Source organism: Bos indicus, chromosome 8 (assembly GCF_029378745.1).
Source record: "Bos indicus isolate NIAB-ARS_2022 breed Sahiwal x Tharparkar chromosome 8, NIAB-ARS_B.indTharparkar_mat_pri_1.0, whole genome shotgun sequence".
Lineage (NCBI taxonomy): Eukaryota > Metazoa > Chordata > Mammalia > Artiodactyla > Bovidae > Bos > Bos indicus.
Window position 1 is genome coordinate 3,018,721 of NC_091767.1, and position 72,089 is coordinate 3,090,809.

The following is a 72,089-nucleotide window of genomic DNA, read 5'->3' on the forward strand; positions in this document are numbered from 1 at the left end:
ACAATCCTTGGGGTTGCAAAGAGTCAGATGTGACTTAGAAACTAAACAACATACATTGACATATAGCATTATTAGTTTCAAATGTATAAGACAATTATTCAATATTTATATATATTGCTAAATGATTAGCACAGTATGTCTTTAATGAACAATAAATTTTTGATGTTGTAGCTACCTAGTCTTTGTGGCAAAAACCCCTATATTACCTGATTCCTCCCTTACATCTTAGGAACAATGTCTCAGAGCTATCTGAGATGCTGTGTCCCAGGCTTAAGTGCTCAGTTTTGTCTGCCAAAGAAAACATAACTCTCAACTTTTAGGTTGTATATTTTTTAAAGTTGACATAAGGATGAATGTTTTTTAAACCGAAAGATCCAGAAGTTCTTCCAGAGCATTGTAGGGAAGGAGGCTAACTTGCCAACTCTCTTGTCCCCCAGAACTAGGAGGACTACTTAGCTTCCTTCCCTGACTTCAAGCCCTCTGTAGTAGTGTTTTATCCATTCCACTTAGGATGCTTCACAACAAGAATTTGAAACCCTGAATGCAGCCTTTAGGCAACAACCAAGGGCAAACATAGAGCTTGTCTGTATGGGCAGACTAGTTGTAAATGCAGGAGGAGGACGTACTCCATGGGAGAAATGATGATGATCCAGGCTTCTTTCATATTCCTGTGGATGGAGTGTGCTCAGTTAAGGAGGCAGAGAGGAGACAGTATACCCCAGGTACTCTGAGACCAATGTCACCAGGATAAATGGAATCTTTTTTTTTTTTTTAATTTTACAAGATGTCTGGTTTCCAGTGGGTGTTCAAAACACATGAACAATGAAGTGGTGGTTTGAGAGGAGCTGTAGAGGAACAGCAAAGGCCCGGGACTCTGCAGGCAGTCTCTCTGGTTCTCTGGCTCCTCCATTTTTGGACACAGCTTTAAGCTTTTGACTTGGGCTGTCTGTGCTCAGGCTGTCCTTATGTACACTGGATGTGAGATTAATTGTCTCAAAAGGAGAGGGTGGTCCACAGTGTCCCTTCCCTGGACATTTTCACCTCCTCTTGCTGTTTCCCTATCACCAAATGAAGTCCTAGACACAGAGCATAGACTCAGTAGATATGTATCACATGATGAAATAAACAGTGCACAGTAAAGGAAAAGAAAGTGTCATTAGATATGCCATCAGCCCTCAAATCTGCAGGTCCTGCATCTGCAGATTTAATGAACCGCAGATTGAAAATAGTACAAATAAAATTACAGAAAGTTTCCTTCTGGCTTCTGAAGTAAGCCAGAAGGAAAAACATCAAAACAGTATACTAACGCATATATATGGAATTCAGAAAGATGGTAACAATAACCCGGTGTACGAGACAGCAAAAGAGACACTGATATATAGAACAGTCTTATGGACTCTGTGGGAGAGGGAGAGGGTGGGAAGATTTGGGAGAATGGCATTGAAACACATAAAATATCATGTAAGAAACGAGTCGCCAGTCCAGGTTCGATGCAGGATACAGGATGCTTGGGGCTAGTGCACTGGGACGACCCAGAGGGATGGTATGGGGAGGGAGGAGGGAGGAGGGAGGAGGGTCTAGGATGGGGAACACATGTGAAAAAAAAAAAAGAAAAAGAAAATGTAGTCAAAAGAGGCACAGTAGAGCTTAGGGAATGGAGTTATTTATGATTTGGGGCTCAGTTTCCTCGTCTGTAAAATGAGGATGATAATAGCATATCTGTTATGGGGTTATTGTGAGAATAAGATGAGTTGATATTTGTGAGGCACTTAGGATAGTACCTAGCACAGAATAAGCATTATGAACGTATCTGCTCCAGTGAGAGGTGACAATGAAATTAAATTTAGCAAGGAAAAGGTGAGGAAGAGGAAGGGGCTTTCCAGAGGAATGAGGCAGAAGGTGGAAGGAAAGAGAAGTGATATACATTCCTAACAGTTGAATGGGGAAACCTGGAGCCTGGGAAGAGGTGAAAAGGAGCTGGTCTGGGGTAAAGGGACCAATTCCATAAAAAAAATAAAAATAAAAAAAAAAAAAAGAAAGATCCCCAGATTAACACCTGGCTTTGCTTTGGGTTGGCCACCATTTACCATATGGTGGCATATATATTATCTTTACAACACTTTACATAGTATTTGCCTTGAGTTAGGTATTGTAAGTAATATAGAGATGATTTAAAGTGTATGGGAGTTTGTACAAAAGTTATTTGCAAATAGGAGGAGAATGGTTATTAAGAAGTCAAAGGGAAATTGATTAAGCAGATCAGCTTTCGGAATAAGTTCATTTGGACGGTGAGTTCCTTAAGACCATCTCTGTGTCAGTCTCCAGCAGAATGTACCCTCTTAGGAGGGTCCAGCCAGACCCCAGTGTCAAGACTGCAGCAAAATATCCTCCTGCTTGGCAAGACTCACGTGCCTCTCTGTCTTTAGTCTTTGTCTGCTCTGCTGATTTGTCAGTAAATTCAGCCTTCTGTACCTGAGGGTCTGTCTTATATGGATACAAGCATTTTTTTCAAAAGTGTTTGAAAAAAAAATAAATTTCCAAGAAGCTCCGAAAAGCAAAAAGTGGGTTTGCGGCATGCCGGCAACTATTTACATAGAATATACATTGTATTTACAATCATTTACATAGCATTTACATTGTATTAACTATCATAAGTTATCTAGAGATGATTTAAAATCTGTGGAAGGATGAGAGTAGGTTATTTGCAAATATGCATCATATTATACAAGGGACTTGAGCATCTTTATAACTGCATTCATAAGGAGGTCATTAGTGATGCTAACAAGCATAATGTCAGGGTCCTAGAGAAATCAGGAACTACAAAACAGTGACGTGGATGTATGTCAATAAAACCAAATTGGATTATTTTTTAATTTGTTAAGAATTAAAATGACTAGAGTGAGAAATAGGGGTCAGGAGAATGTTTCATGGATTATAAAGGAGAAGTTAAAGGATTTTGGATACAGTAGTCCCTCCAGGAATTCATTCTAAGACCCCCATGGATACAAAAATCCACAGATGCTCAAGTCCTTTGTATAAAATGATGCATATTTGCATATAACCTACTCACATCCTCCCATAGACTTTAAATCATCTCTAGACAACTTATGATAGTTAATACAATGTAAATGTTATGCAAATTATTGTAAATACAATGTATACACTATGCAAATAATTACCAGCATGTAGCATATTCACATTTTGATTTTTGGAGCTTCCTGGAATATTTTTTCAAATATTTTTCATCCAAGTTGCTTGAATCCAAATAAGCCAGACCCTCGGGTATAGAAGGGTGACTTTACTGAAAAATCAGTAGAGCAGACACAGACTAAAGACAGAGGAGAGTGTGAGTCTTGCCAAGCAGGGAGGGGATATTTGCTACAGTCTTGACACTGGAGTCTGGACCCTCCTAGTAGGGTACATTCTGCTGGAGACAGACAGAGATGGTCTTAAGGGACTCACCTTCTGTATGTACTTGATCCCATGACCGATCTGATGGATCAATTTTCCCCTGACTTCTTCATTACCGTTCTCCTCCTATTTACATCCAGGCATGCTTCTCCAAGCAACATGCATATCCAAATGAAACGACGGTTCTCCACACTTGTGGCAGTGCTAAAAATAATGAATGATTCGAATGTCTGGGTACTAAACTAGTCTGCAATCAGAAGGTTTTCAATTCCTCATGTTCAAAAAATTTTTGTACTACCTAATAGAACTGTCAGCTGATATAACATTAAAAAATAAATGGAATAATTGATCCCACAGGGCTTATTAATGTATCACTTGAAAAGAGGTTCTCAGAATTTTTATTTGTAGCAGGACATAAATACAGTAATGGAACTGAAGATGTAACGACTTGTTCTAGCATGCAAATCATTGAGCTTATTTTAAAGCCCCATTTTTCTAATTAAAATGCTCAACAAATATTTTCTATGTATTTAATTTTAAATTTGTCAGCTTGATTCATTTGTGGTAAGAATAACAGTGATGATAATTCAAACTATAAAAAATGTTGACACCTAGAGATATATGGTAATAGAAAACTTAGAAAAAATAGTAACTAATTGTGTCTTGTGTATGAGTATGCATTTATTACCAATTAATAAAATAATTTAAGAATAAATACATTACTATAAGGTAAACTTATTTTAATGGAAATTCAAGTTCATGATGATAAAAGGGAAATGTCAACTTTATGATTATAAGCTCAAGCTTGCTGATTGGATTCATCTGTATTTTGTCAAATTAAAAGACTAATGTAGCATAATTTAAAATGTCCATATTTGCACAATATCCTAAACTCAGTCTATTTTAACCATGTAAAACACAGGATAAAATATTTTGGTTTAAAGTTTAATTTTTTTTTTTAGAAAGCTTCCAGTTTAAAAGTAATTTTTAAATGATTTTTTCAGGCACATGAAAGAATCTTCTGAAAACTGCTAGCATTAAGTGTTAGCAAAGTGGTTGGACAACAACAGAGATGCATTCCTTGTACAGGAATAAATTTTTAGATCAGGTAGGGCACAGCACTGTGTGAAATCCAGACAGGCCTGAGTCACGTGGACAGTCCTCTTCATGGCTGCTCTGTAATCTATGCTGAGGAGCAGGCATTTGCTAAAGGACTCAGAGCTCAGTTGATGATGGCATCTTTTTTTTTCTCTCTCAAGTGTTCAGAATTTAAAATTGCTTCTGCAGAGTCATAGACAAAAAGGGATTATGAGAAATACATTGCATTATTTTAGTTCCTGTTAATTAAATATAAATGAAGCCATGGTTTTTTAATCTACAAAATAACAATCTTAATTGGAATCCTGGCTTACTTATTGGATTCTCATCCTTGACATACTTTAATTGATATATAACAAAATTAAAATATATCTGTGGGACACAAAGAAGTGAGCTGTTAGTTAATTGTAAAAATGAAATATCTTTCTCATCCAGACTCTTGTAATAAACTTGATGGAAAGTAGAGTACTTTATTAACTTCACGATACGTACAGAGTAAAACCGATAATTAAAATGCTCATTCACAGAAACAACTTATTTATATGCAGTTCTGGTTGTCAAGCTTAACAATCATTAAACTGAGAATACATATGAGTATTACAGCAGGATTCACAACATGATTCAAAAACTACTATGGGATTATATAGTCATATTTAGTGTGTTTCAGATAAAACTGAGAGAAGGAGATGGTTTTGGCAATATATTTTATACTTTAATTATGCTGAAGAGAAACATTGTCACATAACAATCCTCCAATAGCAGATATATTTGGGAGCTTGCAAAGAGTTAAGTGCAATGTATTTTCAAAAGTAATTATATTTAAACATCTTTTCATATTATTATATACTTATATTAATATCTTAGACCCAAAGTAGAGACTCAATAATTATTTTCCTATGGGAAATATGTTATTTCATGTTTATATAGAGACAAGATGAAAACCTTCACAAATTAAAGAAAATGAAGATGTGTGTTGAATAAATCTAATATTTTATAATTTACCCTACCTTTGGTACACCATGTTCATCTCTCATTGGTATTTTCTATTTAGCCCAATTGATCCTGAAGAAACTACACTCCAACTCATTATTCTAAGCTTACTGAAAGAAGCATTTGTTAATTTCTTCATGATGAGATGTATGTGCTTTGCTCTTCTACCTCCTGTTACATATTTAATTAATAGAATAACAAGAAATATTTAGAATATAACACAGGCAGGTCCCTCTTTGCTTTAGAACAGCTACATGTGACTTGATACTCCATTGGAATTTTAGACTTGAACAGTGAGTTGTATAACTTGACTGAGAATACTCAGAGTTGTCATTTAGGAAAGTTTTATTCCTAATTCATGCTCAAGATTCACATAGCCAGAAGACTCCCAGTATGTACTTACTGGTTGATGATGTAGTATTAAATTAGCTAAGTGAGATGAAACCTCAATTCTCCAATCACATCTATAAATGAAAAACTTTTTCCCAATGAACCTTAGTATATGCATAAGAAAACAACAGCAACAAAAAACCCACACTACTGGTAGAGAATACTGCTTGTAATTTTACTCATAACAATTATTTATTAAATTTAATAATATGAAAAAAACCTTGCTGATCAATACACCTGTAAGATATAATTCCATTTGAAAGGAGGTTTTCCCCAGAAGGTCTGAGAAACTGTTCTTATAATGATCATTTTGCAAATATCCCTGGTGAGATTAGACAATTATTTCCCTCATCTCTATGCACTTTCTTTATTTTAAAATCTTTTTTGTGCTTTAAAAATATTTCAAAAAGAGAGCAAGCATTTCTTCAAGTATTAGGAAGCATAATTTTTAGAATGAATGAGGTTTTTCAATCACTGTTGAATTAGTATAGCAAATTCATTTATTTTGTAGTGTTTTTAGCAATTGGAAAAATAAATCTTTTTCATTGATGCCTAAATAGCACATAAAATTAGAAGTTGCAGATAAACTGGGTGGAATCTTAAAAAATACACAATAGAATTTGGAAAACAAATGAGAAAACAAGGCATATAAAAAAGTGAGAAAATTATTCTTTAACCTTTCAAATCCCATTGCTTGAGAAGGAATTATTGATATAAAAACAGAGGTTCTCAAACTTTGAAGTCTAAGAAATGCTTTAAACTAGTCAATTTCATAAAGTCTCCCTAGAGCTTCTGTTTATGTGGGTTATATCTATTGATATTTATCATTTTAGTAATTTAAAATAGTAATTAAAAATATTAGTATATTTAAAATAACACAATCATTAAAATTTAACATAAATACAATATTTTCATGGAATAGAAGAATATTTCTTAAAACCACACACAAATTTAACTAGAAAGGAGACTGTTTCACATTTTGTGAATCTCATTAATGTCTGATTCAACAAAATATAGCTCGATTCTCATGGATATTGGGTTGGCCAAAAGGTTCCTTTGGTTTTTAAATAAAAATAACAGACATCTTTCATTTTCACCAAGACCTTTATTGAACAACAAATTCACCATTTTGTTCTACTATCTTCTTCTATTTTTCAAACAACTGCACAATTCTGTCTTCCCAAAACTTTTTATCTTTTTGAGCAAAGTACTGGTCCAGGTGACTTTTAGGGTCTTCCAGGGAATTGGAATTTTTTCCATTAGAATAATTTTTAAATGACAGATAAATGGACATCTGATGGTGCGATGTATGATGAATTCGGCAGATGCATTGGAACTTCCCAGCCAAGTTCTAACAGTTTTTGCCTGGTCACCAAAGGAACATGTGGTTTTGTGTTATCCTGGTGGAAGATGATACATTTTCTGTTGACTAATTTTGGATGCTTTTTGTGGTATGCTGCTTCCAGTTAGTCTAACCGGGATCAGTACTTGTTGGAATTAATCCTTTGGTTTTCTAGAAGTAGCTCATAATAGAGGAGTCCTTTCCAGTGCCACCACATACACAGTATCAACTCCTTTGGATGAATATCGGCCTTTGTTGTAGTTGGTAGTGGTTCATTTCCCGTGCCCCATGATTACATACATTTAGCAAGTTTCTAAGAGATTACTATAGACAGAATTCAATGTGGTGTTTTTCTAACATTACTTTCTCATGTAATTTTCTAAGGACTATGTTTGATTACTTTATTATTATTTTTTTTTTTTTACAACATTCAGCTGAGGAATATGCACATGGCTATGTAGAGACTTGTTTATTCCTTTTAGAAATCCTATTTGTGTTCAATGACTTTAGTACTGTTTTATTTAAAATTAAGTGAACATGTTTTGAACAATGAAATGCCATTTAATAAATTACAATTGCATTAAATTAAGTCAGCAAAGTGATCCTCCTGAAACATTAGCTCTCAGTGTATACACACTAAATCCAGACTCTCTGTTTCCTAAATTAAGGTGGAAAACTTCATTACTCTACCTAAATGCCTGCATATGTGTGGACTGCAGGCAATTTAGAGAGCAAATAAAAAAGGAAGGCAAGGCTTCTTTGTCATTTTCATCTTTTCATCCGGGGGTAAAAATGTGAATTGAGAGCAATTTACAATAACATTGTCACTTCATTTGTTTCTGAAATATCCTTGCCATATTTACATGAAGCTATATGGGTAATTTTTTTTAATAAAACATGAAGATTTTCTGTATGAGCTATTCAACCTTATACAAATATTTTTAACTGACATTTCTGATTTCACCTAAAAACAGGTATCAATATATGCTGCTAAGTCGCTTCAGTCGTGTCCAACTCTGTGAGACCCCATAGATGGCAGCCCACCAGGCTCCCCCGTCCCTGGGATTCTCCAGGCAAGAACACTGGAGTGGCTTGCCATTTCCTTCTCCAATGCATGAAAGTGAAAGTGAAAGGGAAGTTGCTCAGTCATGTCCGACTCTTAGCTACCCCATGGACTGCAGCCTTCCAGGCTCCTCCCTCCATGGGATTTTCCAGGCAAGAGTACTGGAGTGGGGTGCCATTGCCTTCTCCAATCAATATATAGCCGAGTGCATTAGCTGTGTACCTAGGCTAACCTTTTTGGAGTTTTGAAAAAAAAAAAATGGACTTACGAAAGTGCTCTCAGAATGGAAATCATACACATATAGGGGACTTACTGTATTCTTAAATGAATATTAATTTTTAAGAATTTTTATCTTTAGGTTAGAATTGCAGAATAGCATGTAACTCAAAATATGATACATAAGATAGATAGTACTGTGTTTTGTAACATGCCAAAAGATTAAGCAATAGTTACTGACTATCACAGGCTTCCCAGGTGGTGCTAGTGGTAAAGAACCTGCCTGCTAATGCAGGAGACATGAGAGACGCAGGTTCGATTCCTGGGTCAGGAAGATCCTCTGGAGGAGGGCATGGGAACACATTCCAGTATTCTTGCCTGGAGAATCCCATGGACAGAGGAGCCTGTCAGACACAACTGAAATGACTGAGTGTGCACACACGTGCACTGACTTACATAGAAGTTTCTGAAGATGATCTTTCCTGAATTCATCTTAACATTCATTTGGCTCTTCTTTTCCACAGAGATAGAATATTTTTCATTTATAACTTAAATATATGAAATTATATTTCATTATTTTAAGCTTTTCAGCAAACTTTTATGAGAGAAAAACAGTCACTCAAAACAATACACTATAACCTTACCTCACCTAAGCAATACAGTGTGTATCTGTGTATGTATGGGTATGTATTGGGCTTCCCAGGTGGCTCAGTGGTAAAGAGTCTACCTACCAATGCGGAAGATGTGGGTTCAACCCCTGGGTTGGGAAGATCCCCTGGAATAGGAATTGGCATTTCCTACAGTATTTTTGCCTGGAAAATCCCATGGAGAGTGGAGTCTGGTGGGCTAGAGTCCACGAGGTCACAGAGTCAGACACAATTTAGCGACTGAGCACACAACACATGAAAACAACAATGGTATGTATTATTTATATCATAACATGTTACATCATATATTAAAAGACTGATAAATCACTTTATCTCCTTAAATTGATTTCTTCAATGGGTACCCCCAAAATATAATCAGTTGTATGTGTTAAAAAAAATTAATATAAAAACATATTGCTTCCACTTTATGAACTAAACTTCAAAGCAAATTAATAAGCTCTGTGACAAAATTTCCCATACTATCTTAATCTCCAGATTTTGACTTAATAGTCCAAAGTCAATATAATTAACCAAAACTATATTCATCAGGCATGATTTAATTTTTTTGCTGATTTGAAAACTAAAGTGAAACTTCAAGTTTGACAACAGTGATATTTTTTAAAATAAGGTTTTCCAAAAAGTAAGGGTTAAAAATATAAAAATATGTTGTGAATTGATGCTATCATTCTATGAAACACTGATTTTTAATAAAACCTACTTTTAAAAGGATAGATGGACTTGGCTATCAGATTTTGCATAAAATATTAACATGATAATCAACTACAAAAAAGGAAAAACTATCTTAAAAACTAATTGGCGTTCTAGGAATTAGCAAAGGCTTTCATTTTTCTAGCTCTAAGAAGCACTGTAATAAAATAAATTACTGCTACTACAGGAAAAATAAGCATTAGAAAATTTGCATACCTACAATCCTCAAATACTTGCTTTGCTTTTTCTGGCTGGAGGATAAGGAAATGGGGGGGAGCTCTACAAGGGAGAAAGGTAGGTGACCTGATTTACCCTTCATGTAAAAGCACACTAGTGGCTGGCTTCTCTGGGGACAGACCATAGTTGACTCTTGAACAACACATTGGGGTTGGAGAGCATGTACCCTACCTGTGTCTTCTGTACATGGGGGGAGGTCCAAGGCCCCCCATGGGGATCCAAACCTCCCCACCCTCAGGGATGGCTGTACTCCTGATTCAATCTGCCTTAACTACTGTGACCCTAATTCGTTCTTTGTTATGGGTGTCAGGAGACTTCAGAAGACATGTTCATTTAATGCGGATCAGGAAACTTCAGGGAGTTGATAAGTATTTATTGATTGAATCAGGGTCAGGAAATCTAAGGCCTTTGGTTGGTTCGATGAACATCAATAGGTTTATGAAGGAAGACTGATTTAACGGGGGTCACAATATTTAAAGGTCCTGATTTAAATTACAGTTGGTGCTGTGTATCCATGGTTGCTCCACAGATTCAGCCAACATGGGATCTTGTGGGACTGTAATATTTATTTTTGAAAAATATCTATAGGTAACTTGACCCACCCCTTTCAAACTCCTGTTGTTCAAGGGTCAACAGTAAATGCTTTCTGTTAGTAGCAGAATCATTATCTCTGAAGCTTTTAGCAGAATGAGTCTGCCTTATTGGTACATAAGGACTTCCCTTATAGCTCAGACTGTAAAGAATATGCCTACAATGCAGGAGACCTGGTTCAATCCCCAGGTTGGGAAGATCCCCTGGAGAAGGATATGGCAACCCACTCTAGTATTCTTGCCCAGAGAAGCCCATGGACAGAGGAGCCTGGTGGGCTACAGTCCATGGGGTTGCAAACAGTTGGACACGACTGAGCAAGTAACACTTTCTCAACACCAAGGGTATATATATATAGATATATGCATGTATTAGTTGCTCAGTTATGTCCAACTCTTTGTGATTCCATGGACTGTAGCCTACCAGACTTCTCTGTCCATGGGATTTCCCAGGCAGGAATACTGGAGTGGGCTGCCATTCCTTTCTCCAGATCTTCCTGACCCAAGGATTGAATTTGCATCACTTATGTCTCCTGCATTGGCAGGTGGGTTCTTTACCACTAGTGCCATCTGGGAGGATATACACATCCATATATATAAATATATGGACGTGGGGGGATTCCCTGGTGAGTCAGCAGTAAAAAGCCCTTCTGGCAATGCAGGAGATGCAGATTTGATCCCTGGGTCAGGAAGACACCATTGAGAAGGAAATGGCAACTCATTCCAGTATTCTTGCCTGAAAAATCCCACAGACAGAGGAGTCTGGTAGGCTACAGTCTATGGGGTCTCAAAGAGTTGGACATGACCAAGCAACTAAACAATAACAACAGTGTGTGTGTGTGTGTGTGTGTGTGTGTAACTGCCATGTGACATACATTATTGTCTCCAAAAATATTGAGTTGCTTTATGAATGATATAGCATCTTCTGTGTATTTGCTTAGAAGATATATGATGTGAAAAAGAAAAAGAAAACTTTTGGGAGTTAAGCTGCTTCATACCTGCATCAAGGTTACTAGTGCCCTCAAAATTCTTACGATAACTTGATATTGGGAAAGATCTTATAATTTATGCAATGCATTTGATGTTCTGATACTTTGTGTTATATCAGGATTCTAGAAGCCAAATTGCCCTTTCAGACTTTGTAGACATAATGGTTGAAACACCAAGGTGTTTCCCCTGAATTCTCCACCATAACTGTGTAGATAAAGGCAACTTAAGAAGACCACAAGTTTAAAGACAGCTGTATCACATTACAGACCTGGGTCCCACTTCTTTCTTATTCCTGGCTTGAATGTCAGTCAGGCAAAATTTGTATTCTTATAGAATGGAAGGCTCAATAAACATTTACTTTGTGAAAAAGTATAGCTAAATTTCATGGTATGTTGGTATAGCCTTTGAGTTAGAACTGAAAACCTGTTGTAGTAACTGCTTCTCGGAAGAAGTATTTTGGGGGAAGTAGGGACCATTGCTCAGAGAAGGCAATGGCACCCCACTCCAGTAATCTTGCCTGGAAAATCCCATGGACGGAGGAGCCTGGTGGGCTGCAGTCCATGGGGTCGCTAAGATTCGGACACGACTGAGCGACTGCACTTTCACTTTTCACTTTCATGCACTGGAGAAGGAAATGGCAACCCACTCCAGTGTTCTTGCCTGGAGAATCCCAGGGATGGGGAGCCTGGTGGCTGCCATCTATGGGGTTGCACAGAGTCGGACACGACTGAAGTGACTTAGCAGCAAGGACCATTGCTATGGCACCTTAGTGACAAATGGAGTCCAGTGCATAAACCCTGACAAAATTGAAAGAACAAGTGATTCTGTGACATTCCTGGAAATTAGAGGGCTGGAGAAACCAAGCAAGCAATCTAGTTATGAGAAATTCATTATTATTTCACAAGGTGCTGCTAATAAAGAACTTCAGAGGCTAACAAGACTTTTTGCTTTTGGTCAAACTGTCATTCTAATCTAGGAAACTTATTGTGCCCTGTTCTCAAAATCAAGATGAAGAGGTCTGAGTTTGCATGTGGTCTGGGCAGAAACATTCAAACATCTTACAGAGTAAATGGTAAAGGTGCTTCAGGTAGGTACTTATGACCTGTGTGCTCAGATAATAGACCATGTTGGCAGACAGGAACCTTTGTTCTAAATTGAAAAGTGCTATCAAGTGGTGACTTTTTGGATTCGAGACTCTCAGTTCCATGAGAAAGTCACTCACTACACCTAAAATGAAAGGTAATTATTGGCATATCACTTGGCAGTAGTCATGACTGCTCTCATTACAAAAGGGCATTAGAAAATTCTGAGGTCAGAAAATCCCATCATGCCCTAGAGGATGTCAGGGAGTTATTAGAATATGGAAGGTGCAGGGTTGCAGATTTCATTCTGAATGGATGTGTTAGGGAATACACCGTAAGGGGCACGTTGTGTGAGTGGGAGCAGCCGTTCTGTCATATAGAGAAGGTGGTCTTCCCTGCACCTCTTGTGTTCCTGTGGGGTCAGAGCCCCACCAGTCTCTCCCAGCTGTGCCCGAGTAGGCTGCTTGGCTCAAACACAAGGCTTGCAAATGCGAACAACTTACCATGGGAGGAAGGGCAAGTCTCAAGGGTGGGTGGAGTCTAAGACTCCATATTTAAGCTAATGATGAGTTAGTGCTGGATTAGCATTTAGGCATTCAGTGGCTTCACTGTATGGTCAGGCCTCTGGGCCTCTGATAAACTGGATAATAAACAATGGTGAAGACACGGACGCAACCTAAATGTCTACCAACAGAGAAAAGGATAAAGAAGAGACGGTAGATACACACACACATGAGTATTACTCAGTCATTAAAAAGAGTGAAATGATGCCATTTTCAGCAACAGGGAGGGACCTAGAGACGGTCATACTGATTAAGTCAGAAATATTGTATGACATCCCTTAAATGTGGAATCTAAAAAGAAATGAACTTACTTATAAAACAGCAAGAGACGGAGAATAAACCTAATGGTTTCCAGGGGGAAGGATAGGGGGAAAGGACAGGTAGGAAGTTTGGGATGGTGATGCACACACTGCTATATTTAAAATGGATAACCAGCAAGGACCTTCTCTATAGCACAAGGAACTCTGCTCAAAGTTATGTGGCAGCTTGGATGGGAGAGAAGTTTGGGGGAGAATGGATACATGTATATGTATGACTGAGCCCCTTTGCTGTTCACCTGAAACTATCACAACATTGTTTGTTAATTTGCTATACAAAATAAAAAGTAAAAAAATAAGAAGGCTGGAAAGGACATAATTACATGATTCATATCTTTCCCACTGGAGGTACCTCTTGAGAGTAGATTTCAGTAAAAAATCGAAGGTAACCAAGGGAGATGCATATGCTTATTAGGTTGGCTGTGATAATCATTTCACTATGCATATGGGGATCAAAATATCATCTTGTATGTTTGCTGGTAAGTCGCTTCAGTCGTGTCCGACTCTGTGTGACCCCAGAGATGGCAGCCCACCAGGCTCCCCTGTCCCTGCGATTCTCCAGGCAAGACACTGGAGTGGCTTGCCATTTCCTTATATGCAATTTTGTTTAAAATTTTACAAATATATATATATATATATATATAAAACCAGATCAGATTTTCAAATCAGATTCACAGAAGCCATCAATGTATCCAATGTCAAATGTTACAACAGCTCCTAATTATTTCAAGGATATATACTATCAACAGCTGAGAAAATAGAGTGATCCAGACCAGCTCCAGTTCTGCCCTAGGTCCTGCCTTTCACAGCTGACCTGTGCTGCTCCACCTAAGACAACACTTGAGGTCTGAATGTAGGGTTTTAGGAGCTCCTTAGAAATATTTCAGTTATGAGCAACCTCATTGTTTTCTCCTAGGATTGTTTACTTGTGTTGTCTTCTATAGCAACATGATTCTTGGATTCTCTGCTAATTTCCTGTAAATGATCTTTAGCAAGCTTTCCTGGAGATCTCCACAGATAGAGGAGACTGGTGGGCTACAGTCCATGGGATCACAATGAGTCGGACACATCTGAGTATTCGTGGATGCATGTTTAGCAAGGGGCACCCTGCTAAAGTTATTTTGAAGCTAATATCTCTTCACCTGAGAAATACCACCCCCTGAGTCAATTTACCTGTAGCCCAAGCAACAAGGTATGTCACGTTTCTTCTTTTCTTTTTGCCAGGGGCACATGCTCTGGTAAACTGAGTGAGGGGATCAGAAGCCAGCTGTTTTGCTCCTTCCTTCCTTTCATCACCTCATAAAAACTGTCTTTCATTTTGCTTGATACATTGTTCTAGACCTGGATGCAAATTTACATGTAAACAAGTGATGCAAATGACATTCAAACCATTGTCTTTGAAAAAGTGTATTAGTAAGTCTTCTCTAAACTGTGCCAGTCACTTAGTTTTGTCAAGTTCTTTGTGACCCCATGGACTATAGCCCACCAGGCTCCTCTGTCCAGGGGATTTTCTAGGCAAGAATACTGGAGTGAGTCATCATTTCCTTCTTCAGGGGATCTTCCCAACCCAGGGATCAAACCCAACTCTCCTGCATTGTATGAGGAGTCTTTACTACCTGAGCCAAGTATTCTCTAAGGGTAATTCTAACTTCTTTCTCTGTTGCTAAATTTAACAGGCTCTGAATGCAGCTCCATTACTCAGTGGGAAGGAAGATCTTGATTCCTTTCCTGTCTAATTGTGTAATATCTGCCTTGAAAAGGGACTGGGGAGAAATGTGAGCTAGTCTGCTGTTATGATCATGTTAGAGGGTGAAAGGTTGTTGCTGAACCATGCAAAGATGCTGGGATTCTTGGCCTCCGGAGGAGAATTCAAGCCGGGGCCAGAGATGAGGCTTGATCGCTCAGAGCTTTGTGTAATAAAGTTTTATTAAAGTATAAAGGAGATAGAGAAAGCTTCTGACATAGACATCAGAAGGGGCAGAAAGAGTACCCCCTTGCTAGTGTTAGCCATGGAGTTATATACTCTCTAATTAGTTATTACAGTGAATCAAAAGAATGTCTGGAGGTTGTAAAGAACTCACTAGCCCTACTCCCATAATTTACATTTTAAGATAATAGGATTAGCCAGAAGGTTTTTTTCCAGAGACTGTCTTCAAGCAGGATACATTATTGTTATATAATCCTAAGGAATGTAGAGGGATAAAAAATGTTTGTCCTTTCTTCCTCCTCGAGAACTCCAGAACCCTCTCTCCTTGGGGACCCCTGGACTTCTTATCAATTTGCCTAGGAATTGACTTTCTCAAGGGTAAGTAGTATTTCTGCTGACCTGGAAAACCCAACCATGGAGAAGACAGATGGGTTAAAAGATGTGTGTGTGCTGTCATGTCCAACTCTTTGTGACCCCATGGACTGTACCCCACCAGGCTCCTCTGTCTATGGAATTCTGTGGGCAAGAATAATTGAGTGGGCTGTCATTTCTTACTCCAGGGGATTTTCCTGATCCAGGGATGGAACCTGTGTCTCTTGTGTCTGCCTTCATTGGCAGGTGGGTTCTTTACCACCAGTGCTACCTGGGAAGCCCAGGAAAAAGGGGTAGTAAATGGAAAAAGTAGGAGATCATAGCATAGGGAAGAGGCTCTTGGAATTCTATTGCAATCAGGGATGGGCTACCATTCTGTTTCCCCCAAGTACATGAAACGCTAGAACAAAACTCCCACCTGTCTCAGATCTGATACTAATGACCAATGTTGGGGATAACTTCTGGGGCTGTCCTCTCTGGATAAGGGAAAATAGACAATCGCTGAATTCCAAGTTCATCTACAGGGTCATGTCAATAATTTTGAGTAAAGGAGTGGGAAGGGATACTCATGTGATGCTTATCAGAGTCCCAAACAGCTGGTCCACAGTATATCACTCACATGAATTCATCTGGTTAATGAAAAGATTAGCCAGAGGAAATGATATCAACAAACTAGACAGAGCAGAAGGCTGAACAACAGAGATTCGGCATTCTGGGTGACCATAAATTAAGCTGGAATGTGGAACTGCCAAGAGAGCAGCCTTAACGTGATGAAAAGCAGGGTGAAGCTGCCTGGTCAGTGTTATCACCACTCATCTGTGAATGAAACACAGACTTAAAGATAGTGGAAGGAGACTCTAGTCACAAAAGAGATGGATTTGGGTATGATTTGGTGGCCAAAATTACAGGTGTTGAAAAGTGAAAGTGTCAGTTGTTCAGTCATGTCTGACTCTTTTCCACCCTATGGACTATAGCCCACCAGATACTCTGTCCATGGGATTTCCCAGGAAAGAATACTGGAGTGGGTTGCATTTCCTCCTCAAGGGGATCCTCCAGACCCAGGGATGGAACCCAGGTCTCTTGCATTGTAGGAGGATCCTTTACCATCTGAACCAGCAGGGAAACCCCAAATTACCATTATGTTACCTCCATTTCACTGGAATTGGAAGACTGATGGCCTTCCCAGGTAGAGATGTGATAGGAATTAGATGGCCCCAGTGACAGTCTCATGAGACACACAATATTTTTTGGCACAGGACAATTTTTCAAACGGTATGAGATTCATTGGTGTGTAAAGCAGTGCTGTATGTGATGGGTTGGTCAGCACTGGTCCACTGTGATCCAGTTTGTTAGGAGCTGCTCTTAGGGTGATGATCAGTTTCAGTATTTTAAGTTATTCATCATTATATAAAGGACTTGCAAACTATCATAATGACCCAAGAGGGAGGTCTCTTCCAGGAGGCCAAAAACAGTTATAAAACCAGTCTGGAGGGACAACATATACCTAATTGAATGAATTAACAGAATAAAAACTGTGTTGGAACTTCACTTCTGTGGATAATGCTGAGACCAGGATGGAATGCATGCAAAGCGGCTAGACTTCTAGAGAGCCAGGTTAAGGAAGACCAATGATGGGAAATCTATGCTAAACCAAACATGGCAGTTTATCACTGGACAGTCAGGTTTTCATTGTCTTCTGAATGAAAACGAAATTTATCTTATCGATGATACAAGTGGCTTTGAATGGACAAATAAAGGAAAGAAAAACTTGTCTTAGAAATGGAGAAGGGGCAACAGAAGATGAAAAGGTTAGATAGCATCACTGAATCAATGGACATTAGTTTGAGCAAACTCTGGGAGATAGTGAAGGACAGGGAAGTCTGGTGTGATGCAGTACATGGGGTGGCAAAGAGTCGGAAACGATTTAGCGACTGAACGATAACAAAAGAGACATTAAGGGAGGTAGATAGTGTTAATACACTATAACAGTTGAAAGTTGTCAGTTGAAAACACTTGTTTTACAGTGTAGTTATATTCACAAACCAGATGGAATTCAGAATTGGCAAAATAATATTATTCTAGTCACCACTGTTATCACTAAGAGTGGTGTGGTATATTGGAAAGAAATGGAAAAAGACTCTTTAAATATAAGCTGTTTAGTTCAGTTCAGTCACTCAGTCATGTCTGACTCTGACCTCATAAACTACAGCACAACAGGTTTCCTTGTCCACCACCAACACCCAGAGTCTGCTCACTCATGTCTATGGAGATGGTAATGCTATCCAACCATTTCATCCTTTGCTGTCCCCTTCTCCTCCTACTGTCAATCTTCCCCATCATCAGGGTTTTTTTCTAATGAGTCAGTTCTTCCCATCAGGTGGTGAAAGTATTGGAGCTTCAGCTTCAGAATCAGTCGCTGCAATGAATATTCAGGACTGAATGTCTTTTAGGATTGACAGGCTTGATCGCCTTGCAGTCCAAGGGACTCTCAGGAGTCTTTACCAACACCACAGATTAGTTCAGTTCAATTCAGTTCAGTGGCTCAGTTGTGTTTGACTTTTTGCAACCGCATGAACTATAGCACACCAGGCCTCCCTGTCCATCACTAACTTCTGGAGTTTACCCAAACTCATGTCAATTGAGTCAGTGATGCCATCCAGCCATCTCATCCTCTGTGGTCCCCTTCTCCTCCTGACTGCAATCCCTCCCAGCATCACGGTCTTTTCCAATGAGTCAACTCTTCGCATGAGGTGGACAAAGTATTGGAATTTCAGCTTCAACATCAGTCCTTCCAATGAACACCCAGGACTGATCTCCTTTAGGATGGACTGGTTGCATCTCCTTTCAGACCAAGGGACTCTCAAGAGTCTTCTCCAACATCACAGTTCAAAAGCATCAATTCTTTGGCACTCAGCTTTCTTTATAATCCAACTCTCACATCCATACATGACTACTGGAAAAACCATAGCCTTGACTAGATGGAGCTTTGTCATCAAAGTAATGTCTCTGCTTTTTAATATGCTGTCTAGCTTGGTCATAACTTTCCTTCCAAGGAGTAAGCGTCTTTTAATTTCACGGCTGCAATCACCATCTGCAGTGATTTTGGAGCAAAAAAAAAAAGTCTGCCACTGTTTCTAATGTTTCCCCATTTATTTGCCATGAAGTGATGGGACTGTACACCATGGTCTTAGTTTTCTGAATGTTGAGCTTTAAGCCAAACTTTTCACTCTCTTTCACTTTCATCACTTTTTGTTTAATTTTTCTTCACTTTCTGCCATAAGGGTGGTGCCATCTGCATATCTGAGGTTATTGATATTTCTCCCAGCAATCTTGATTCCAGCTTGTGCTTCTTCCAGCCCAGCATTTCTCACGAGGTACTCTGCATATAAGTTAAATAAGCAGGGTGACAGTTTACAGGCTTGACATCCTGCTTTTCCTATTTGGAACCAGTCTGTTGTTCCCTGTCCAGTTCTAACTGTTGCTTCCTGACCTGCATACAGGTTTCTCAAGAGGCAGGTCAGGTGGTCTGGTATTCTCATCTCTTTCAGAATTGTCCACAATTTGTTGTGACCCACATAGTCAAAGGCTTTGGCGTGTCAATGACGCAGATGTTTTTCTGAACTTTCTTGCTTTTTTGATGATCCATCGAATGTTGGCAATTTGATCTCTGGTTCCTCTGCCTTTTCTTAATTTCTTAAAATGCTTAAACATCTTGAAGTTGATGTGAACATCTCAGTTCATGTACTTTTGAAGCCTGACTCAGAGAATCTTGAGTATTACTTTGCTAGCCTGTGAGAAGGGTACAGTTTGCGGTAGTTTGATTACATGCTGTATTGTGTGGCAAGTCACTCCAGTATTCTTGCCAGGGAAATCCCATGGACAGAGGAGCTGGAGGGCTACAGACCAGGGGGTTGAAAAGTGTTGGACACGACTTGGCAAATAAACACACAGCCAAACAAATAGAACAAAGAAGAATATATGATAAAGACTGTGTCCTGCAAATCCTTGAGCAGTCACTGTCTGTCTAGGCTAATCCATGCCTCCCATCCCCCAGAATGTCCATATCTTTATCCCCACAACCTGAGAACGTTAACTTCATGGTGGTGGGGCAGGGGTGGGGGGACATTACAGATGTGATTAAGGTTGTTAAGACAGAGAGAGTATCTGGGGTTATCCAGGTGGATCCCAGGTCACCTCAAGGGCCCTTATGAGGAGGAAGCAGGAGAGATGTGAAGATGAAGGCAAGAGGCCACAGTGACCATGTGGCTTCTAGGGGCTTAAAAAGGCGAGGGGATGAACTCTCTCCTCAGGGTCTCTGAGGACCAGACCTGAGGACACCCTGACCTTAGCTCTGTTAGACTCAATTTATACTTTTGTCCCCCAGGACTCTAGCTGGAAAAAAAAAAAAGTGTGTTTTTTAAACTGTTATATGAACAGTAATTTGTTACAGCAGGAGAAAGAAAGCTGACATACAAGCCCTTTTCAGAAACAGCTTGCTGGCTGCTGTGGCAGATGATGCCGAGGAGGAGAAAATATTTGGGGCAGTCTGGCGCTAGTGGTAAAGAACCTGCCTGCCAGTGCACGAGGCATAAGAGACGTGGGTTTGATCCCTGGGTCGGGAAGATTCCCTGCAGGAGAGCATGGCCACCCACTCCAATATTCTTGCCTGGAGAATCCCAGGGACAGAGGGGCCTGGAGAGCTACGGTTCATAGGCTCACCAAAAGTAGAACATGGGTGAAGCAATTTAGCAAGCATAGATGTACTGATTTAAACCCTCAAAGAATAGAATGCCTATGGAAACAAATCCCCCAGTTAAACATTTAAATTTGACCTCAGGAAAAATGCACAGTTAAATGCCTCCATCATCATATGTATAAATTTTCTAATCACATATGGATAATAGGGAGGAAAATCATTTTTGCTGGTAAAAGAACAAAAGACCCGTGAGGGGAGATGTTCAAGGTGAAGAAACTTCTTAGAAAGGAATTCTACTCATGCCTAGATTGTTTAAATTATGGTGATCACTGGGATGTTAGCAGGCTTTATAAAATAGTACTAAAAATAGTACTTTATTTTAAAAGAAAGTACTAGAGAAAATGCTGAAAACTAATCAAGAGAAATACCTTGCAAGGAGATATCAAACAACGTGAGAAAAGAACTGTCAAAGAAGTTCTTAAGCACTGTGCCTGCAAACTGTTTTCCCCTTTTATGGTGGAATTGTCCTCACAAACCAACCAACTTGAATTATTTCAAGTGGATCCTGTTATCTTCTAAAGGCTGCTTTCTTGCTCAGTCATTCAGTCGTGTCCAATTCTTTGCGATCTGATGGTCTGTAGCCCACCAGGCTCCTCTGTCAGTGGGATTTCCCAGGCAAGAATACTGGATTGTGCTGCCATTGCCTACTTCAGGGGATCTTTCTGACCCAGAAACTGAACCTGTATCTCTGTGTCTCCTGCATTGCAGATGGATTCTTTACCACCGCACCATCTGGGAAGTCCTCATTTTTTAAAATACTGGAGCCCAAAAATGGATGAATAGAGGAAAGGAAAGCATGTTGAGAGGCTAACAGGAAGGAAGGCCAGGGATCTCCAAATGGAGGAAATAGGCTGCAAGTGTCAGACTTTTTTCTTTTTTTTTTTGGAGAAGGTAATGGCAACCCACTCCAGTACTCTTTTCTGGAAAATTCCATGGACGGAGGAGCCTGGTAAGCTGCAGTTCATGGGGTCACAAAGAGTCGGGCACGACTGAGTGACTTCACTTTCACATTTCACTTTCATGCATTGGAGAAGGAAATGGCAACCCACTCCAGTGATCTTGCCTGGAGAATCTCAGGGATGGCGGAGCCTAGTGGGCTGCCATTTATGGGGTTGCACAGAGTCGGACACGACTAAAGCAACTTAGCAGCAGCAGCAGCAGTCAGACTTTTTTTTGTTGTTGTTTTTTCTTCTCTCTTAAGTGGCAGGAGGAAGCAAACTAGTGATGTATTTTTTCCCTTTTCTACACAAATTTAAAAAGAGGTTTCTCTTAAAATAGTTTGTTGCCATAATGACACCTGGTTCCATCTGAATTTAACTTTTCTCAAATCTTGAGTTAACCAATGCATTTTTCTTATGGAAATGTTTGTCTTAAGCTATGTTAATGTACTTACTATGCATTTACCCCAAACTTTTCCTCAAGTCATTCAGCCTAATGGCACAGAGGAGACTTGACAAACCAGTATGTTATACTCAGACATTGTTCTCCTAATCTATGTAAATGAAACTATTTGTATGGTAATCTGCCTTTCTACAAGATTCAAGTCAACCATTTTATGGCCTGGGATGACTCACCTGGTGCCAAGATTATCCAAAATACATCTTGTGGGTGAAGGGCCTGGTGCCATTCTCTGAGTTTTAAGACATTCCTTTCTTTCATTAACAGACTGCTAGTAACTATATAACATCCAGCTAAAGACGAGCAGGTGGGTATTCTGCCCACTTCTGATGTCCATGTCAGAAGTTTCCCTATCTCCTTTATACTTTAATAAAACTTTATTACACAAAAGCTCTGAGCAATCGAGCCTCATCTCTGGCCCCAGATTGAATTCTCTGGAGGCCAAGAATCCTGGCGTCTTTTGTGATTCAGCAACAACCTTTCAATGTGACAGATGTTTCACTGGACCCTGATTGAAAATACATACATCTACAAAATGTTGAAAATAACACACATACACACACACACACACACACACACACACACACACACACCCATTCATTGGATGGTCTCTAAGCCCCATGCCTCTAGTTACATAAAGGTTCAGAAAAACTGTTTTCCCATCTTACTGCAGGCATATCCATAATTATAATAGCAAACTCTCAGAGACAATTCTGTTCAAAGCAGGAATAAGACCAATTATGACAAAACCAGTTCTATTTCCTTCAGTACCACCCACCCTAATGGTAATACAAGGGTTAACAAATTAATTTACCCTTTCTAAATTAATCTGTTATATTATCTTCTATTGATCTTTTCTAATGCAAATGTCTTGCTGGCAAAATACAGTGGAGATTTGTTTGACCTCTTTATTGTTGAAGGATATGGCAATTAATTTTTAAATTGAGATTCCAATTAGCTTTCTGCTCTTGCAATATTTTACCTAAATCTTCCTTTAAAGTTCTGCTAAGGTCACCAGAAAAAGATTGTCTAAACAAGCCTGTAATAAAAGGTAGAAGTAAAGAAAACATTTCTTATGTTATGTACCAAATTGAGGTTACTCTAGGTTAACTGAATCTGATTCTTTGAAGAGATAAAGATGCTCTAAATCACGAAGAATTAATCAAAAAATTCTAATTGAAAAACAGGACCTCAGAAGTCTATTATAAGAGAAAGTGCCAACTTAGCAAAACAAAGCAGCTAAATCTGAAAGACATTTTACAGATGACTGCAGTCATGTGTATGTGTTAGCTGCTTAGTCGTATCCGACTCTTTGAAACTCCATGGACTGTAGCTTACCAGGCTCCTCCATCCATGGAATTTTCCAGGCAAGAGTACTGGAGTGGGTTGCCATTGCCTTCCTCTTATGAAAATGTTACAGGGAAGAAGAAGAAAGCCCCAGAGAGTAAGATTTCAAAATTAGGACCACCCTTGGAGAGCATCACCGACTCAATGGACATGAGTTTGAGTGAACTCTGGGAGTTGGTGATGGACAGGGAGGCCTGGTGTGCAGTGATTCATGGGGTTGCAAAGAGTTGGACATGACTGAGCAACTGAACTGAACTGAGGAGAGCCTCTGAGGAGAGCATGGCAACCCACTCTAGTATTCTCGCTTGGAGAGTCCCTGTGGATAAACCTCGTGACTACAGTCCATGGGGTCTCAAAGAGTTGGACACTACTGAGCGACTAAGCCTCTAACAGGAAGCCTCTAACAGGAAGAAATTGAGCTTCCTAAATGGAGGTGATCTGCATGTGAAATTTTCAGATGTCTGTGAAGATACTAAGACAAGGGGTGATGTCTCAGTAGTTACTGAAGGGCAAATGAGAGCAAGGTTACAGACACAAGAGTGGACAGAGAAGAGCTTCCCAGGACAGGTCTAGAACAACCCCATCTAGCCTAACCATTCAGGTTAGGCATTTAAAAGCACATCAAAAAGCTTTCCTCTTTCACTGCTGATCTCTCTGGCTTTTACTGACCTTGAATAAGATGAAGATGAGAGAGTGGCCAGAAAATAAGAAGAAAAAATGACAATCTGGAAATGCCCTACTGGGCACGAATACAACATATAATGGTCACAGGAGAGGGAACTCTGATACAGCGGACTTGGTTTTTCAAACATTCAAATCCCTCAGCTCAGAGGGTTTGGTACAGAGAAGGGAAGGAAGAAGGGTCGGTGTGCAAGTTCAAGGGTACACCACTTTCACACCTCAGTCTCTCTGGGGTCATTTGTATTTACAAAATGAAGGATGGGAATTGGATTTGAGGGTAACTTCAAGTTTCCATTAATTTGGTATCTCTAAACATAAATTCTAGGCAAGTTGGATTGAAATGAAAGGTGTTAAGAGTTTATTATTTAAATATTTACTTTAGAAAGGTAAAAAATCTGATATAATTTAGTTTTTAGATTGCTAACATGTTTTTGATTATTCCTTTATAGATGTTCTTATTATATCAGGCATACTTATATGTTGGCTTATAAAGAATTATGTGCTTTGAACCAGACTACATATTAATCTCAGATACAATTCAAACATCAACATTTATTGTACAGAGGGTTAATAATTTCACAGCCAACTGGTATTTGCTGTTGTCACTGAGGCATTAAGGTAATGCTGAATTACTGTATTTCATCACTACACTGATCTTCATTTTGGTATATTCCTAATTCATGCCAGTTTTCATTTCATTTAAATCTAATAGGCTATATCCTTAAGAAAAATCTGAAGTGCACAGGTTCTTCCATTTCTAAATATAAATTAGCAAAGGCTAATTTAGCATGTTTCAAGGCTGCCATATAATTCATGGTAATAGTTTTATCTCTCAGAAATTGTCAATCCAATCTTAATAGTAAAAGATATTTACTTTGTCAGGAAAAAGGATTTGAAAGCAATATGACTAGTTCATATTTCCTGGGGAAGATAGAAGTTTTAATTTACATATATTTTGAGACAATATTTATACAGGGATTTAAATGGAAAATGCCATGACCTAGCAAAAGACCCTGATCTTCTGTCTTTTCTTCATTTATTCCCATAATATTGTACTTATCTCACTTTGGACAGATAGAACACACTCTATTGCAGGGAACTGTAATATATATTACATATATATATGTAAGTTAGTTGTGGCTTTACAACTAAATCATAAGTTCTTTTTATTAGGATTTGTAGCAAGATGTCTTTGTAAATTCCAGCATGTTATAAAGAGTTTATTTTAAATTTAAGCTCATTAATTTATTTCTAGAATATACTGTATAATAGTTACCTGAGATGTGAAGGTATCTTCATGTGTTCTCACAGGAACCTTTAGGTGAGCAAGGAAACTCATCAAGCAGTTGGATAAGCAAACATTCTTCCAGGAATTTCTACAGACTGAGCTGACTCACCTCTCTACTTAGGACTTTGTCATCTAGAAGGAAGCCTACATGCAAACACAAAAGGCAGACTTGTGAACACAAATACAAACCACAGGATTAACATGTAGATTTAAGTGTGATGCAATTTAGGAAACAAAAAGAACAGCTGGCCAGAAATAGTTCTATATCCATCAAAGAAAATATTTTTTGTTGGAACTTATATGAAATATTTGACACATGGGAGCTGACAATTTAGACTTAAAAAATAGTCACAACCTTAAAGTTGAGAGTTGTTTTATTCAGCAGAAATTTCTAGGACTTAAGCCTGGGAGATAGTAACTCGCATCTCTAGTTGCTCCATCTCAGATAAGGAGCAGGTGATATAGAAGTTTGCAACAAAAGACAGGTAATCTGAATATATAAAAATATTATATATATATTTTGTGAATTAAAGAAAATCAGGTATCCCAAGTTAAGAAATTTAGCACTTTTCTATGTATGGGAAGATGCAGTAGTCTAGGCTTACTGAAATCATTCCTTTCATATGCATCTCAGCTATCTGGGGCCAGTATCCTGTTTCTCACATCCTAGGCTTCCTTTGGGCTCACCATAGGGCATGGCTGCAGCCTCATGGTGGCTGATGCCATGTCTTCTTTCTAAGTGCCCTTAGGACTCAGGAATTCACATATGGAGAGTTGAAAACCATGATGACTGTAACATCCTTGTTTATGAATATGAAAGCAAATACTGCATTTCTCAACACATAGACTTTTCAAAGAGGGACAGGAAGATTATTTGAAATGCATGTGTCTGTCCACTTAGGAAAAATAGTACTGATCATGTATAGATTGTAGTAACTGATATAGAATTTGTCTGCTTGAAACTCAAGGCTGACGTATGCTGAGCACTTAGGGCAACTAAGGTAAAAGGAAGGTGATGCAGAAGGAAGAGTGGAGTCATGAATATACGGTTCTGAGATGACTGTGAGTCATTCTAGGTTCCAAAAAGGAGGATAACTAGGTGATATAAACACACTTATGCCTAATAATTCTTATTACTATGTACTATATACTATATGTGTGTTAGTTTTTGTGTGTATAGATGGCATCCATAAAAGGCATTTTTGTCACTTTTTAAACATTTTTGCCTAACATATACATATAATTACAAGTTTTAAGCCTACAAAAGACATACTGTATTTGACTGTGTGGAAAGAATAAATGTAAAGTTGCCTAACTGGTGATTCCAACATTCAAATGGATAGATATATACTAGATATATAATGCATGTATGTATCAACATGTATATTTGTAAGATAGATGCATATATTCTAAATTAAGTGTATAATAAAATAAAACAACTACCCCAAAAGGTAATAATTTTATCATTTTAACTGAAAATTAAAGAATAATTATAATGTAAAGAAAACACATAAACCTGAGAACAGTACTGAAAATATTCTCATATGTTTATTACAAAAGATGACTGTGAATGTTGATGTCTCAGCATACTTTTTTGTGAGGATGTGGGACAACCCAAGAAGTGGAATGAGTGCTATGGAACAGATGTTATGAGAATTCTCAGGGACATTAAATAGTTTTACTCTGCTTTGGTTTTAGTTGCAAATATTCATCTTAACGTACAAAGATCTCTAATTAGAATACAATAGACAAAGAACTATAATCCAAGAGAAAATCTTTTTAGCAGATGATTGTTGAGAAATTTCACTGTAACAAGTATAATAAGTCTGTAAAGGAGAAACAGTGGGGCAAAAAGTAATCAAAATCTGCATTTCTTACTTTGAAAGTTTGCAGTCTTTTTGCAGTAATCCTTAAACAGTAAGTTTTCCAATACTATAAAGTAAAATTTTATTTTTGGAGCACTAGACATTCTTTATATCATGTAATACACTAAAAAAAAAAAAAACAAAAAACCTCCCTTTTAAACCAACTTTTATTTCCTGGTAGATATATAGTTCATTGGAGAAGGAAATGGCAACCCACTCCAGTGTTCTTGCCTGGAGAATCCCAGGGACGGGGGAGCCTGGTGGGCTGCCATCTATGGGGTCGCACAGACACGACTGAAGTGACTTAGCAGCAGATATATAGTTAGGCTTGGTATAAAAACTGTAATTCAAAAAGATGTACTGGTTTTATCTCTAATTTGTTAATGAGTTTTCAAACTCATTATGTGACTACATAATCTACTAAATGAGGAAAGTATCAATTATAAAAAGAAAATGCACTCTAAGAAGACCATCTATAATTCAAAGGTATGCTAAAGTCTTTCAAATGCATGATTTTAACATTTAAATTGGAAATCAATTTAAATATCTTTTTCTTAAAAATACTTGAGTTGTTAATGTTAATTTTATGATAATTTTAATTTTATATACCTGAAACTAGGAAGTCATGTTTTAGGTTTAAAACTTCATAATATTAATTATATGTTGAAGGAAATCAGAATTTGCTGTACCAAAATATTCTTCTTTGACAAAACAATTTTTTAAAATATTTACTGAGGTATAGTTGATTTACAATGTTATGTTAGTTTTAGATGTACAAAAAAGTGAATCAGTTATACATATACATATGTCCACTCTTTGTTAGATTATTTTACCACATAGGTCATTACAGAGTATTAAGTAGACTTCCCTGTGCTATACAGTAGGTCCTTGTTAATCTGTTTTATATATAGTAGTATGTATGTCAGTTCTAGTCTTCCAATTTATCCTTCCCCGCTCGTCCCTGGTTTGTTTTGAGCTGAAAGCAATTAACTTTCTGCCCTTCCCCTTTCAGTCGAAAAGCAGGACACACATTTCCCTTTGCAAAGGTGTGACTTCTTCCAGAACCAGGAAGATGAGCATGACTCAGTCACTGAAAACACTTTCAACTCTTTTAAATGATGAAAGCATCAAATTGAGTCACATAATAAACCTTACTAAATAACCCTAATCTTCCATTAGTTTTCCCCCATGTATTTTACCTATTGTAATTTATTGCCCTAGAAACACAACTTTCCCTTCCTTTGTCTAATTACTTCACAATTTATTGCCCATGATTAAAACGACTTATAAGCCTCTAGATCTAACCACTTCTTTGTGGTTTCCACTTCTTTTCTGTGAGGCTCCCTGTATGCATGCAAAACGAACCTTTCTCCTGCTCACCTGTCTTTTATCAATTTGATTTGCAGACTTCAGTCACTTCTTTCCTGAACCTGAGAGGATACAGGAAAGACTTCATTGTTGTTGTTTTTACATCCTCTACAATATTGAAACATGGTGAAAAAATCATAATTTGAGTGGGAAGTAAGGTTGGGAAACCCATAGCAAACCCGTCAACTTTTCCCTATTTTCATATTTTGACTTGTATATTTAATCACTTATTTGGAAACAACAAATCCTCATTTTCTATTTCATCAGGCAAAAACATGAGTGAATGATCCCTGGGACTATAATGGGTCAGAAGAGAGTCATCTGAGATCCAGAGAAGAAGCAGAGCATACAGAACAGGCCAAATGATCCAGGTTCAAGTAGAAGGTAATGAAAAGGGTCCCCATATGCAATTATGACATCGTGTACAGAGAGGACTTGATTTACATTATACTGACTAAACCAGTTATAGTCTACATGACCTCACTTCCTTTTCCTGCTCACTGGGCACCTGCAATTGGCAGACAGCTCTGTGGATGTTACAGGCACATTTGTAATTTCTTTACATCATGTAAGTAAACTTTCATAAGCTTCAGTTTCCTCATCTGTAAATATGTAATAATTGTAAGTAGCTATTAACATTGGAGAAGGCAATGGCACCCTACTCCAGTACTCTTGCCTGGAAAATCCCATGGATGGAGGAGCCTGGTAGGCTGCAGTCCATGGGGTCGCTAAGAGTCGGACACGACTGAGCAACTTCACTTTCAGTTTTCACTTTCACGCATTGGAGAAGGAAATGGCAACCCACTCCAGTGTTCTTGCCTGGAGAATCCCAGGGACGGGGCAGCCTGGTGGGCTGCCATCTATGGGGTCGCACAGTCAGACATGACTGAAGCGACTTAGCAGTAGCAGCAGCAGCAGCAGATATTAACATTGCTATTAGAATCATGAGATCATGAATGCAAATGTAAAATATGTATATAAGGCTCACTGCTGCTGCTACTGCTAAGTCACTTCAGTTGTGTCTAACTCTGTGTGACCCCATAGACGGCAGCCCACGAGGCTGCCCCGTCCCTGGGATTTTCCAGGCAAGAACACTGGAGTGGGTTGCCATTTCCTTCTCCAATGCGTGAAACTGAAATGTGAAAGTGAAATTGCTGAGTCTTGTCTGACTCTTAGCGACCCCATGGACTGCGACCCACCAGGCTCCTCTGTCCATGGGATTTTCCAGGCAAGAGTGCTGGAGTTGGGTGCCATTGCCTTCTCCACTATAAGGCCCACAATGAGCAATAAATATTATTATTACTATCAATAATTTGTTTGGGTAAATGTTGTATTCCTCATAATACTGGGTTGTGCAATTTGAAAGGAGGTGGGACACTTTGAATGGCACTGAGATACTGGGCTTTTTGCTAGAACTTATATCTGGAGATTTAAACACAAAGAATAAAGAATTGGTTAACTCATTAATCCCACAAACCAGACCCCACAAACCAGATGCTTCAGTATGATTACAAACATAAGTTTGGAACCATCTTGGTTGAGTTTAAATCCCAATTACAATTTTTAGTGACATTTTAAACTTTTGGAAATGTTTTTAACATCATTAGCCCCAAATCTCTTATCTGCAAAAGAGTAATGATGATAGTACACTTGAGTTAAGGCACACAAAGCACTTAAATGAGTTCCATGCACTAGAGTTCAACAAATGTTTGTGATCACTTTAGATTTAGCAATAGTTCATCACCTTTGAAAATCATATGCTACCATTTCCATCTTTAGAGCCAGTATCTTCAGGGATACTGAAAATTCACAGGATTTGTGATAAAGCAACAGAGAGCAAGCTTGGTTGGCATCTAACTTTCATAGAGATTAGGGTATGGACAGTGAGAAATGGAATATTGCCTGACAGAGCAGTAAACAAGGATCCCACAGTCATCAGTGACTGCAGCCACCATGGATGCTGAGCTTGTGAGCCCTCAGGGAACTCAGGCAGGAAAAACATACCTGGCATCTAGCAGCCATCAGCCTGTAGCCACTCCCCACAGTGAGCCCTGAGGAAACTCAGGATGTGAAAACTCAGGATACTGGCCCAAGATAGCTGAAGTGCAGATCAAAGGAATGATTTCAGTGAGCCCAGACTCTTGCATCTTCCCATACATAGAAAAGTGCTAAACTCCTTAACCTAATGTATCTGGTTTCTTTAATTAACAGTACTCTTTTGACATTCAGATGACCTGCCATTCGTTGCAAAACTTTTATATAACCTGGCTCCTCCCCTCACCTCCTAGCAGCAGTTTCCCAGAGCCATCTGAAATGCTGTCTTCTGGGCTGCAGTCCTCATTTTGCCCCAAATTAAGCTTAACTTGAAACTCCCACATTGTGCACATTTTTTTTTTCAACAATAGCAGCCTGTGCAGATTAAATTCAGAAGATCTCAGGTTCCTTCCTTAACCATAAACTACCAAGTTAGGTTTTGTTACACAGTCCTTGACTATAATCAAGATTGATCCCAGACTATGCAATGATACTAAGATTAACCAGAATCCAGGTGGCAGCAATTGCAGCAATTATTACATTTTGTGAAGGAATGCCTTGATACAGATTAAAACATGGAAATTTTCCATTTTCTAAATGGCCAAAAAATCTGCCTTATTTTGTCTTATATGTGTCTGTCATCCAGTTTTTAAATGTGTATTATTACTGGAGATACATTAGCACTGTCTTTGTTGGCTGACCTTTTTGTTAGCTTTTATCTTTTAAAACTTTCAGTTATACTTTTACAGTTTAAAACTTTCAGTTATAATTTTTATAGTAAAATAAACATTTTCCCCTTTGTATCAAAATTTTATTATTTTTGATGAGTGTGAAATTAAGCAAATGAACAGAGGAACTAACTAAATAGGGACCTCAAAATACCTGGTGTGATCCATATAGCAATCATTGTACAGGAAACTGAAGAACTGCATATAGTTCTTCAGTTCTTCTGTCACAATTAACCATGTGAATTGTGAGCATTGTAATAAAACCTAGGTCGGTGGCACTAGAGGTAAAGAACCTGCCTGCCAGTGCAGGAGACATGGGTTTGATCCCTGGGTTGGGATGACCCCCTGGAGAAGGGAATGGCAATGCACTCCAGTATTCTTGCCTGGAGAATCCCATGGACAGAGGAGCCTGGTGAGCTATAGTCCATGGGGTCTCAAAGAGTCAGACACTACTGAAGCGACTTAGCACACACACATTCTTACTGGGTAAACAAGTAGGTTGAAATAAGGGCTTTCTTCTGCTGTTTGACCAGGAAGGAAGATGTTGAGGTCTATTTCCTGAGAAATACATATTTTCTGCCATATCAGTAAGTAAGAATGTCACAGTCGTCAGCAATGCTGGCCCTCCAATGTGAGCTGGTGAGCCCTGAAGGGACTCAGGAGGGAGAAGAACACCTGGAATCTGACAGTCATTAGACTGCAGCCACTCCCTCCAGCAAACCCAGGGGAGCTCAGGTTGTGAAAACCACCAGGCACTGGGCCCAGAGAGCTGAGATGCATATGAAAGGAATGATTTCAGTAATCATCTCCTCATACACAGAAAAGCACTAAATTCCTTAATTTGAGATATCTGGTTTTCTTTAGTTCACAAAAATACCTTTGGCATTCAGATTACCTGCCCTCTGTTGCAAACTTCTATATAACCTGGCTCCTTCCCCTGCCTCCCTGCAGGAGCTCTCTCAGGGTCACTTGAGATGCTGTCTCCTGGGCTTGACGTCCTAAAAATACCCACCAAATAAAACATAAGTCTTAACTTTTAGGCTGTGAATATTTTTGAAGTCAACATCCCCATCTATGCAGACAGTGGGTTCCGTGGCTTTGTGCCAGCAGCCATCACTATCTGCCTCTATCTAGGGTCATCTGACTCTGAACAGATGACTGATCTCATCACTTTCTGTTTTCTGAGGCTGCCAGTCCCTGAGATAAAAGAATCACCGGAGTCCCACCTGCAACAGAAGAATAAAAATGACTCATGTAATTGTAAATCTTCTGATGATAAAATTCCAACTGAATTTTCAGAGAACATCACAATCTTTTATTGAGACAATCACAGCACAAACAGTAATCCAAAAAAATAAAAATAAATACAACCAGTGAAAGTGCTGCAGTGAAAAGGGGAAAAAAAGGAATGAGATTTTTTTTTTTCTTCTTCCCTGAAAACAAAGAAGATAAAGAGAACAGTGAACAGGTCTGATCACTTCTATGTTTCACTTTAACTGTTACTAATCTGTAGTCTGTAACTAAGTTTGCTTTTCTAACTCTGTATATCTGTAAATAAGTTTGCTTTCAGTTCAGTTCAGTCACTCAGTCGTGTCCGACTCTTTGCCACCCCATGAACTGCAGCATGCCAGGCCTCCCTGTCCATCACCAACTCCCTTACTGCCCCCTAACTGGGCATGAGCTACATTTTGTACCTATTATCCTTTGCCTCTATGCTAATTACATCCTATATCTGGTGCTAAACTTTACAGCACTCTCCTCACAGACCGCCCCTTGTATTTTTTTCTCCTTCTGCATTACAGAAAGAAAGCCAGTGCAATATACAAATGACAACAGAAGCAACTACTAAACGGCTGGATGCCAGACCCAATTACCAGGCTCCCTGACCCCAGCCTACGACTGTTTTTGAAACAATGCAAGAGAAACAATATAAGATCCTTATACTGTTGTAAGTCACCATTATATAAGTCCTCATCTTATATAATCGGAGAAGGCAATGGCAACCCACTCCAGTACTCTTGCCTGGAAAATCCCATGGACGGAGGAGCCTGGTGGGCTGCAGTCCATGGGGTCATGAAGAGTTGGGCACGACTGAGCGACTTCACTTTCACTTTTCACTTTCATGCATTGGAGAAGGAAATGGCAACCCACTCCAGTGTTCTTGCCTGGAGAATCCCAGGGACAGAGGAGCCTGGTAGGAGGCCGTCTATGGGGTCACGCAGAGTAGGACACAACTGAAGCGACTTAGCAGCAGTAGCAGCATCTTATATAATACTCCAGATTTCCCATGGAAGGGAGGGACACAGTTTCAGACGCATGAGCCAGCTATGTCTTCCTTCTGCCGGCTGAGGATTAAAGTCACCTCTCTATTTCCTGCAAACTGCCTCCACATTTTTTATTCAGCTTTGGTGGGCAGAGAAAGCCAAGATTTTGGTGGCAACAAAAGCAAGGAAATATTTTCAGGCAACAATTTAAGTAGTTTTGTTGTTCAATTCCTAAGTCATGTCTGACTTCTTTGCAACCCCAATGACTGAAGCATGCCAGGCTCCCCTGTCCTTCACTATCTCCTGGAATTTGCTCAGACTCATGTCTATTAAGCCAGTAATGCCATCCAACCATCTCATCTTCTGTTGCCACCTTTTTCTCCTGTTCTCAATCTTTCTCAGCATCAGGGTCTTTTCCAGTGAGTTGGCTCTTTGCATTAGGTGGCCAAAGTATTGGAGCTTCACCTTCATCATCAATCCTTCCAATGAATAGTCAGGGTTGATTTCCTTTAGAATTCATTGGTTTGATCTACTTGCTGTTGAACAGACTCTTAAGAGCCTTCTCCAGAAATTGAAATTATCAATTTCAAATTGATAATTTGAAAATATCAATTCTTCAGGGCTCAGCCTTCTTTATGGTCCAACTCTCACATCCATACATGACTATTGGAAAAACCATAGCTTTGACTATATGGATCTTTGTCAGAAAAGTGATGTCTCTGCTTTTTAATATGCTGTCTAGGTTTGTCACAGCTTTCCTTCCAAGGAGCAAGAATCTTTTAATTTCGTGGCTACAGTCACCATCCACAGTGATTTTTAGAGTCCAAGAAGATAAAATCTGTTACTGTTTCCATTATCTCCCCATCCATTTGCCATGAAGTAATGGGACTGGATTCCATGATCTTAGTTTTTTGAATGCTGATGAAGTCTCAAAATGCTATTCAGAGTTTTCAGTAAGAAAAGAGACTTAAGAGAATTTCTGGAAGAGAATACTAATTTCCACATATTCTGGAGAATAATACACCAGTCTTGGAACTTCTCTCCTAACATTTTACTGTAAAAATTTTCAAACATGGAGAAAAGTTGGGGAAATTGTTACAGTGAAGCCTTGGTTTACCCACAAACAAGATCTAGAATCACATTTTACCAGGTTTGCTTCTCACATATCTATCCTGTATCCATCCTTTTATCTACCCACACTCCATCTTATTTTCTGTTAACATTTCAAATCTGAGATGTCAGTAGATTTCCTCTGAATACTTCCATATGCATACCATTGCATATTTTAAATGTTTACTGATAGTTTTGATATAAAATTTACATAAGATAAATATTTACTGTGTTCACTGAGCTTGGACAATTGTACACACATATGTATGCCTTAGAACTTATCACGAACAAACAGGGAGAGTAAATTTCAGATTTTCAATGGTTAGGAAAAACATTAAAACTAAGAATGGGATTTAAGAAGCAGTATTTCAAGGTTTGAATTTTATAAGAAAATATCTCTGAAGGATTTTCTGCATCTCTGAAATTATTTTAACAACTCGACGTGACCTAGAAAGGAACCATCTGGGAGAATAAGGGGATGAAGCACATGTGCCTGTTGACCAGTTACCAGAATGGCAGTGGTCATGAGGGAAGCCATGAATCCATGAATTGCAAAATAACAAGAATTAAAATATTTAACTTGCAAAATTAAGCAACTCTTTAAGAAAAATTCTCCAGATAACAGAAGAATCACTTCTCAACCTCAGAAGTATAATTCAAAATAGTTCAACCTTGCCAAAATTGGTAACTAAGGGTAGTAAGTGTCTCAGGAGGAGGATGGAGACTTTGGGTTCCCTAAACTTTACTTTGTGACTCTAAGCAATTCAGAGAAGTTCTTGCTAGAAACTGAGGTCCACATATTCATTAGGTGTGTTTCATATCACCCTTGTTATCACAGGCAACTTTCGACAATGTTTTTAAAATTCTTTTTAGAGTTATTTTATGTTCAAAGCAAAGTTGAGGCAAAGGTACAGAAATTTTCCATATACACCCCAGCCCCTCCCAAGTAGATTAAACCTTCTCCCCAATTTTAACATACCACATCAGTGGTGGACTGGTTAACAATTGATTAACTTGCACTGACATGGCATAATAACCCAGAGTACATAGTTTACCATCTGGTTCACTCTTGGTGTTGTACATTCTATGGATTTGGAAGAAGGTATAAAAACATGTATTGTCATCATAGCAACATTCAGTGTAGTTCACTTAGTCCACATTCAGCCTTAGTCAGCTACTCATCTTTTTACTGTATCCATAGTTTTGCCTTTTCCAGGATGTCATATAGTTGGATTCATATAGTCTGTAGGGTTTGCAGGTTGGCTTTTTTCACTTAGTAATACGTATTTAAGACTCCTTCATGTCTTTTCACCATATGGCCAACACTGAAATCAGATTGATTATATTCTTTATAGCCAAAGATGGAGAAGCTCTATACAGTCAGCAAAAACAAGACCAGGAGCTGACTGTGGATCAGATCATGAACTACTTATTGCCAAAATCAGACTTAAATTGAAGAAAGTGGGGAAACCACTAACCATTCAGGTATGACTTAATCAAATCCCTTATGATTATACAGTGCAAGTGAGAAATAGATTGAAGGGACTAAATCTGATAGAGGAAGTACCTAGTGAACTATAGACAGAAGTCCAGAACATTTACAGGAGACCGGGATCAAGACCATCCCCGGGAAAAAGAAATGCAAAAAAGCAAAATGGCTGTCTGAGGAGGCCTTACAAATAGCTGTGAAAATAAGAGAAGTGAAAAGCAAAGGGAAAACGGAAAGATTATATCCATTTGAATGCAGAGTTCCAAAGCATAGCAAGGAGAGATAAGAAAGCCTTTTTCAGTGACCAATGTAAAGAAATAGAGGAAAACAATAGAATGGGAAAAGCTAGAGATATCTTCAAGAAAATTAGAGATACCAGGGGAACATTTCATGCAAAGATGGGCTCAATAGAGGACAGAAATGGTATGGACCTAACAGAAGCAGAAGATATTAAGAAGAGGTGGCAAGAATACACAGAAGAACTGTACAAAAAAGAACTTCATGAGCCAGTTAATTGCAATGGTATGATCCCTCACCTAGAGCCAGACACCTGGAAAATGAAGTCAAATGGGCCTTAGGAAGCATCACTACGAACAAAGCTATTGGAGGTGATGGAATTCCAGTTGAGCTATTTCAAATCCTCAAAGATGATGCTGTGAAAGTGTTGCACTCAATATGTCAGAAAATTTGGAAAACTCAGCAGTGGCCACAGGACTGGAAAAGGTCAGTTTTCATTCCAATCCCAAAGAAGGGCAATGCCAAAGAATGCTCAAACTACCGCATAAAATTGCACTCACCTCACACACTAGCAAAGTAATGCTCAAAATTCTCGAAGCCAGGCTTCAGCAATACATGAACCGTGAACTTCCAGATGTTCAAGTTGGTTTTAGAAAAGGCAGAGGAACCAGAGATCAAATTGCCAACATCTGCTGGATCATTGAAAAAGCAAGAGAGTTTCTGAAAAACATCTATTTCTGTTTTATTGACTATGCTAAAGCCTTTGACTGTGTGGATCAGAATAAACTGTGGAAAATTCTGAAAGAGATGGGAATACCAGACCACCTGACCTGCCTCTTGAGAAACCTTTATGCAGGTCAGGAAGCAACAGTTAGAACTGGACATGGAACAACAGACTGGTTCCAAATAGGAAAAGGAGTACATCAAGGCTGTATATTGTCGCCCTGCTTATTTAACTTATATGCAGAGTACATCATGAGAAATGCTGGGCTAGAGGAAGCACAAGGTGGAATCAAGATTGCCGGGAGAAATATCAATAACCTCAGATATGCAGATGACATCACCCTTATGGCAGAAAGTGAAGAAGAACTAAACAAAAAGTGATGAAAGTGAAAGAGGAGAGTGAAAAAGTTGGCTTAAAGCTCAACATTTAGAAAACTAAGATCATGGCATCTGGTCCCATCACTTCATGGGAAATAGATGGGGAAACAGTGGAAACAGTGAGAAACTTTATTTTTCTGGGCTCCAAAATCAGTGCAGATGGTGGTAGCAGTCATGAAATTAAAAGACGCTTACTCCTTGGAGGGAAAGTTATGCCCAACCTAGACAGCATATTAACAATCAGACACATTACTTTGCCAACAAAGGTCCATCTATTCAAGGCTATGGTTTTTTCACTAGTCATGTATGGATGTGAGAGTTGGACTATAAAGAGGGCTGCACACCGAAGAATTGATGCTTTTGAACTGTGGTGTTGGAGAGACCCTTGAGAATCCCTTGGACTGCAAGGAGATGCAACCAGTCCATCCTAAAAGTCAGTCCTGGGTGTTCATTTGAAGGTCTGATGTTGAAGCTGAAACTCCAATACTTTGGCCACCGGATGCAAAGAGCTAACTCATTTGAAAAGGCCCTGATGCTGGAAAGGATTGAAGGCAGGAGGAGATGGGATGACAGAGGATGAGATGGTTGGATGGCATCACTGACTCAATGGACATGAGTTTGGGTAGGCTCCGGGTGTTGGTGTTCGACAGGGAGGCCTGATGTGCTGCAGCTCAAGGGGCCACAAACAATTGGACACGACTGAATAACTGAACTGAACTGAACTCACATGTCTGTTCATGATTTAATAGTTCATTTCTTTTCAAAGCTGAAGGTAGCACAATTTATTTATCCATTCACCTACTGAAGGACCTCTTCTAAATTTTGGCAATTATGAATAAAGCTGCTATAAACATCCTTGTTCATTTGTCTTTGTGTGGATATAAATTTCAAATTCCTTTGGGTAAGTTCCAATCACAATGTCTGGACTGTATAAGAAACCACCCAACTGGCTGTACCATTTTACTTTCCCGCCATTATGAAGGAAAGTTCCTGTTGCTGAGCATCCTTGCCCACATTTCATATTTTCCATTGTTCCAGATTGTGGTTATTCTATTAGGTGTGCGGTGGTATCTGAATTTTGGCTATTTTTGCATTTTCCTAATCTCTGCCTTATGATGTGGATTTTTTATATGCTTGTTTGCGGTCTGTGTATCTTTAGTGAGAGGCCTCTGAACAAAGTTTTATTTATTTGGTTGTGCTGAGCCTTAGTTGTTGTGTGTGGGCTTTCTCTAGTTGGTGGCAAGTCGTGGCTACTCTGTGTTGTGTTGTGTGGGCTTCTCCTGGCAGTGGCTTCTTGTGTTGTGGAACACAGAATGTAGAGCATGCAGGCTTCAGTAATTGTGGCTCATGGACTCAGTTGCTCCAAGGCATGTGGAATCTTCCCAGACCATGGATCAAACTTGTGCACCCCCTGCATTGGCAGGCTATTCTTAACCACTGGACCACCAAGGAAGTTCCAGGACCATATTTAAATTGGTTGTTTTCTTATTATTGAATTACAAGAGCTCTTTGTATATTTAGGATATCAGTCCTACACCAGATGTGACTTTTGCAGCTATTTTCTACCAGTCTGTGACTTGTCTTCTCCTTCTCTTGACATTATCTTTCACAGAGAAAAAGTTTTTAATTTTAATGAAATCTAAGTTTTCCATTATTTCTTTCATGAATAGTGTCTTTGGTTTTAAAACTAAAGGGCACCATAATACCCAAATCATCAAAGTTTTCTCCTATATTATCTTCTAGAACTTTTACAGTTTTGCAATTTTACTTAGGTCTTGATCTATTTTAAGTTAAATTTGGTGAAGAGTATAGGAGTTTCATCTAATTTCATTGTTTTTTTTTTTTTGGTATGTGGATGTCCAGTTGCTTCAACATCATTTATTGAAAACACTTTCTTTGCTTCATTCTCCATTGTGTTGCCTTTGCTCCTTTGTCGAAAGTCAGTTGCCTGTACTTATGTGGGCTGACGATTGTTTTTGAATGACAAGACTCATCATCTTTCAGTCCCCATTAGCTGTTACCTCATTGTGTTTCTTTTTTTGTCACCTTTGCCTACTATTTCCTCGTGCCCGGCCAGCTTCCACGGCCCAACCATTTCCATAGACTCTATCATAAGCATTATATTTTTGTAATAGCCCCAATTCCAGCCACCAATTTCTCTACTGATTACCTTTTTATCCCCAACAAACTACTCCCTCAAATTTAGGAACCTTAAACAATCATTCACTTTATTCTAGCTCTGAAGGTTTACACTTTGGACTGTGTTGGATTGAGTTGCCTCCTCTATTTCCCGTGGTGTAGGCTGGGCTCTTCAGGCATTTGGGCTTCCACTGGAATCATGGGTTGGTTGGAAATACTGGCATGTTTTCCAGATGCTCTCATCTCATAAGAGCCTAATCTGATTTTTAACATGGTCCCAGAAAAGTTTCTATAATAAGAGGGGAAGACTTAAAGAACAAGGAGTTTTCAAGGCAATGCTTTTCATATATGCTACTATACCAATGGCCAGGAAATGGGGAGGCTGTCTCATGAGCAAGCCAGAGTCAAACTGGAAAGATGAGGGTATAGGAGGTGTGATTCACTGAGGGGCTATTACCATGTCAATGCACCACGGATAACATTCAGAAATGGCAGAAGCCAATGGAGCACTGTGAATGTGGCAAGGTCATCATGGTTACTTTAATTGGTTATGGATATAAACCTTCACTACAGTAATACTTTCTTACTACTGTACCTTATTTCTAAAAAACCTTGACTACCCCACAATCTCCCTGATGTCTCACAGGGCTGATGACAGTTTGTTCAGAAGCTTCAGCGATGCAGGAAGTAGTAGGCTATCCACCTACTTTGGTAAGAAATAGCAATGCTGAAAAGTAGGAAATTAAACTCAGAAACATTGAGGGACTTGGCATCTCAGTGAATTTTCTGGAGGTCCTACATCAGACTCAGCTTTTCTCTCCGAAGTGAACAATGAGGTTCCATCTCTTCTGCTGACTGAGAATAGGAAATAGCATGTCATTTTCTGTTTTTTTTTTTTTTTTCTAGAGATTTTTGATGAGACATTTACCGTAGTGTTTGTGTTGCTCTTCTTTATCTACTGAAGAGTTGGTGAGGCATCCTGCTTCAAGTGTTTCCGGGACAAAAGAATGCTGCCTTTTTCCTATTGCAGGGGAGGCTGAACTGCCAGTTGAACTTCAGTTTCCAGTTCTCAGCAGACATAATAGAATTCAGACTATCTGCAATATGTTTGTAAGCTTAATAGCACCTGTGATATGCTCAGCAGAAGAAACACCATGCCTTGTTTCATTAAAAAGCAGTGCTCTCTTTAGTGATAATTATTCAAGTTTTCATAAACAGCTCCTTGCTGAGTCCAACAAGAAAGACCCAGCAGTAGGACTCTAAGTGATGACTGAATTGACCAGCCCCAAAGAATGTGGGTATTATCCTATCTTTCAAGTCCTACAGCTTTGTGCATGCAGCAGAATTCCATCACAAAGTGAATGTGGTGTATTTCAAAAGAGGTAGACAGCAGGTTCTGATAGCAGTGTAACAGCACAAGAAAGATTCGTTGCCTGCTCATATTTGCAATAGACCTATTCTGTTTATAGCCTCCAGCAGTGTTTCATATGATGGTTGTCCAAAAAGAAAAGATTCAAGCCTGGTTTATATATAGTTATGCGATAGAACTTGCTATTTGTCAGAATTGGACAACTGCAAGGTAACATTACCACCCAGGAGAAGCCCTGAACAACAGTAGCGAGAAAAATCTTGGCAGATAGAACTTCCAATAACCCATCAAGGTTTTTGCTTTTCTTGGAAAGTTACATGTACAGAAGTATATTCACAGATTTTTAATGATCAGTGAGAAGTCAGGTTGCAAGATGGTGAGAAGCTTGAGAGAAACAAGACTGGAAGTCTGGCCACAAGGAGCCCTTAAGTGGAGATAAGAAAGAAGCCCTCCCAGAGTGCACAGACTTGGGCAATATTTCTAAGCCATGTGGGTGCTCAAAAGGATTCCTCCTTTAACGGATACTTCCACAGTAAAATATTATAGATAACACGCTGTGGATTTATATCAGCCATTTTATCAAAACCATGAGTGTCAACTAAAGAGATTATGAACATAATCAAGAATCATCAAATGTCCCACATCCAATCACGTTCTGTATAAAATAACTAAAGTGGCTTGTTCCTTTTTCTATAGTGTGATTTGTATACCTTAATTTTGAACTAAAGAGCTTCTATAAATACCCTTTTCTCACTTTAACTCAGTTCTCTGTATAAATGCTTAATATTTACTAGCCTTTTTCATTTACTCACCCCTAAACAGATTTTAGGCTTCCCTGGTGGTTCAGCAGTAAAGAATCCCCTTGCCAATGCAGGAGACACAGGTTCAATCCTTGGGTTGGGAAGATCCCCTAAAGAAGAAAATGGCAATCCACTGCAATATTCTTGCCTGGAGAATCCTGAGGACAGAGGAGCCTGGCAGGCTACAGTCCATGTGGTTGCCAAGAAGCAGACACAAGAACAACAAACAGATCTTCCGTTGACTTACTTCCATGTTAGTCTGTGAAAGTTGCTGCCATGAAAACCAAATAAAACTATCACCTACTTCAGAAAAGCTATTGCAGTCACTGATTTTCAGCTGTGAGTTTTTTCTACGTGTTATCAAATTCATCTTTCCCTCTCATACAATATTTCATTGTCTTACCATGAAAACACAAAGGAAATTATAAGTTTTCTCCTTTTGATTTTTGTCTTGTAGACAAATGGTGACATCGTAAGAGGTTCTTGGTATGTGTCTGTTCAGTAACTATTTATGAATGTTTTAATGAGTTAATTTTGAAAACTGAAATTTGAACTATCACTCTTAGGTTACAACATAAAATCTAGCCTAATAGTTATGATCAAAGTAAAACTTATACACATACACACAAACTCATAAATTCACACATATGTTTCATATAATAAAACTTTATTTTACTTTTTATTTTTTTAATTAAATTTATTTATTTTAATTAGGGGCTAATTACTTTACAATACTGTATTGGTTTTGCCATACATCAACATGAATCTGCCACGGGTGTACATGTGTTCCCAATCCTGAACCCCCCTCCCACTTCCCTCCCCATACCATCCTTCTGGGTCATCCCAGTGCACCAGCCCCAAGCTTCCTGTATCCTGCATCAAACCTAGACTGGCGATTTGTTTCTTATATGATATTATACAGGTTTCAGTGCCATTCTCCCAAATCATTGCCCCCTCCCTCTCCCAAAGGGTCCAAAAGACTGTTCTATATATCTGTGTCTCTTTTGCTGTCTCCCATACAGGGTTATCGTTACCACCTTTTTAAATTCCATATATATGCATTAGTATACTGTATTGGTGTTTTTCTTTCTGGCTTACTTCACTCTGTATAATAGGCTCCAGTTTCATCCACCTCATCAGAAATTTTAAACTCCTGTGCATGTAATACTTAAATAATGTAGTTTAATTAACTGTACAAATACATGCCATAGAAATACAGAGATTTATGTTGATCATATTCATAAGTAAAATTTACATTAGCTATATTACAAAGATAGATATCAGAAAATGTGCAATAATTCAAACAAAACAAGTGCAAAAATTATTTTTCTGATATACGGGAAAATTTGAACATGGACTGGATATAGTTTGTATTATATTTTCCAATGGGTAAGAATACTATTATGGCTATATTAAAAAAGAATAACATCTTATGAAAATTATTGATACACATTGGGCTATTTAAGTGTAGAGTAAGTTGTTTACTTGAATTTGCTTTAAAATTCTCAAATAATAATGGATCAACACATTATTGGTTTGATTGTAGCAATTACTGTGGATCAGAGATAGTAACAAAGGGGAACACTGGGTTTTCTCTCTCTCATCTTGTGTGTGAGAGTGTGTGTGTGCATGAACATTTCTGTAATACAATGTTTCAAAAAGTTCACTCATACACAATTTTATAATAGTTTAGTATGAGAACATAAAACAATCATAAAAAAACACTGAGTGGACAAAAAGCCTGTTTTATTGACAATTCAGTAAAATAATATATATTATATAAAGAGTATACAAGCACCAAGTCCCATATATTTTCTTATATGTGTCAAGGAGAAGAAAACAAATGAACGCAGAAGTTGAGAAATGAATTATTTAATAAAAAGTCTCCTCTTTTTATGTTGGAACATTTGACATTTGTGTTGAGTTGCAATGGTTTTCTATTCTCTCATCAAGGTAAATAAAAGGTCAGTTCAGTTATTTCCCTTCAAATTGGATTTTTGTGCACTAGCATATTAATAAAAACATTAATTTCACATTAACTCTTACATTTCAATAATTTGTTACTAAAAATGACCTTCCTGCCTGCTCAATATCCTTTTTGTTCAATAAAGGTAATGTTTATATATATATGACAAAAATGAGTATTGTGAGGACTTCTATGGTGGTTCATTGGATAAGACTCTGCACTTTTTCAATGAAGGGTGCCTGGGTTCAATCCCTGGTCATGGAACTAAATCCCACATGCTGCAACTAAAGATCTTGAGTGGTACACAGACAAAAAATATTTTTAAATAATGAATATCATTTTACTCATATCTATCTTTTTTCACATTTACCTCGCTTGGCAGGTAAGATTTTATAAGTGAAAATCAAAATTTTGCTTACTTCATTTTATATGCAGGATTTTGCTTCTACTGAAGTTTTTGCTCTGCCCTCAAAATTTTGATATAATATTTATTAGATATGCATATTTTTATCTAGAAATAATAAAATATTTGGTACTTTTCTTGGATTTTTCTAACACTGTCTTTGACATATCGTGTGTGCATGTTCTGCATTTTGAAGATTTTTCACAACTTATTAAAGAGAAACAAAAAGGTTATACCAGGCCTTTTGAAATTTAAAAAATACTGCAGTGGTAGTTCTTTTTGTCATATGCTCAAGTGAGTTACCACAGTGGGGTGGGGAGAGAGACAGGATTAGCAATAATTTGCTTTTCTTAGCAACAAAAATTTAGCAAGAACACATTTTTCATACTTCTTCCTTGAATAAACTGTAAACAACCAGGATCATTTCCACAACAGAGAAGGGAAATAAACATGAATTATATATAACATCTGAAAAGATTTATATGCCTACCAACATTCTGTTAATTTTACAGTCAAGATGCAATCTTTCAATGATTCAGATGTCATCAGAGAAAAGGGAAAACTTTCCCCAGAAAAACGTCAAAGTGAAGCAAGTTTCATCAGTTGGAAATGTAATAATAAGGAAAATTACCAAATTTATTGCCTAGAAAGTTCTTAAATTTTTAAAAATATTAGGACAGGTAACAGAGAATTATGGGATAAATATTCTCAAATATGAATATATTCTAATTTAATGTCTCATGTTAATAGAATATATTAAAAATGATTTTGTCTTAAAGAAAAACAAAATTAATAGAGTTCAAAGAAAGTTATCTAGTATAATTCACTTCTTCAAGTTATTTGGAGCTCGTTGCATTAGTTGAGCAATTTCTTAAGTCTAAAATTATTTCATAATGATGTGATATAACATTTACCCTACTTTCTATCTCTCTTTTGTTTGTTTCTATTATGTTCTTTTAAATGAATTTCCTGTCCTTATTTTCCCATTTCTGTCATAGTAACGTCATTTGGAGTATACTTGATTTGTGTTAGTTTCAGGTGTACTGCACAGTGATTCAGCTTATCTCTGTCAATCTATCTCCCTGGAGAAGGGCATGGCAACTCACTCCAGTATTCTTGCCTGGAGAATCCCAAGGACAGAGGAGCCTGGTAAGCTACAGTCCAGTGGATCACAAAGAGTCTGACATAACTGAAGTAACTGAACACCCACGTATCTATCCATCTGTGTGTCTATTTATTCTTTTGCAGATTCTTTTCCATTATAGATGAATGGATAAAGATGTGGTACATATATACAGTGGAATGTTAGCGATAAAAAGAACAAAATAATGCCATTTGCAGCAGAATGGACAAACCAAGAGATTATTATACTAAACTAAGTAAGTCACACAGAGAAATACAAATGTCATACGATATTACTTATATGTGGTACCTAAAAAAAAAAGAAAGCTGAGTGCCAAAGAATTGATGCTTTTGAACTGTGGTTTTAGAGAAGACTCTTGAGAGTCCCTTGGACTGCAAGATCAAACCAGTCAATCCTAAAAGAAATCAGTCCTGAATATTCATCTGAAGGACTGATGCTGAAGCTGAAGCTCTGATACTTGGGCTACCTAATGCAAAGAACTTACTCATTGGAAAAGACCCTGATGCTGCGAAAGACTGAAGGTGGGAGGAGAAGGGGACAACAAGGGATGAGATGTTTGGATGGCATCACCGATTCGATGGACATAAGTTTGAATAAGCTCCAGGAGTTGGTGATGGGCAGGGAGGCCTGGTGTGCTGCAGTTGATGGGTTCACAGAGTTGGACATGACTGAGTGAACTGAACTGAAAAGAAAAGATGCAAGTAAACTTATTTATAAAATGGTAACATCATTTTAGTGCTACTAGGATGAAAAGCTCTACATCTCCTTTATCCCTCAAGCTTCCTTCACTCCATCAGCCTTCTGTAGCCACAATCTTTGTTCCTTTGTCCTTCAAAATGTTTTTTGAACATCCATGTGCTTTCAATCTTCATGGCTAGCAGCCCTGTTCACCTCCTCCTTAGAGAGGAGCTGGCACTGACTGTCAGCCAACTCTGCATTGTTGAAGTCTCTAATACTTCTGCTGATATTCCATCCTCACCTACCACTCTGCCTGCTTGCGCTCTGTGCCCATCCCTTCCTCCATTCAGCTACCTTTGTAGACAGGAACCAATGTTCACAAAACCCCAATGACCTGGTCCAGAACATTACTCAAACCTATGCACCTGCAGCAGCTGAACTGTGTCTTTGTCACCAAAACGGTGCAAGTTTTCTGTTTTGTTTTCATATTCGTCCTCAAAGGTTCTATTATTATCCTTTTTTTCCCCCTTTTTTGCTTTTTTCCCTTCTCTGCTACCAGTGACTCTTCCATAGATCCAAGTCTTCTTCATTCTCTTTTTAGTACAATTCACTTCTTCAAAGTAGTATGTTATAAAATTAAAATATATTCAATCAGTTTTAGTTTCTGAGCACTTAGAACATTCTTAGTCTAAACTCTATTTAATTGTCTTATATCATTAGTATATCATTAGTGTAAAATATTATAAATTAGAAAAAAATGGATTTGCTTTTTTTGTTTGTTTTACATTCTGACTCTCATGTAGTAGAGTGAAAGACACCCCACATACATTTGTCATATGAATTAATGTATATGTAAACAATCCCAAAGAAAGACAATGCCAAAGAATGCTCAAACAACCACACAATTGTACTCATCTTGCATGCTAATAAAGTGATGCTTAAAATTCTCCAAGCCAAGCTTTAGCAATACATGAACCGTGAACTTCCAGATGTTTAAGCCGGTTTTAGAAAAGGAAGAGGAACCAGAGATCAAATTGCCAACATCCGATGGATCATCGAAAAAGCAAGAGAGTTTCTGAAAAACATCTATTTCTGCTTTATTGACTATGCTAAAGCCTTTGACTGTGTGGATCACAATAAACTGTGGAAAGTTCTGAAAAAGATGGGAATACCAGACCACCTGACCTGCCTCTTGAGAAACCTATATGCAGGTCAGGATGCAACAGTTAGAACTGGACATGAAACAACAGACTGGTTCCAAATAGGAAAAGGAGTATGTCAAGGCTGTATATTGTCACCCTATTTATTTAACTTATATGCAGAGTACATCATGAGAAACGCTGAGCTGGATGAAGCACAAGCTGGAATCAAGATTTCCAGGAGAAATACCAATAACCTCAGATATGCAGATGACATCACCCTTATGGCAGAAAGTGAAGAAGAACTAAACAAAAAGTGATGAAAGTGAAAGAGGAGAGTGAAAAAGTTGGCTTAAAGCTCAACATTCAGAAAACTAAGATCATGGCATCCGGTCCCATCATTTCATGGGAATTAGATGGGGAAACAATGAAACAGTGGCTGACTTTATTTTTCTGGGCTCCAAAATCACTGCAGATGGTGATTGCAGCCATGAAATTAAAAGACGCTTACTCCTTGGAAGGAAAGTTATGACCAACCTAGACAGCATATTAAAAAGCAGAGACATTACATTGCCAAGGAAGGTCCATCTAGTCAAGGCTATGGTTTTTCCAGTAGTTATGTATGGATGTGAGGGTTGGACTATTAGAAAGCTAATCATGAAAGAATTGATGCTTTTGAACTGTGGTGTTGGAGAAAACTCTTGAGAGTCCCCTGGACTGCAAGGAGATTCAACCCGTCCATCCTAAGGGAAATCAGTCCTGGGTGTTCATTGGAAGGACTGATGTTGAAGCTGAAACTCCAGTACTTTGGCCGCCTGATGTGAAGAGCTGACTCATTGAAGAAGACCCTGATGCTGGGAAAGATTGAGGGCAGGAGGAGAAGGGGATGACAGAGGAAGAGATGATTGAATGGCATCCCTGACTCAATGGACATGGGTTTGGGTGGACTCTGGGAGTTGGTGATGGACAGGGTGTGCTATGCTTCATGGGGTCGCAAAGAGTCAGACCCAACTGAGCGACTGAACTGAACAGAAACAAACATCTAGTGAAATTTCCTCTGATAAAAGTAGGTATTGTTTCTGGACCAATGTGATTGTATTTTGATGACAGAAACCAGAAAGCAAAGCTACACTACAGCTTAGCATTGTTGTTGTTTTGTTGCTAAGTCGTGTCTAACTCTTTGCAACCCCGTATACTGTAGCCTTCCAGGCCCCTCTGTCCATAGAATTTCCCAGGTAAGGAGAAAACTGGAGTGGCTTATCATTTCCTTCTCTAGAAGATCTTCCTGACCCAGTTACCAAACCCTCATCTCCTGCATTGGCAGGTGAATTCTTTACTGCTGAGCCAGCAGGGAAGTTAGCATAGGCAGTCCCTATAGTCTTCCTCATAATCTGTAGTTTTGCTTGCTTATTGTCAATGAAGGAAATATATGTGTGTGTGTGTGTGTGTGTGTGTGTATAACATAAAATTCTAGAATGAACAACAGAGTCTTGCTGAAATGGAAGACTTCAGAAAGAATTTGTTGTGTATATGTGTATATAAACATATATATATATATATACATATATATATAATATGTATACCATTAACCTGATTTAGGTATTCTAGACTTTATTCCCTTATCTGTGAATAATTTACTTGCACTTCTTATTGATTTTTTAAGGTCAATTTGTACACTTTTGACCTAATCTATTGTTTTCTGCTTTGGTAGATGAAATTTACCTCATTTATACAAGGCTACATCTCTCTTCACCCTCCTTTTCCCCAATTATGATTTTATTCTCTGTTCTTCTATCCATGCAATCATGCCAAGTCACTTCAGTCTCGTCCGACTCTTTGTGACCCCATGGACTGTAGCCCGCCAGGTTCCTCTGTCCATGGAATTCTCCAGACAAGAATACTAGAGTGGGTTGCCTTGCCCTTCTGCAATAGATCATCACTAGAACTTCAAGCCATACATTTGTATTTCTGCTTCTCACACCATCTTTTCTTCTCGAAGAATCAGTATATTCCCCTGGTTTCCTGAGCCATCAATCTTTCTGTTTATTCTGCTGAATCCTCCGTCTACTCTTGAGTCTCAGATTTTTATCCCCCGTGTTCTAGACTGTGATGCTTCCTTTCTCTCCAGTCACCCAGGTGACACCTGAAGACTCTTCTCTCTCTCCTGAGGCTCCATAGTTCTGGGATCTCATATGTAATTCTTGACATATTCATTTTTTGGAAAAGCATCCTTAAGTAACTCTTTAAAAAGTAGTACACAGAAGAAAACTTTATCTTCTTACACTTCTGAAAATGCTGTTATCCACTCTCACACTTGATTAATGAAATACAATTCTAAGCTCAATAAAAATTTACATAAGAATTGTGAACTCCTTGCTCTGTTTTCCAGTGTTCAAATGTAACTGATGAGATTCTGATACCTGTCTTATTCTCATTATTTTTCCATGTATCTATTATTTTTCCCTCTGAATACCTTGAAGGTGATCTTTAATGTTGTATAAACTTTCACCACAATTTTTACTAGAGTTAGACTTTTTAAGACTTAAATATATAATAAGAGCTTCACATAATTAAAGGCTACAAGGATTTTGGTTTCAAAAATATGAGGTTTGATGTAGGGTGAATATACAAATTTTAGGACAAATTAGAGGATTTGTGAGGATAAAAAGAAGTACTCTTACTATTAATAATTATGCTAGGATAATCAGGTCAAATAGGTCAGTGCTAAGTGAAGCAGTTTGTCCTAATTATAAGAAACATGAATGTTATCTCCTAAATTTGAAGATTTCTTGTAAAAAAAAGAAGGAATAATTTAAGGCATAATTTAAGAATAAAGGTGCTTTATTGTTTGAGAAAAAAAAATCTCTTTTTTCTCTTTATTATACTTCTGGAGTCCTTTTGTTAGGTACTGATATCTTGGAATTTTTTAAATTATTATTATTATCTATTTCCTTATATGTTCTCTCCTTTTTTTCCTACATGTTTCGCTGGACAGTGAGGAGCAACTGATGGATTTGAACAGGGTAGTGATATTATTAGTGATGTGTTTAGGGAAAGTTACTATTTCATAATAATAACATAAAAGATGGGTTGGAGGTGGTAGCCAGTCAACATATGAGAACATTAAATCATTCAAGCACACATAGTAAGATATGAAGCACTTGGCAGCAGTGGAGATGAAGAGAAAATGGGAGAGTGCTGTTTTGGGATAAAGTAGATAATGTTTACTCTAGTGGTAAGGAACCCACCTGCCAATGCAGGAGATGTAAGAGATGTGGCTCCATCCCTGGTTCGGGAAGATACCCTGGAGGAGAAAATGGCAATCTACTCCATTTTTCCGGCCTGGAGAATCTATATACTGAGAAGCCTTGCAGGTTGCAGTCCATGGGGTTACAGAGTCAGACATGACTGAACAAACTTAGCACAGCACACAGATAATGCTTAGAAAAAGGTTTCAAGATATTATTGATAAGGACAGAGAAAAAGGACAAAGTAGGTAATTAAATAGTTAATCCCACTAGGGGATTATAAGTAAAGAAAAAAAGTATGAAAGACTCCTGTAAATTAATGATTGAACAAGCCAGCAGGTTTGCTTAACTACAAAACCAAGCAGGCTTGCTTAGCTACAAAGCCACACACAGAAGTCCGCAAACCAGAAAACAATGGTGGCATGAGGCCCACAACTTTCCCAGTGAGCTCAACAAGTTAATAATCCCTAGGACATGCTCTCTGAACACATGAAAAATAAGAATTTATGGAGAGGTGACATTTCCAAGTGAAAGACCCTTATTGTACAGAGACCTGAAATAATTTCTCCATAGTGCCATGATAGTCCTCATAGGGAACAAAGAACCTTCCTCACCTGACACAGAGAAGAAAGTGATAGAAATGCAATATCTGGCTTCCCAGGTGGCACTAGTGGTAAAGAACCCGACTGCCAATGCAGGAGACATTGAGATGCAGGTTTGATCCCCGGGTTGGGAAGATCCCCTGGAGGAGGGCATGGCAACTCACTCCAGTTTTCTTGCCTGGAGAATCCCAGGGACAGAGGAGCTCCCATGGCTACAGTCCATGGGGTTGCAAAGAGTCAGAGATGACTGAAGCAACTTAACATGCAGTATGCACCCAAGAATAAGGAATAAGGTGGTCTTTTACCCCTCCTCACTTTTCCTTTGATTATAGTACTTTAGCCTACTAACTTCTCAGGGCTTGGCACCCTCTCACCCACCCATCTGTAAGGTGCACAAGCATCCTATGTCTTATTCTAATACATCACTTCTTATCCGTCACTTTGCCTCTCAGGGAGTTCTTTCGACACTGAGACATAAAGAATCAGATATCCTTGAACACCCACCCTCACACTGCCAAATGCCACCTAGAACTTTCACTGCTAAGCATTCACTTTGCAACTGGAGAGACCAGAGTTCAAATATTTGTACCCATAAAAGCTTGCTCCATATTTTCGTACAAATGATTATATGTATATATAAAAATTTGGGGCTTCTCTGGTGGCTCAGTGGTAAAAAATCTGCCTGCAGGGCAGGAGACCTGGGTTTGATCCCTGGGCTGAGAAGATCCCCTGGAGGAGGGCATGACAACCCACTTCAGTACTCTTGCCCAAAGAATCCCATGGACAGAGGAGCCTGGTGGGCTACAGTCTATAGGGTCACATAAAGTCAGACATGACTGAAGTGATCAAGCAGCAGCAGCAGCATGAAAGTGTTAGTCCCTCAGGCATCCCTCGGGAGCCTGCCAGGCTCCTCTGCTCATGGGATTCTCCAGGCAAGGATTGGGTAGCCATTCCCTTCTCCAGGGGATCTTCCTGACCCAGGGATCAAACTCACATCTCCTGCATTGTAGATGGATTATTTCCTATCTGTGCTACCAGGGAATCCAATCATACAAATGATACAGTGATAATATTCAGAGAAACTTGTGTTCTCTGTGGGTTCCTCTCTTCAATGACAAACAACTGTCAATAATTGTATATTTATCTTTTTAGTTATTATTTTCATAAATACTTGATTATATTAATGAAGAATACAGGGAATTATTCTGTGTATTATATATTTGTGTAAATGATACACAATATATACTACTGTATGTTGTATGTTACTCTATATGTTGATTTTTGTATTCAATTTCACATTTTTTGAGAACTGTCTACATTGCCATCTGAAGGTCTACTTTTATTGATTTTAACTGTTTAATATTATTGTCTATTGATCTTTACCATTTTTTATTGGAGTATATTTGGTTTACGATGTTGTGTTACCTTCTTCTATACAACAAAGTGAATCAGCCATATGTGTACATATATCCCCTCACTCTTGGACATCTCCCCATCCCACCGCTCTATCATCATAGAGTACCAATCTGAGCTCCCTGTGCTGTACAGCAGCTTCCCACTCGCTGTCTGTTCTACACACTGCTGCTGCTGCTGCTAAGTCGCTTCATTTGTGTCCGACTCTGTGAGACCCATAGATGGCAGCCCACCAGGCTCCTCCATCCCTGGGATTCTCCAGACAAGAACACTGGAGTGGGTTGCCATTTCCTTCTCCAATGCATGAAAGTGAAAACTGAAAGTGAAGTCGCTGAGTCTTGTCCAACTCTTAGCGACCCCATGGACTGCGGCCCACCAGGCTCCTCTGTCCATGGGATTTTCCAGGCAAGAGTGCTGGAGTGAGGTGCCATTGCCTTCTCCGGCAATTTACACACAGAAGTGTGTAAATACTACTCTCCCAACTGGTCCCACCCTCTTCCTCCCTACCACTGAGTCGTCCACATGTCTGCTTTCTACATCTACATCTCTATTCCTGCCCTGCAAATATGTTATATATACCCCCTATTAATGTGAATTTATATTGTTTCCATCTTTCACATTGATAAACAATGCTCCATCAGATAATCATTTCTGAGGACTGAGACTCACATCCCCTGACCTCCCAGAGGGGGTGGCAGTCAGCAGCTTTCACCAAAGTTCCTTTCTGGTCTGCCATCAGGTAAAGAGAGCATTCTCATTAGGAACATCTCCCACTGTATGCCTGGGCAATGTGTAATGACACTAAGGAGCTATTTCAACAAAAATCATGATTCACTTTGTCCTTCTGCAAAATTCTTTCTCCTGTGAAAATACATAAAGAAAATCTCATTTAAAGTGGAGTCAGAAAGCCCTGAGGGAGAGTTCTCAGGCATGGACCCTTCTTTGCATCCTGCATGACTTGCACGAAGAATTGCTTTAACAAGGTTTGTTTGTATAGAATTCTATGTATAAAATGCTCTCAGGATCAACTTTTTACCCATGGTGAAATGGACATTGCTTTACTTCTGCTGCAAGGGAGGACAATTTTCATGTGGGAGTTTCATCTCTTGCTTTTAAGAAAAGGAAGGAAGATCCCTCTCTGCCCCCCAAATAATCCTCTTACCACCACCTGCAGGCAAGAAGAAGCCACCAAGCCTCCAACCCTTGCTCTTCTCCAAGGAACTTTTACTCAAAACAAGCCTCCCCAATTTACTTCTGAAACCTAATGAAAGCTGATCTTTCCTTTGTCTCCTTGAACTTGCCAACGATTCTCCATAGCTTGCCTGTCCCAAACTGCAATTCTCTGCTCTTCCTGAATAAACGGATTTTGCTGATTCTGTTCATTAAATGGGGCACAAAAATCTCCCTCACAGAGTCCTTCTCAGGGGACCTCAACAGCATCAGTTGGCACCAGTGTGGTTTAAGCCAGCAGACCATGGATTTCAGAGCCAGATCATCCACTAGCCGTTGGTAATACAACCCCATCATTTGTGATAGGTTGAGAACACAGAGCCTCCAGCATGGTGCAATTAGTGTGAGTGTTCAAATTTACTGGAAATTAACTCTTGGTCGGAGAAAGTGAAACAGAGCAGGATCCTGTGGGGCTACTGGGCTCAGAAACCTTTCCAAGATTCCTGTTTTCTTCTTGGCAGGAAATAGGCTTCATTTACCCTCCTTGACCCTCCCTGAGTCTCAAAGGCCAGATTCAAACAGTTGCTAATCAGGGAAAGGAGAGGATGAAGAGACAAGGGAGGGGCAGTCAGGAAACAATAGTGCAGCCTTGGGACAGGTCCTTGATCCCCCTTACTGGATACACAAAATAGCTTTGAGCTCTTCTGTAAAACTGAAGCCCCCAACAAATGGAAGATTCCAACTGCTTGCTGAAGCACTCTTCACTCCAGAAAAGATTACAGCTTGCCATCATCACCTCATGTGAAGTGATCTTTGGATTGAAGGAGTACAGGCCCTGCCTGCACCCGATCCTTACCAATAACCCCACCCCTTGACTCCTCATAAGCTTCCCACCCTCCCACACTGGGACACATATTCTGGAGGGCCCATTGTGGCCCTTTTTGCCTGACAAAGCAATAAAGCTATTCTTTTCTATTTCACCCAAAACTCTGTCTTGGATATTTTACTTGCTTACTTTTTTTAATTTGTTATTTATTTTGGCTGCTCTGGGTCTTCCTTGGGGTAAACAAGCTTCTCTAGTTGTAATGAGGGCTAGCTGTGGTATAGGGGAACTTAGTTCCCCAACCAGGGATCAAACCTGGGCCCCCTGCACTGGTAGCATGGAGTCTTATTCACTGGACCACCAGGGAAGTCCTCATTTCTGAGATTTAATTCAGTGTTGAGGTACAGAGGCCAGATTCAGCTTCCAAAGGGCCCTGATGCTGGCCATTAATCACGCACTTGAGAAACACTGGACAAACCATCATTACAAAAACTAGAGAATGAAGTGGCCTTGTTGGGCACTAATGAGGAATTAGAAAAAGGAAGATAATGAAAGGATGAGAATGATGAATGGGAAAACAAGAGGGTCTTCTTGATATCATAGGTAGAGAATTTCATCTCCTGTAATAGAGGCCAGAAAAAGCTTCAAACCAATACTTGCTTGCAAGGAGAGTGTTGCTCCAGAGAAAGCTGACTTTCATCATTGAAAATTATGCTGTGTCAAAGTCAGGACCCTGATTGGGAGGGGTGGAATTATTAGACTTGGGATGAGGAATTCCGAGTAACAGTAACAAACATCAAAAGTCTAGGCTTCCTCTTTGTGAAAGGCAACAGATTCCAGCTTCTTTGAAGATGATACAGATGCTTCTGCCTATCAAGCCAGAAGTTTCTCTCCAATCACCTCACACCCTTCTCTTGTCTAAAGGCCAGTGACAAAGAACAAGTCACAATACAAGTATGAAAGTGCTGGTTTTGCTAAGAGGAAAAGGGGGGCTATCCTTTCGTGTATAAGGAACTTTGCTAGTGGCTCAGATGGTAAAGAATCTGCCTGCAATGCAGGAGACCCAGATATGATCCCTGGATCAGGAAGATCCCCTGGAGAAGGGCATGGCAAACCACTGCAGTATTCTTGCCTGGAGAATCCCATGGACAGAGGAGCCTGGTGGGCTACAGTCTATAGGATTGCAAACAGACAGACATGACTGGGAGACTAATGCTTTTACATTTCAGTTTTTTTGATATATCTGTGAGATCTTGACAAAATTTCCCAGGAGGAGCAGGAGGATGAACATGGATCTGGATATCAGTTTCCAAAATGGAAATTCTATCAATATGCAACTCTTTCCCCATGATACAGAATGCACATCCTAGCAAAGGATCCCAGGAAAACTCAAAAGCCTGAGGAAAGTTACCACCCATTGAAGTAGAAATGCCAAATCTACTATGAGAGATGTTGAAGGAAGGAACAGAAACACTCAAACAAGTGACTGTGAGAACATACACTAGATAAAGTCAGAAAACCCACCAGATGGATACAACGCATGAGTGGTCCCAGACTACACTTCATTTATCAAAGCAAGAGGGAGGTCCGGGTGATATGGACTCTGAAAGGATCAGTGGTAACTGCTCTCTGTAGGACATATGTGACAGTAAGATATGCCATTACAGAACTGAGCTTTCTGGTAACAATGGGACTGATGAATCTGGAGAAAAACAGAGGCCAAGTGGAGATGCTTTACCAATGGAAATGAAATGTGGCAGGATTATTGAAATGCAGAGGGAGTTTTAGAGTTTCAAACTATGCCATTATCTATAGAGAGTAAGCTGTGTGTGTGCTGTCATTTCAGTCCTTTCCCATCCTCTGTGACCCCATGGACTGTAGCGCACCCAACTCCTCTGTCCATGGGATTTTCCAGGCAAGAATCCTGGAATGGGTTGCCATTTCCCAATCCAGGGATCAAGCTTGCATCTCTTACATCTCCTGCATTGGCAGGCAGATTCTTCATCACTGCACTACTTGGGAAGCCCTTATAGAGATCGAAGAGTTAGGGTTAGTTATTAGGGTATGTTACTGTGGGGCTTCCCTGGTGGCTCAGCTGGTAAAGAATCTGCCTGCAATGTGGGAGACCTGGGTTTGATCCCTGGGTTGGGAAGATCCCCTGAAGAAGGGAAAGGCTACCCACTCCAGTATTCTGGCCTGGAGAATTCCATGGACTGTATAGTCCATGGGGTCACAAAGAGTTGAACACAAATGAGTGACTCTCACTTTCACGTTCTAACTTATTGTGGCATAATCAGTGAGTATCTGGCTAGAATGTATTTCAAAAGAACTGAAGGATAAATAATCAGGAAACCATGACTAACCACACCAAATAAAAGTTTTGCCAGTTTCCTGGATCCTAGCCAGTTTTCAGACCTGGAAACTGCTGCATGTAAGACAGGCCTCATTCAGAAACGCAAGGATCATTTACTACCATGGCAGGGTCTTTTTGATAATGAGTTCTGAATCCTTCCCAAAGGAATATCTACTTCGGTATTAGTATCCTGGGAAGGAGGAATGCCAAAGCATTTGAAGACTATCAGACTCAGGGTCTAAATTAACAGTAATAACAGAAGACCCAAAGTGTGTCATGGATTTCTGTTGAGTGGGTATGTATGGGGACTTTGTAATAAGTTCAATCTGTGATCAAGTCTGGTTCATAGTCCATTCAGTAAGTCTACAGAGCCCCTGGCGGTAATTCTCTGATGACCAAATGTACAACTAAAATAAATATAAATAAAGGTCAAAACTTCACATCAGTGTTTTTGGTTTCTGGGATATGAGGGAAGGTCAATTAGAAGTCTATGAAACCCTCTCCCTCTCATTCACAAGGGAAAGAAATAAAAAGAATGCAATATTTCAGAGGCAGTAGCAGAGATCAGTAGCAACCTTAAAGATATATGAACAGTATTAAATCCACTAGGATGATCTATCCAAATCCAGTTAGCTCCAGGCTGACAATTAAGTGGCTCTGCCATATGGACCATGTGACCTAGCTGAATAAATGGCATTATACTTATGTGCAGAGGGGAAGGATGCTGTATCGAACTTACCTCAAGGCTACAAAGAAGAATCATAGTAGACTTCTAAGATGATGAAGATCATCTGCAGTAGACATCTATGAAAGTGAAAATAAAAGTTGCTCAGTTGTGTCCGACTCTGCGCCCCCATGGACTGTAGCCTGCCAGGCTCCTCTGTCCATGGAATTCTCCAGGCAATAATACTGGAGTGGGTAGCTGTTCCCTTTTCCAGGGCATCTTCCCAATCCAGGGAATGAACCCAGATCTCACACATTTCAGGCAGATTCTTTACCATCTGAGCCACCAGGGAAGACTTTTGCAAAACAGATTGTGTCCTATTATTGGACCCTGAGATAGTAAGAAAAATTGTAGTCAGAACTACCCTTTATGAACTCTTTTGTGACCCCATGGATTGTAGCCCATCAGGTTCCTCTGTCCATGGGATTTCCCAGGCAAGAATACTGGAGTGAGTTGCCATTTCCTCCTCCAGAGAATCTTTCTGACACAGGGACTGTACCCCCATAACCTGTGTCTCCTGCATTGGAGGAGGATTCTTTACCACTGCGCCACCTGAGAAGCCTGTACATTTCTATATAGACACTTGTTTAAATGCACCAAGACACTTTCACTCAATCCCCCCAACTACACATTCCAAACACACAAGCATGTAGCATGTAAATGCATACACAACATATTTCAAAATACTACCCTTAACTGTCATGAAATGCAAATAGGTAATTCTCATTTGCAGATTTTTTTTTATCTCTACAAAGGACTCAATATGCATGGATTTGAGAGCACTTGAATACTATTGAATAATATCTTATTAATAAAATTTAACCTTATTTTCCCACTTTTATTAATGAAATTTCAAGGTAATGTAGTGTGTCTATTGTTACTTTCTAGGATAAATTTTATTGCATAAATATCATTGTAGGGAGAAGGATTAAACTATTCAAGATAACTAAAATGCCCCCTTCATGGATCACAACCTTGTCTTGGGGAAATGATTTGTGTAACTCAATGAAGCTATGAGCCATGCCATGCAGAGCCACCCAAGACAGATGGGTCATAGTCAAAGCTATGGCTTTTCCAGTAGTCATGTATGGGTGTGAGAGCTGGACTATAAAGAAGGCTGAACACTGAAGAATTGATGCTTTTGAATTGTGGTGCTGGTGAAGACACTTAAGAGCTCCTTGGGCTGCAAGGATATCAAACCAATCAATCCTAAAGGAAATCAATCCTGAATATTAATTAGAAGTACTGATGCTGAAGCTCCAATACTTTGGCCACCTGATGCAAAGAGCCATCTCATTGGAAAAGACCCTAATGCTGGGAAAAATTGAAAGCAAAAGGAGAAGAGGGAGACAGAGAATGAGATGGTTGGATGGCATCAATGACTCAATGGACATGAGTTTGAGCAAACTCTGGGAGATGGTGAAGGATAGAGAGATTGCAAAGAATTGGATACAAGTTAGCGACTGAATAACAACAGCAAGAATGGACCAGGAAACAAGTTTGAAGGAGCTGAATGAACTTGATTACACAATAAATGGGATAATCCAAATAAGGAAAAATGACTGAATTCAGACTTACACAAAAATAATTTTTCTTACTTTAGTATAAAACATTATTAAAATATATGAAGTCCAAACAGCTCTAAATACCTTTTTTTGGTAAAAATTTTTCAGAAAAATGTGACCTTAGCTGATCTCATTTAGTTGCAAATCCTGACCTGAAGAGATATGAGGTTACTCATCATCTGATTTTATGCCTCTTAGTTTGAATATTCATGAATTTTCCTATGATAACATTAAGATATTTGATTATGGGCTGTTGACCTTAACCCTCCTGGTGATATCACAAAGAATAACAACTTTGCATCATCTTCTCTTTTTCTACTCTGAAAACTTCTGAATTCTGAAATAAGTCTGGTGAGATTTAATTCCTATTATAGTTATATTAAAAATGTAATGTCTCATAAATACATTATTTTTCAAAATAGCAGTAAAACCTAGCCCTCTTAGGAGAATTATTTAATGCAATGAAATTAATTTCATTTCTAAAGCAAGAATATTATTTTAGAATTTTTGGGAGCAACCATAGAAATTATTTAGCCATTATATACTTTCCCTGAAATGATGCATTTGCAACCATATGGATGGACTGGAGATTATCATGCTTAGTGACATAAGTCAGACAAAGACAAATGTCATGATACTGCTTATATGGAGAGTCTTAAAAATTGATAAAAATGAACTTACTTACAGAACAGAAACACTCAAAGACTTAGAAAACAACTTATGGTTACCAGGGGAAAAAGTGGGTGGGTGGAGGAAAAGATTGGGAGTTTGGGGTGGACATGCACACACTGCTATATTTAAAATAGATAACCAACAAGGATCCACTGTATAGTCCAGGGAACTCTACTCAATACCCTTTAATAACTTACATGTGAAAAGAATTTGAAAAAGAATGGATACATGTTTGGGTACAAGTGAATTACTTTGCTGTACACCTGGACTGTCATAACATTGTGAATCAACTATACTTCACTATAAAATTTTTTAAAAGTTTAAAAAGAACAAAAATATGTATTATAATTATAATTTATATTATTATTATAATTTTATCAATTATTCTAATAAATAATTTATATTTTATACAATTTATAAATATATATTCAATAAATAAATTATATTTATTTATATTTTATAAATAATTATTTATATTATTATAATTATATATTGTTATAATTTATATTATATGTATATAAATATGGATTATAATGGGTCTTCACATGTGGTGCTAGTGGTAAAGAATCTGCCTGCCAATGAAGGAGACATAAGAGACAAGGGTTTGATCCCAGGGATGGGAAGATCCCCTGGAGGAGGGCATGGCAGTCCCCTCCAGTATTCTTGCCTGGAATACTGCCATAGGGCAGCACAGTCAGACACGTGACTTAGTGATTAAGGTGACTAGCACCCATGTAGCACATTGGCTGTTTTCATGGATTACATAATAGTAATTTAGTGAAGCAGAAGGATAAAAAGACTCATAGAATAAAACTATTAAGAACTAATGGTACTCACAATTCTATAGCCTACAAATAAAGCTTTCTTAATCAGCTTCTTGTCCATAGCATCTTGGATAGTGGTCACTGATGCAATGGACATGAATTTGAACAAACTCCAGGAGATGGTGAGAGACAGGGAAGCCTGGTGTGCTGTAGTCCATGGGGTCACAAAGAGTCAGGCACAACTTGGCAACTGAATAACAACAACAGCTTCTTACACATGACCAAGCATAAGTGGTAGAATCATTGATTTTTTTTTAAGACTCATTGTTCATTGTTTTTACCCAGGATTGACTTGAACTTTATTATTAATCCATGCCACTTATCTCCTGTATTGTTGTTTTTCTGTTCTCTCTCTAAATATCTCTTCTCACACAATCAATAGTTTTGAAATTTCAACTTAATTATTTATTTGGTAAATAACTGTTCAGTCCAGTAGGTGTGTGTTCCTATAACAAATGGCTCCATTGAGAGGGTTAAGCATTCCTTCTTAGCTCCTTTAGAATAAAACTGTATTTAGGTGAAATGGAGCAAGGAGTGAAACGGTGAGGGCAGCTGGGTGGAGAGATCCTTCTGAAGGAAGGAAAAACTAGTGGGACACGGTACAGAAAGGTGCTGATAAAGAAAAAAAATCACTGACTTCTCAGCAAGTACCAAACTGCAAACTAAGCTCTCTGTATAACCTGCAACTATTTTTTTGAAAACAAATATAATCTCAATATTAAACCCCCTCTGACTGACCCCACTATTTGTTACATAAGCCACTTCATTTAGTGCTTATCTACCATCATAATCCTCATAGTTTTAAGGTTAGTTTCATTTATTGGAGAACAATTATGCAATTTCACTGAAGGCATGATTTATATGCCTAAATGCAACATATGTGTAATATGCAATATTTCAATGACACAAATGATAGCTTAAAAACTAGCAACTTCACAAAAATATCAAATGATTAATTAAAATTATCCTATGATTAAAGTAGTGAAGGAAGATTCTCCTGCTTTATCTGTGTCATAGTATATGAGAGTCTACACTATTATTTTCTGTAATTGTGTGTTTTTGTTATTGTTTTTGATGTTTAGTTGCTCAGTCATGTCCCGACTCTTAGTCACCCCATTGATTGTGGCTCACCAGGCTTCTCTGTCCATGGGATTCTCCAGGCAAGAATACTGGAGTGGGTTTCCATTTTCTTCTGCAGGGGATCTTCCTGACCCAGGGATCGAATCTGCATCTCCTGAATTATAGGTAGATTCTTTACAGCTGAGCCACCTGGGAAGGCCATCCACTGGGATGGCTACCATTTAAAAAAAAAAAAAAAAAAAACAGAAAATACCAACTGTCAGTGAGATTGTAGAGAAAATGAAACCCTTGTGAACTGTTGGTGGAATTGTGAAATGATGCAATTGGTATGGAAAACTAGGAGAAAATATTTGCAAAAGACACATATGATAAGGGGCTGTTATCCAAAATACACTAATCTTATATACAACTCTTGAAGCTCAACAATGAGAAAACAAACATACAATTTAAAACTGGAAAAGGATCTGAAGGGACATTTTACTAAAGAAGATCCACAAACAGCAAAGAAGCATATGAAAGAATGATGCATATTATACGTCATCAAATCAGGAAAATGCCATTTGAAACAATGAGATACACCTATACACCTGTTAGAATGACCACAATCTGAAACATGGACATCACCAAATGCTGTCAATGATACAGAGCAAAAGGAACTCTCATTTATTTCTGATAGGTATGCAAAATGGTACAGCAAGTTTGGAAGTTAGTTTTGTTTTGTTTTCCAAAACTTAACATAAATGGATCTTTATGTCAGCTTTATTCATTATTGTCAAACATAGAAGCAACCAAGATGTCCTTTAGTAAAGGAATAGATATATAAGTGAAAGAAGTCAGTCTGAAAAGACTACATACTCTATGATTTTAACTATATGTGTGCGTGCTATGTTGCTTCAGTTGTGTCTGACTCTGTGTGCCCCTATGGACTATAGCCCACCAGATTTCTCTGTCAATGAAATTCTTCAGGCAAGAATACTGCCATTTCCTTCTCCATGGGACCTTTCTGACCCAAGGATTGAACCCACATCTCTTATGTCTCCTGCACTGGCAGGCAGATTCTTTAACACCAGCATCACCTGGGAAGTCCCTTCAACTATGACATTATAGAAAAGTCAAAACTATGGAGACAGTAAAAGGATCAGTGGTTGCTAGGCTAGGGGTTGGAAGAAGGAGGGGAGAAATGAATAGGTGGAACATAGAAGAGTTTTAAGGCAGTGAAAATATTCTATGATAATCATAATGATAGATATATGCCATTACACATTTGTCCAAATGCATAGAATACACAACACCAAGAGTGAATCCTAATATGAACAACAGATTTTGGGTGACAAAGATGTGTGCATGTAGGTTCATCTATTGTAGATGGTTTGGCCATCTAGTGGGGAATGTTGATAATAGGGGAGGCTGTGTGGGGTTGAGTTCATGGAAATAACTTTGCCTCAATTGCTGTGAACCTAAAACCTCTCTAAAAGTAAAGTGTAAATAAAACATTAATCAATATATATTACCATCAGTTCAGTTCAGTCGCTCAGTCGTATCTGACTCTTTGTGACCCCATGAATCACAGCACGCGAGGCCTCCCTGTCCATCACCAACTCCCGGAGTTCACTCAGACTCACGTCCATCGAGTCAGTGATGCCATCCAGCCATCTCATCCTCTGTCGTCCCCTTCTCCTCCTGCCCCCAATTCCTCCCAGCATCAGGGTCTTTTCCAATGAATCAACTCTTCGCATGAGGTGGCCAAAGTACTGGAGTTTCAGCTTCAGCATCATTCCTTCCAAAGAAATCCCAGGGCTGATCTCCTTCAGAATGGACTGGTTGGATCTCCTTGCAGTCCAAGGGACTCTCAAGAGTCTTCTCCAACACCACAGTTCAAAACCATCAATTCTTCAGTGCTTGGCTTTCTTCACAGTCCAACTCTCACATCCATACATGACCACTGGAAAAACCATAGCTTGACTAGACGGACCTTTGTTGGCAAAGTAATGTCTCTGCTTTTGAATATGCTGTCTAGGTTGGTCATAACTTTCCTTCCAAAGAGTAAGCGTCTTTTAATTTCATGGCTGCAGTCACCATCTGCAGTGATTTTGGGGCCCCCAAAAATAAAGTCTGACACTGTTTCCCCATCTATTTCCCATGAAGTGATAGGACCAGATGCCATATTAACATGTTAATTATTAAATGCTGTATTACCATCTAGAAAAATAATTTGCCAAAATATAACATTGATTCCTGATAAAATCTCAGCAAACTAGGAACAGTAGAGAACTTCTTCAACATTATGGAACATCTATGACCAGCACACAAATGATATAACTTATAAAGGCAGCAACCTACCTCCTTTTTCGATATAATTGTTTTCATTAGGTGTGTAATGGACATACGCAAAACTGCATTTATTTAGAGTGGACAGTTTGATGAGTGTTGACATATACATACATCTGTGAAGTTCATCAGAGCCAAAAAAAGCTGAATATATCTGTCACACACTCTCCTGATTTCCTCATTCATTACAAATCGATTTTCAATTCACAATTTAAAAAAAAATTAAAAATTGAATAAATTATGTTTTGTTGTTTGGCTTTTTTTTGATCCCTTAGCACAATTATTTTGAGATTTGCTTCATGTACGGTTACCTCTTTTATTAATACTTCCCCAACTGTAAAATACAGTTACACCAAGGATACTGCCATTTATGGAGTCTTTATTTGTATTTTCTATTTCCCATTTTGCACAGTTTTCCTCATTTTGAAAGTTTTTCTTTAGCTCCCCAGAAAAATTCTCAAATTCTTTGAAACCTAGCAAATATTTCCTACATGTGATGCCTCCCTATGCTTATTCTTAAAGGAAAACATCCCTCTCTAAGTGTCTCTGACTCTCATGAACTTCTACTTTAAAATTAATGTGAGTTTGTAACTGACACACCTATTTTTCTTACCCCAAAGTAAATTCATTAAAGGGAGAATCCAATCATTCTCTCACTTTTCCATACTCAAAATTTATTATAGTTCTCTTCATGCAAGTAAACTCACATCTTTTAAATCAAAAATGTTATTATTAAAAGGAAATAAAGCTTTTTTGGTAAAGAGTTGAATTGTGTTGCATTAAAATTTATATGTTGAAGTTCTAACTCCTAGTATCTCAGAATATGACTGTATTTGAATACAGGCTCTTTAAAGAGGTAATTAAGTTAAAATGTGGTGTCATGTTGGATTTCCCCTGTGCGTCAGCCTTTAAAGAATTCCTTGGCCAATGCAGGAGGTGGGTCCCATCTCTGGGTCAGGAACATCCCGTGGAGTAGGAAATGGCAACCCACTCCACTATTCTTGCTTGGAGAATTCCATGGCCAGAAGAGCCTGGAACGCTACAGTCCATGGGGTCACAAAGAGTTGGACACAACTGAGCATGAAAGCATTATTTTTTTTTTTTTTTTCAGAGTGGACCTAATCTAATACATCTGGTGTCCTTATAAGAAGAGGAAATCTGGACACAGATCCATAGAGGAAGAGGACCATATAATGACACAGGGAGAAGATGGTCATCTACAATCCTCCTCAGACCTGAATTTCAGATCTTGAGCCTCCAGAATTGTGAAAAAATAAAATTCTGTTGCTTAAGGCATCCAGTGTGTGGTACTTTGTTATGACAGCTCTAACAAAATGAGCAGAAAAGTTCTACAGTAGGCCACAACACAAATGGCAGATTTAGTCTGTTTTATCAATAGTCTATAGTTAGAATGAAAAAGTATCCACAGCCTCAAAAATTTTTCTGCTTCCCCCTTTCTCATCAGTTTTGTTCCAGTCATCCATACTGCATAGATGTTTGTGTGCAAACTCTCCCATCCAATATTCTGTGGAAGGCTTACATTTCATTAAGTTTAATGGGAACAATTGGACAGAATGTTTATGTTTTGTAAACGACCTTACCATTAGAATTATTCATGAAACCGGTGTTACCTGCCATTGCAACTTTTACAAATTTAGACAATCTAATTTATATTTATGTCTGAATGAACGTATCTGGTTAGGTTTATTTTCAGATCCCAAAACCTTCATTTTTCTCTTTAACAATAAACCTGTCTAGTGTTTTGGGAGATTTGGTTCTGATCATATTTACTTCCATTACTTCATAAAAATCAATCTTCCCTTAGCCAAAGACAATTATTAAATACATGAACTAGAGGAATTCCAACATGATGGTCATCATCCCATTCAAATGTTACTATGAGGACATGAACTCAGGACTTATAAAAACTATTAATTAATCAGTGTGTACAATGGAGATTCATTCCTGGTAGAGCTCCTAGACCAGCTCTGTTGTGCAGTCACTAAGTTGTCTGACTCTATGCAACCCCATTGACTGCAGTATGCCAAGCTTCCCTGACCTTCACTATCTCATGGAGTTACCTCAGAATCATGTCCATTGAGTCAGTGATGTCATCCAACCATCTTATCTTTTGCTGCCCTCTTCTTCTATTGCCTTCAATCTTTCCCAGCATCAGGGTCTGTTCCAGTAGGTTGGCTCTTCCCATCAGGTGACCAAAGTATTGAAGCTTCAGCTTTAGCATCAGTCCTTCCAGAGAATATTCAGGTTTGATTTCCTTTAGGATTGACTTGTTTGATCTTCTTGCAGTCCAGGGGACTCTCAGCAGTCTTCTCCAGCACCATAATTCAAAGGCATCTGTTCTTCAGCACTCAGCCTTCTTTATGGTCCACCTCTCAGATCCATACAGCACTACTGGAAAACCATAACTTTGATTATATGGCACTTTGTCAGCAAAGTGATAGTCTTGCTTTTGAATATGCTAAGTTTGTTATAGGTTTCCTTCCAAGATGCAAGCATCTTTTACCATTTTGTAACTCAGGGCTCTGTGAAAATCACTGGAAAGAGATTTGACCTGACACCTGAACACCTCTGGGGCTTCCCAGGTGGCTTAGGTGCTAAAAAATCTGCCTGCCCATGCAGGAGACACAGGATGCATGGGTTTGATCCCTGAAGAATATCCCCTGGAGAAGAAAATGTCAACCCACTCCACTATTCGAATCAGTGAAATCCCATGGACAGAGAAGCCTGGCTGGCTACAGTCCATGGAGTTGCAAAGAGTCAGACATGACTTATTGATGGCATGCCTTTGTCTCGAGGGACCAAGGTGTTGTCCAGTCAGCCACCTGATCTCAGGTTCACTCTATTCTAATTAATCTTGCCTGAATGTTAATTGGCATAAAAGCATTTGCAGTGCTTCCTGTCTATGGTCCACTGGCCTCTTTTGATTAACTATATGTTTAATTCATTTATATTTATAATTTATATTAAATATCAACATATGAAAACAAGTATATAACAGGTGAGAAAAAACATTTTTATTCAATATAACTATGTATAATATTAAAATTTGTAGAATCCTATGACAGAGTACAGAGGAGCCTTCTGGGTACAATTTGTGAGGTTGCAAGAGTCAGACATGACTTAGCGGCTAAACCATCACCACAAAATTTGCAAGTTAGTTTTCTCCTGAGAGACATCTATAGTGACCAAATTGATATAGGTCATGGAGTAACAGAGAACACAAACCATCAGTTCTTTTCAGTTGCTAGGCATGTCTGACTCTTTCCAACCCATGGATTTCATCATGCCAGGGTACCTTGTCCATCACCAACTCCTGGGGTGTACTCAAATTCATGTCCATCAAGTCAGTGACGCCATCCAACCATCTCATCCTCTGTCATCTCCTTCTCCTCCTGCCTTCGATCTTTCCCAGCATCAGGGTCCTTACCAATGAGTCAGTTCTTCACATCAGGTGGCAAAAGTACTAGATCTTCTGCTTCAGCATCAGCCCTTCCCATGAATATTGAGGACTGATTTTAGGATTGACTGGCTTGATCTCCTTGCTTTCCAAGGGCCTCTCAAGTGTCTTCTCCAAAAAAAGTTCAAAAGCATCAATTCTTCAATGCTCAGCTTTCTTTATGGTCCAACTCTCACATTCATGCATAACTACTGGAAAAACCACACCTTTGATTAGACAGATCTTTGTTGGCAAGCTAATGTCTCTGTTTTTTAATATGCTGTCTAGGTTGGTCACAGCTTTTGTTCCAAGGAGCAAGCATCTTTTAATTTCATGACTGCAGTCAACATCTGCAGTGATTCTGGAGCCCAAGAAAATAAGTCTGTCACTGTTTCATTGTTTCCCCATCTCTGCCATGAAGTTATGGGATTAGATACCATGATCTACATTTTCTGAATGCTGAATTTTAAGACAGTTTTTCACTATCCTCTTTCACTTTCATCAAGAGGCTCTCTTTAGTTTCTCTTCAGTCTCTTTGGTTCCTCTACATGTTCTACCATATGGGTGATGTCATCTGCATATCTGAGGTTATTGATATTTCTCCTGGCAATTTTGATTCCAGCTTGTGCTTTATCCAGTCCAGAATTTCACATGCTGTACTCTGCATATAAGTTCAATAAGCAAGGTGACAAAATACAGCCTTGATGAACTCCTTTCCCTATTTGGAACCAGTCCATTGTTCAATGTCTGTTTCTAACTGTTGCTACTTGACCTGCATACAGATTTTGCAGGAAGCAAATAAGGTGGTTATATTCTTTGCAGCTAAAGATGGAGAAGCTCTATACAGTCAACAAAAACAAGACCGGAGCATTCTGTGGCTCAGATTATGAACTCTTTATTGCCAAATTCAGACTTAACTTCAAGAAAGTAAGGAAAACCACTAGACCATTCAGGTATGACCTAAATCAAATCCCTTACAATTATACAGTGGAAATGATAAATAGTTCAAGGGATTAGATCTAATAAACAGAGTGCCTGAAGAATTGTGGATGGAGGTTCGTGATATTGTACAGGAGCCAGTGATCAGGAGAGTCCCTAAGAAAAAGAAAGGCAAAAACGAAAAATGGTTGTCTGAAGAGGCCTTACAAATAGCTGAGAAAAGAAGAGAAACTAAAGGCACAGGAATTAAAAAAGATATACCCATTTGAATGCAGAGTTCCAAAGAATAGCAAGGAGAGATAAGGAAACCTTCCTCAGTGATCAATGCAAGGAAATAGAGGAAAACAATACAATGGAAAGGACTAGAGATCTCTTCGAGAAAATTAGAGATACAAAGGGAATATTTCATGCAAAGATGGGCACAATAAAGGAGAGAAAAGATATGGACCTAACAGAAGCAGAAGATATTAAGAAGAGGTGGCAAGAATACACAGAAGAACTATACAAAAAAGATCTTAATGACCCAGATAACCATGGTTGTGTGATCACTCACCTAGAGCCAGACATCCTGGAGTCTGAAGTCAAGTAGGCCATAGGAAGCATCACTATGAACAAAGCTAGTGAAGGTGATGGAATTCCAGTTAAGCTATTTCAAATCTTAAAAGATGATGCTGTGAAAGTGCTGCACTCAATATGACAGCCAATCTGGAAAACACAGAAGTGGCTGGAAAAGGTTAGTTTTCATTCCAATTTCTAAGAAAGTCAATGCCAATAATTGTTCAAACTACCACACAGTTGCACTCATCTCACATGCTAGCAAAGTAATGCTCAAAATTCTCCAAGATAGGCTTCAACAGTATGTGAACTGTGAACTTCCAGTTGTTCAAGCTGGATTTAGAAAAGGCGGAGGAACCAGAGATCAAATTGTTAGGTAGTTAGAATAAGAAAAAAGAGTCAAGAATGGCGGTGGCTGAAAGACATGGGAAATGCCCACAAAAAAAGAACAAAGGAAGGTCAGAGGACCTGGGTGAGGACCTCAGGTAAAACAAACAGCCTTCTGGCTATCACAATTGACATAGGGTAGGCTAATGGGGAGGAGAAAAGACATATGAAAAGAGGAGCCAGAATTGGGCCATCAGCTTTTCTTCTCTTAGCATCTTTTGGGTCTGCCCCGCCTCATGCCTCCAGGATGTATTTTTCTTTGCTTTCTAAATAAAACTGAGCTGTAACACTGGTCCATCTGAGGGCTGTAACACTGGTCCATGCATCCATTCAAATTTTTGTTGTAATGAGACAGAACCGAGGAAATTACAAACTCCTCCAACATAATTGCCAATATCCGTTGGATCATAGAAAAAGCAAGAGAGTTCCAGAAAAATATCTACTTCTGCTTTATTGACTACCCCAAATCCTTTGACTGTGTGGATCACAACACAAACTGTGAAAAATTCTAAAAGAGATTGGAATAGCAGAGCACCTGACCTGTCTCCTGAGAAATCTATATGCAGGTCAGGAAGCAACAGTTAGAACTGGACATGGAACAACAGACTGCTTCCAAATCAGGAAAGGAGCATATCAGGGCTGCATATTGTCACTTTGCTTACTTAACTTATATGCAGAGAACATCTTGTGAAATGCCTGGATGGATGAAGCATAAGCTGGCATCAAGATTGCCAACAGAAATATCAATAACCTCAGAATTTCAGATGACACCACCTTTATGGCAGAAGGCAAAGAACTAAAGAGCCTCTTGATGAAAGTGAAAGAGGAGAGTGAAAAGGCATACACACTGAGGAAACCAGAATTGAAAGAGACACATGTACCCCAATGTTCATCACAGCACTGTTTATAATAGCCAGGTCATGGAAGAAACCTAGATGTCCATCAGCAGATGACTGGATAAGAAAGCTGTGGTACATATACACAATGGAGTATTACTCAGCCATTAAAAGGAATACATTTGAATCAGTTCTAATGAGGTGGATGAAACTGGAGCCTATTATACAGAGTGAAGTAATCCAGAAAGAAAAACATTAATAGAGTATAATAACGCATATATATGAAATTTAAAAAGATGGTAACAATAACTCTGTATGCGAGACAGCAAAAGAGACACAGATGTATAGAACAGTCTTTTGGACTCTGTGGGAGAGGGTGAGGGTGGAATGATATGGGAGAGTGGCATTGAAACATGTAAATTATCATATGTGAAACGAATTGCCAGTCCAGGTTCAATTTATGATACAGGGTGTTCACTGCTGGTGCATTGGATGACCTAGAGGGATGGGATGGGGAGGGAGGTGGGAGGGGGTTCAGGATGGGGAACATGTGTACCCACATGGAGGATTCAAGTCAATGTATGGCAAAATCAATACAATATTGTAAAGTAAAATAATAAAACAAAAAACTTAACATTCAGAAAACTAAGATCATGGCATCCAGTCCCATCACTTCATGGCAAATAAATGGGGAAACAGTGGAAACAGTGGCTGACTTTATTTTGGGGGGCTCCAAAATCACTGCAGATGGTGACTGCAGCCATGAAATTAAAAGACACTTGTTCCTTGAAAGAGCATATGCTCCTTGACAGCATATTAAAGAGCAGAGGTATTACTTTGCCAACAAGGTCCCTTTAGTCAAAGCTATGGTTTTTCCAGTAGACATGTATGGATGTGAGATTTGGACTATAAAGAAAGCTGAGTGCTGAAGAATTGATGCTTTTAAACTGTGCTGTTGGAGAAGACTCTTGAGAGTCCTTTGGATTGCAAGGAGATCCAACCAGTCTATCCTAAAGGAAATCAGTCCTGAATATTAATAGGAAGGACTGATGCTGAAGCTGAAACTCCAATACTTTGGCCACCTGATGGGAAGAACTAACTAGAAAAGACCCTGTTTCTGGGAACAATCAAATGTGGGAGGAGAAGGGGATAACAGAGAATGAGATCGTTGGATGGTATCACTGACTCGATGGACATGAATTTGAGTAAGCTTCTGTAGTTTGTGCTGGACAGGGAAACCTGGTGTGCTGCAGTCCATGGGGTCTCAAAGAGTGGGACATGACTGAGAAACGGAAGTAAACTGAACTGAAGTAATGTGGTCTGTTATTCCCATCTCTTGAAGAATTTTCCAGTTTGCTGTAATCCACATAGTCAAAGGCTTTAGTGCAGTCAATGAAGAAGAAGTAGCTGTTTTTCTGGAATTCTCTTGTTTTTTCTATGGTCCAACGGATATTGGCAATTTGATCTCTGTTTCCTCTGCCTTTTCTAAATTAAGCTAGAACGTCAAGAAGTTCTCCATTCAGGTACTGCTAAAACCTCACTTGGAGAATTTTGAATATTACTTTATTAGCATGAGAGATGAGGGCAATTGTGCAGTAGTTTGAACATTTTTTGGCATTGCCTTTCTTTGGGATTGGAATGAAAACTGACCTTTTCCAACCCTGTGGCCATTCCTGAATTTTCCAAATTTGCTGGCATAATGAGTGCAACACTTTCACAGAATCATTTTTTAGGATTTGCAATAGCTCAACTAGAATTCCATCACCTCCACTAGGTTTGTTTTTAGTGATGCTTCCTAAGGCTCACTTGACTTTGTATTCCAGGATGTCTGGCTCTAGTTGAATGATCACACCATCATGATTATCTGGG

The 72,089-nt window shown here is 38.8% G+C and overlaps 1 long non-coding RNA gene across 2 annotated transcripts; it reads right to left on the reverse strand.

Annotated features, from left to right (window-relative positions):
• Positions 1 to 3,707: 3,707 nt before the first annotated feature.
• LOC109562762 (uncharacterized) lies at positions 3,708 to 42,091 on the reverse strand. Of its 2 annotated transcripts, XR_011567981.1 has the most exons (6): positions 41,927 to 42,091; positions 32,301 to 32,631; positions 30,648 to 30,741; positions 28,656 to 28,705; positions 25,399 to 25,554; positions 3,708 to 4,692 (listed from the first exon to the last, which is right to left on the reverse strand). It is a non-coding gene; the product is annotated as an uncharacterized lncRNA (long non-coding RNA). The 2 variants fall into 2 exon arrangements; XR_002181207.2 differs by lacking the exons at positions 28,656 to 28,705; positions 30,648 to 30,741; positions 32,301 to 32,631 and having other exon boundaries at positions 3,714 to 4,692.
• Between the last annotated feature and the right edge of the window lie 29,998 nt (positions 42,092 to 72,089).